We start from the raw sequence: 72,089 nt of genomic DNA on the forward strand, positions 1-72,089 counted from the left end.
GGAGAGTGATAAAAGAAGAGGAAAAACCAGAGTAAACCTCAGTCAGGTGTTTCACGAGATGGAGGGAGCTACGTGACCAAAGAGGCTTCTAAACAGATGCCCAGCTAGCTTTCTTTCTAATGGATCAGTAAGTAACACGGCTAAATGTTAGCTAGACGAGAGAGGACTGTACTGTACTGGCTGCTAGTTCATTCCTAGCTGGCCAGCATTGCAAATCGCAGCAACCAGGGACCAGGTAGCAAGTGCTGGTCAGCTGACATCCTTGTTGCCATTCTACGGCAGCCCTCGGACAGTGATACACCACACCCCCGCCGTCACCGCCCCCGCCCCCGCCATCACCGCCGCAGCTACTGGGCACCCAGCATCTCTGACCGGGAGAAGTGGAGTAAAATCCTCTCCTCTGCTCCCGTTTGTCTGGTGAACGCCTTTCCTCTGTCAATACACTCTGCCAGCAGTTTAATAATATTGATGCCAGTTGTAACATTTGAATCTTTTAGTAGTAAGCCATGTTCTAAGCGGGATAATGTATAGTGAGCCAGTGACTGTTGAAAAATAACTCCGCTGCGCATCGGGGTATCATTCCCCTGTGGGAAGTTATTTTTCAACAGTCACCGGCTCACTATAGGCCTACATTAGGGTTGGGTCGGTTCTCGGTAATACCAGTTCGGTCCGGTACGCCGTATTGGACCGGGTTTTATTTTTTGAGACCGACCGGACCGGAGCGGACGCCGCAGAGGTCCGCCCGGTAAAAGTGGACGTCCGCAAGCCCTGTGCGCGCAAAGCACGACCGCGCGGACTTCGCTCCGTGCACCAGTGTCACACAAAAGACTGTTAGGCATGTATTTTTCACATCGCAGGGATTTTTCACGGACATTTTTACACGTAGTCTGCTCCGCTTATAGTAAGCCCGAGTCTGTGAGCACCTGTGTCTGCCTCTTCACCAAGCGCACAGCAAGCAGGAGAGAGAGGGGGGTGGGGCGGGGACTGAGCTAGGAGGTGCGAGTGCGCATGCGCCTCTACTGTAGCCTGGAGTTTGTTTAATAGTGACGGAGAGTCGATAATGGCGGACAGTTTAGTCTCAACGAAATCAAGGAATGCGCCACTATGGCAACACTTTGGCTTTGAGCCAGACGAAGGAGGCAACCCTTGTTTGCACTGATTGAGTAAGCTGCAAAATTTATTTGTAAGGAATAAAAGAAACAACTTGTTACTGTCACTCTGTTGTCCTAAGGTTGTTTTTTATTTTAAATGAGTAAATTGCGCCCCCAAGTGGCAAAAATCCGGTATTACCGACTTGATGCGTTTTTTTTACAAAAAAATGGACCGTTTTTTTTTTTTTTTTCCATACCGACCCAACCCTAATTCTGGAGCTGGCAAAAACATCGTAAAATATTCTCCCTTGTCTGACATGATTTTCCCATTTATACGTGGTCCTTATCACTATTTAAATATTTAAATATTTTTCTACTTTTTTGTACACTTTAAATAAACCTCATGATCTTATATATTTATAGAAATTGTGTATTGACTCACTGAACTGGCATTAGATGCCCTTATTTAGAATATTTATACATCCTTCCCCTTGATCCCTTTAGATATATGTTTTACTCTTGATTGTTTTATCATTTGCAGAGTTAAAAGGGCCTTTATGGATGCTCAGATTTATCATGATGTATACTTTTTTCTATTTTTTTCTAATTTATTGTTATATCATTTCCTGACAGGTGAGGCTGATGCTCATCAGTCCAATTAATTCCTCCAGTGCTCTGATTGGTTGACATGAGACAGCCTATGTATATATATGCAAGTGGTGTGATGCTGCCTGTTTATTATACCTGATGAAGGTCGTCCAGACCGAAACATTGTGTGACACTCAATAAACCATTCAGCAGTGAGTGAGACAGTGTGAGGGAGCCTTCTTTCATTTATATATTTTGGGGTGGCGCCTTCCTCCTACACACCTGCCGTTGTTCGGGCATGCAGAGATTTTTCCACTTTTTTGTGCGTGTATTCCTGACAAGTAATATGGGACTGGTGTTGCTCTAACAATATTGTTAGAGCAACACCAGTCCCATATTATTTGCCATATGGGAATACTTATAAAACCATCCATAAATATATGCTGATTACTAGTGAATATTAATATGATTAAAATTGTCTTTAATCTGGTGCATTGTTTAACATACAATTTGAAAAATATGTGAAAAATATTAATGATACTGAGTTATGGCAGTGCAATACCTGTGACAGGTGGCATTGTTCCCGGACATTGATGGCAAATGCAGCTGCACATCTGAAAAGATCCTCAGTTAATGCACCAGCTCCTCCCTGTGGACACCATATGTTAAAATACAATTAGAGGCAATGCTTATTAACACAAATGTTACATTTATCTGTAGGATACATCTGTATTTCATTTTCATTTGAAACAAACAGGCAGTACTGGGTTGGTGTTAACACAACATGCTGTCATAAAAATTTACCAGGTCAAATGGGAGCAGATCAGAAAACAAGGTGACTTTGTGCTAACATATGATCAAATATGCTTAATAAGGTAGTTGTGCAATATTATCATGCAAGGTAGCCAACATTAGCATCAGCTTACCTGATGACCAGTAAACTGAATCTGAAAATCCTGAGGCTCTTGCTGTAGTATTTCATTTGGAGGGATAGTTGTGTTGACTCCACTGGTGGTCCTTTGCATCCCTCTTGTTTGAGTGGCACAGTCAGAAAAAAATGGTATATCAAAATGTCCTCCTTCAACCCGAGATGGCTCAGATGTGGCGGCTGTCTTTCAACCAGCAGGCGGGTGCCAACAGGGCAAGCAGATGGAAGCGGACGGTGTTAGCCTATTGGAAATTGCAACTAACGGCAAAATCAAGTTTTGTAAGCACGGCGAGACAAAAATTAAATATACTTGTGTAACCCAGGTTATTTTCTGTAGATGCTGTAATTTCCAGAGGTTCCCTAAACGCCTCTCATGTATAGCCTATTGGTAGATGCTGTAAATGTCCAGAGGTTCCCTGAACGCCTCACACAGACACTATGGAGGAGTCCCTCGTCTTGTCTCTGCACGGCAACACGCAGCTAAGACAGGTGGTTTGTAGTTGGAAACAGCAAAATGAGACTTTAAGGTCAGAGTTACACGAGCTAAAACTGTGTTAAACTGTTGAAGTTAGAGCTGGCGTGTCACCAGAGAGAGGAAAGGAGGAGCTGTGGAGAGAAATCTTCAGGAAGAACTCCGGCGGTATTTCCGCCATTGTTCGGATTATCCTGGTGAGTTAGCCACACGAAGCTAGCTATTAGCATCAAGGGTTGTCTGCAACAAATTAAACTGTGTGTTATTTCATCTTAAGAGTGATTGTGAAACTAAAAACCAGTCAGGATATAAGGTTGTGTGACACAATGTGAACATGGCCAATGGTAAAAAGCTATTTTAGCTGCTCATTGTTGTTTGTTTAACTGAGGCCTGGAAGAGCGCATTGGGCGATTGTGCATATTTAGTGTGCTTAAAAGCTGATGTGTGTGTATTTAAAAAAAATGTTAAAAGGGTCAGATATGTGTTTAAAAGCTGAAGTGTTATTTAAAAATGTTAAAAGCCAAATATGTGCAGATATTTCCATTCAATTTAGTTCATGATTACAGTTGTAGAGGTTTACCTGGTGAAGATGCAAACACAATTTTTATTTCAAGTGATGGACAGTTAAAAGAGACAATTTATAGCATGTGATAAGCTAACTGCTCTGCACACTTGTGTGCAGGCTGTTTTTTTTTTTTGGAGGAACGATCCTGTTGTGACATCCGAGGAGCTGCTCATCTGTGGTCAAGGTCATCACCGCTGCTCATGGATGTCTTCTTCGCGTCAGGACATTTGCTGTTCTAGGAGGGTGGTAGGAAATCCAGCTGAGGAGAACTTTATTTTTTTTTTGTGCTTTTTCTCCTGAGATCTCAGGTTTTTGTTCTTGGGCTCAAGATAAACTACAAACTGAGGAAATTGATGTCATAAGGAAACTCAGGGTGGACAGACAAGGTTAAAGGAACATTCAAAGGGAAAAAAGTGAAGTGGTACCACATTTATTATTATTTTTGGAGCACTGAGTGCCCATTTTCTTATTTCTGGTTTACTGATATTTTGGGCTACATTTATTTTGGGGATTTATATTATTTTATTTTCGTGGTATATTTGAGTTATTTGTACCAAACAAGGAAATTTCTGTTAAAGGAATGTGCTGAACGTAAAAAGGTACAAAGAGTTTAAACTGAACATAATACCTATATAAAGAGGATTTGCTGCTTTTCATAAGTTGGAGTCGTGTGTGGTTTGTGTGGGTTGGAGGTCTTTATTTGCTCTCTCTCTGCAGAGCCGCTACTGCCAATCTCCTTAAAAGAACCTAGTGAATATTTGATCTGGAAGTGAGCAAGCCTGTAATCATTCTGAACTGTAAGATCCCGGGTCTAAGATATTTGACAGGAATCTCAGACTTAGATACCGTAGATATTATACCCGGGGTCAGCAGCATAGATTTCTGTTACAAAGTGAAGGTTGCACTCACAGGTTACACTTGCAAACTAGATGTAGCGCAAACAGAGAATGTTAATTCCACACTACCACTACCTGGCGCCCACTGGTCTGCTGTGCTAATGGCCTGGCTCATTGGCGTGGTCAATACCAAATCAGGAATTGGGGGGGGGGGTTCATTCTGAAACTTAATGTAACTTACAAATATTAATGCCAATCCAGAATTTTAAATGGGTATTTAACAACTAACACGTATTTTGTGGTTATAATACCCAAAGATGATTTGTTTTATTATCATCATTTAAAGGGCCAGTGTGTAAAATGGGTTGAAAACAGTGACATCAGTGGTCAAATTCTAGATTGCAGGGCTCACTCGCTCACCCCTCCCGTCGGGTAAATGACGGTGGCCTCGTAGGGACAAAAAGCCTTGCGCACGAGTTTTTCAGGAGTAGGTCTATCTAACAACGAGGTGAATGTTTATTTAGAAATCTAAGCCATGTTACGATATTGTAATGAATCCCTCACGAGCAGGAGACCAGAGGAGTGTTCGGGAAAAAGGCCAGTTTATTTGAGCACTCCAGAAACTCCGGTAACACTCCAGGGGGTAAACGACTCCGTCCCAAACTCTGACTCTTCTAGCGTAACAGACACACTTCATAACTTTACACACATACTCGTTTACCATACCGAGTGGGGACCCCCTCCCCTCTCTGCTCAATCTCCAGCCCGCACACTGACTGACAGCGTAGCCGGTAAACAGAGCTCAGCTGTTTATTTAGCCTAGCGATATCTCCGGACTATAGTAGCTGCAATGGACGACTCTGAACGCGATTTTGAAGAGTTTCTTGTAGCGGACACAGACTCAGAGCCATACCTGTTTGAGCCGGAGCATACAGATGAGGAACTCCATGTGTTTGATGCTGAGCGGGCGAGGAGGAGGGTGTGTCTGCAGACCTGGAGACTGCAGATTGAGACCTGCAGATCTGGACCCGCAGTTCTGGACACCTTGTATTTCGCGACAGCGCCCTCTATTTCATTGGAAGCCAACATACTATTAAAACTATTGAATATGGCCGACGACGATCCGAATGTGAATCATATTATTTGTTTCAACTATTTTGTTGACTTGAATTAGAGAGCGAACTTCATGTTTTACAGTGATACGTTTAAAATGATATGACTGTCTTTACCACGATAGTCTGAAAGGCACGTCAAATATGGGTTAAAGTAGTAGGTAATAGTTTAGCTTGTTAGCAATGAACTGTTTGACCTGCACATTTTGTTTCATGAAACCGAAGCGCGATGACGAATAATTTTAGCATGTGCTTTAAATTAAACTTGAATAAATGATTAAAACAATGAAATGGATGATATGAGAAAAACGTGTATAGGCTTACGTTTTCATACAAGCATGAAACTGTTTACATATTGGCAATTAGTGTACTTTATGCTAAAAGTTAATTTTGTATTCATGTATATCATGTAATACACCTTTATTTTTTTTAATATATTTTTTCCTTTATTATTCATAATATTATATATCACCTGTGTTTATATCACTACATTGATATTACTCTATAGCATATATTTAGAGATTTTGTGGATAGAAATTAAGCTCATCCAGCGCAGATGATCAGAAATGTATTTTTGTCTATTATTAGGTTTTGGCCTTGTTTATGTGTGTAAAACGGTTGAAAAATCTTAACTTTGAATAATTAGGGACTCTCTTTTTAAGGTGCACATAACAATCCAGAAAGGGGAAACCACAGTGAAGTGGAGGAGTTTTGTGGAGGATCGAAAGGCAGATGAGGAAGGAAGGGGCACTATTGTTAATATGTCGATATAATAATGTATTTGCTATGCTCCAGAATCTTCAGTATTTCAGTGTAGACTGTGATAGGTATTTAATTTTTTTTTAAATGTTTCTGTTTTCAATTTTGTGATATGTTTGATTTCTTTTTTTTGTAGATCTCCCTGATGTGTGATGTAACCACTGCACACAATAAAACATTTCAAACCATTTCAGTATTTCACAGCCTTTGTTTCAAATTCCCACAACAAAAGTGAGCACTGGACACCCAAGACCAGACATTTCCTATTATATGTTGTAGCAGGTTTGATCAATGCAGTGCAAGTTTTTGGCGTGCCAGTCAGAGCAGTCTGATGAATATTAAGAAATAAAGAGCTAAAATAGTTGGATCAAACCATACAAAACAACCAGCAAACAATAATAATGCAGAACAGCACCCAGGCATAAATCAACAATTAAATCTTGGTATTTTTATTTGGGTGTAATAAAATTTTAAAATTGTAAATTGTAATAAAGCATTAAAAGTCCAACTTCTTTCAAACAGTGGTGTTTGGGTGAGACGCTGATTTAGTTGCAGTTATACAGCCGTCCAGTAGGGGACAAAAAACAAGGGGTCTAGAACTGCGGGTCCACAATTGCAGGTCTGAATCTGCAGTCTCCGGGTCTGCAGAGACATACTATTGGGCGAGAAGAGAGGCTGAATGCACATAATGGGATTCGGTGCTACTGCTACCATCGTTGGGGAGATATATCATCAGGAGCAAAAGCGCCGCAGAGAGTGCATCACAAGGAGTGAAGTTGCGTCTTCTTTTCCTCGCAGATGACAGTTCGGGTTCATTCTCTCCTGTTGCGTGGTAAGTGTGGTCCATTCGCAAACTTTATAACTAAAAAAACTTTTCACTACTCTCTATCGACGAACTACTAACACCCTCTGCTGTTTCCTCCTCCTTCCTTCCGCTGTCTTCGTTGGTTCATTTATACACGCGAAACGCGTTCTCTGGCTGGCTGGATTGTCCGCTCGGGCTGCCTTACATACATGGCGGCGCAAGATGGCGACCTCTCTAAAACAAGGCCCTTGCTATATATATATATATATATATATATATATATATATACAGTACAGGCCAAAAGTTTGGACACACCTTCTCATTCAATGCGTTTTCTTTATTTTCATGACTATTTACATTGTAGATTCTCACTGAAGGCATCAAAACTATGAATAAACACGTGGAGTTATGTACTTAACAAAAAAAGGTGAAATAACTGAAAACATGTTTTATATTCTATTTTCTTCAAAATAGCCACCCTTTGCTCTGATTACTGCTTTGCACACTCTTGGCATTCTCTCCATGAGCTTCAAGAAGTAGTCACCTGAAATGGTTTTCCAACAGTCTTGAAGGAGTTCCCAGAGGTGTTTAGCACTTGTTGGCCCCTTTGCCTTCACTCTGCGGTCCAGCTCACCCCAAACCATCTCGATTGGGTTCAGGTCCGGTGACTGTGGAGGCCAGGTCATCTGCTGCAGCACTCCATCACTCTCCTTCTTGGTCAAATAGCCCTTACACAGCCTGGAGGTGTGTTTGGGGTCATTGTCCTGTTGAAAAATAAATGATCGTCCAACTAAACGCAAACCGGATGGGATGGCATGTCGCTGCAGGATGCTGTGGTAGCCATGCTGGTTCAGTGTGCCTTCAATTTTGAATAAATCCCCAACAGTGTCACCAGCAAAACACCCCCACACCATCACACCTCCTCCTCCATGCTTCACAGTGGGAACCAGGCATGTGGAATCCATCCGTTCACCTTTTCTGCGTCTCACAAAGACACGGCGGTTGGAACCAAAGATCTCAAATTTGGACTCATCAGACCAAAGCACAGATTTCCACTGGTCTAATGTCCATTCCTTGTGTTTCTTGGCCCAAACAAATCTCTTCTGCTTGTTGCTTCTCCTTAGCAGTGGTTTCCTAGCAGTTATTTGACCATGAAGGCCTGATTGGCGCAGTCTCCTCTTAACAGTTGTTCTAGAGATGGGTCTGCTGCTAGAACTCTGTGTGGCATTCATCTGGTCTCTGATCTGAGCTGCTGTTAACTTGCGATTTCTGAGGCTGGTGACTCGGATGAACTTATCCTCAGAAGCAGAGGTGACTCTTGGGCTTCCTTTCCTGGGTCGGTCCTCATGTGTGCCAGTTTCGTTGTAGCGCTTGATGGTTTTTGAGACTCCACTTGGGGACACATTTAAAGTTTTTGCAATTTTCCGGACTGACTGACCTTCATTTCTTAAAGTAATGATGGCCACTCGTTTTTCTTTAGTTAGCTGATTGGTTCTTGCCATAATATGAATTTTAACAGTTGTCCAATAGGGCTGTCGGCTGTGTATTAACCTGACTTCTGCACAACACAACTGATGGTCCCAACCCCATTGATAAAGCAAGAAATTCCACTAATTAACCCTGATAAGGCACACCTGTGAAGTGGAAACCATTTCAGGTGACTACCTCTTGAAGCTCATGGAGAGAATGCCAAGAGTGTGCAAAGCAGTAATCAGAGCAAAGGGTGGCTATTTTGAAGAAACTAGAATATAAAACATGTTTTCAGTTATTTCACCTTTTTTTGTTAAGTACATAACTCCACATGTGTTCATTCATAGTTTTGATGCCTTCAGTGAGAATCTACAATGTAAATAGTCATGAAAATAAAGAAAACGCATTGAATGAGAAGGTGTGTCCAAACTTTTGGCCTGTACTGTATATATATAAAAGCATAATTATAAGGCTACGAAAACCAAACGAATTTTATTTTATAGCGATTATACACTTGTATAAACATATTAATGGGTAGAAGATTCAGATTCAGATTGACAATAAACCATGCCAAATATTACACACTGGCCCTTTAAACTTAGACTGATACGTTGTGCAAATACTTCCCCTGACTGTAACAGTTAGGCCCAATTCCAATCCGGCCCCTAAAGACTCAAGCCCTGAACCCTCACTGACTTATCTAATCTCTAGATATATATTCTTTGTGTGTGGAATATAACCACTGGTATTCCTCTGACTTCATGTGTGTTTATGTACCATCTTAAATCTTTGTTAATGTAATGTTTCATTGTTTATCTATCTGTTTTTTCGCTCTCCTTCCATAACGTTAACGTTTGCATATCTGCCGACCGTGTTACTTCCAGTGTTCCGAGGGCAACCCCTGTATTTGACGTCACAACGCTATGAACTGTGGGTAATTTCCTTACCGTAAGTCTGCATCGATGCTGACCTACGGTAAGGGGGCATAAAGGGCTCACTCACTGACTCACTGACTTGACGATTTGACAATGGGACAGCCCTCACACACTCACACACTTCACATGAACACACCTCTAAGTCAGTGAGTCTGTAAGGGATCGGATTGGAATTGGGCCCAACTCCTATGGTCGCGTCTGTCACGGTTGGACGAAGAAGCTTTTTGAAGTAGAACTTGAATGAACAGAAATGTATTAATGATCCAAACATCAAAATTAATGTATTCTGACTGGAAGAACTCAATAGTGTCAACTGAATTCCAATATGGCCACCACTTTTCAAGATGGCGGCTATAACGTGACTCAAAATTAGCATTTTCGGAAGCTGTCCGATCACAGATATTGCATTAAGTTGAAGGGAAATATCCATCATTCACTGAAATGCTGTGGTCAAGCTCTATTGGTTTGTAATTTTTTGTAAGAGTGATGTCAAAGCACAACCAGGGCACACTGGTGACATCACTGCTGTGAGACTCAGCATGGGGTTCAGTGTCGGCTTGTTGTGTACTAACTGTAGTTGTAGTTTACTAACTGTTGTAGTGTGTGTACTCACTGTAGTTTGTAGTATACTTTAGTGTCTCAAATGCTATCTAATAAGCCCCTCTATATATCTCAACTAGAAGTTTAGTTAGTTGTAGTATTGTAGTTAGATAGCTGCACCTGAACTGACAGGATGTGCCAGCGCGGGAGAGCCGAGCCAAGGGTAACGGGGCTTCAGTTCCCTGGATGGTGTACAGATCGCACGGGACTTAAATGGCACTGGATGAACGATTGGGCTAGGTGTAGGGCACCAGATGCTTGAACCTAGTTGCATCCCATATTTCAATGTGCTTTAATGTTTTGTACAGTTGGGTGGTAAAAGGATAAACCCTCGACCTATAACTGTATAACACAAGATGTCTGCCAATAATCCACTGAGTTGCGCTACTAAAACTGACTGGAGGAAGTGTTGCCTCTGTCAGACAGATACAAAAGAGGAGTTGATCTCTCCCCCTACCCATTATGAGTGAAGTTCTGATGGCTATTCGATGATAGCCAAAAACATACCACAATTTCAGGCAATCAACAAGTTGCCCATCAAGTTAAACCCATCCAGATTGGATGATGGAGGTGGTATTGAGGATACATTGAGGTTTGTTTGTTTGTTTGCTTGGAAGCAAAGGTCTTATGATGCCATATTCCACCGACAAGCGCATCCCTCGTTCAGCATGTGAAACGGTCTGCCTTTCAAGCTGCCTGCATATGGAGCCAGGCAACAGTGTGCGAAATGCAAACTGAAAGCCCTGCCAACTGGGGCTGGCAAAAAGATGGTGAGGTCTGGCAAGTTCTCTGGACAACCCTTCCACCCATTGCTCAAACTTGTGAGCAGGTGACAAAATGCGGCTGCAAGACTGAATGCCGAGGACGATGCAAATGCTATCACTTCATCCTGAAGTGTACACAGTTGTGTGCCTGCAAATGTGAGGACTAAAAGAAGAACCAATCAAAGCTGTACAGAGAGGGGGTGTGGTGGCGGGCCAAATAAAGTTGTCCTCCATAGAGGGGTGGTGGTGGCGGGTCAAATAAAGTTGTCCTCCGTGGAGGGGGTGTGGTGGAGGGTCAAATAAAGGTGTCCTCCGTGGAGGGGGTGTGGTGGCGGGTCAAATAAAGTTGTCCTCCGTGGAGGGTGGCGGGTCAATAAAGTTGTCCTCCATAGAGGGGGGAGTGGTGGCGGGCCAAAAGAGGAAAAGAAAAAAAAACCCACATAAGCCAATCAGTTTGTTCACATTGTTTGTAATTGAAGTAGGGTTGTGCCGATGAGCGATCCGATCACCCATCAGCGATAGAAGGGTTGTTTCAAGATGTCTCACGATGTTTCACGTACTATAAGCGGAGCGGACTCCGCGAGGAATGTCCACAGTCATTCGAGCTTTCATAGTCGAGCGCACTTCCGCGTTGTAGTTTCCTGTAAAAATGTCCGTGAAAAATCCCCGCGATGTGAAAAATACATGCCGAGCAGTCACTGATGCGCGGAGCGGAGTCCGCGCGGTCGTAAAATCTGAGCTTTGAGCACACAGGGCTTGCGGACGTCCGCTTTGAGTCCGCACGGACCTCCGCGGAATTCGTTCCGCGTATGTTCCGCCCGAGTATGTTCGGCCGCATGTCCCAGAGCGGTGAACAAACCAAACAACACAATGTCAGGAGAAATTGAAAAGATATGCCGTCTATGTAAAGTCAACTTGCTAATTAAGGAGTCATTACATGTTCAAGAGTTTTATAAAGCTGCTCAAACACCAAAGAGAGGCTATAAGTTTGTTTGGTTTGTTTGTTTGTTTGCTTGGAAGCAAAGGTCTTATGATGCCATATTCCACCGACAAGCGCATCCCTCGTTCAGCGGCGACGCATAATGACCCCCCCCCCCCCCCCCCCCCCCCGGGCGATGACATCGTTCATCTGCGATTTCACTAGATGGCGATAGGACGATAGGATATGGACAAGATTGCCCAACTCTGAAGTTAACATAACCCTATCAGAAAAGTGTCATCATATTTCTAATGCACTGGTCAACCCCAGATAAGCCATACTACATCTTCTAACATCAACATATATTTTGATGTATAGATCATCAAAATAGGATTATTCAATCAAAATATAGTTCAAACACCATTTAATACCACTTCGAATGGCAGCCATCTTGAAAAAAGGCGGCCATTTTGTTTTTTTAAGTGGACATCGCACTTTTCTGAGAGAGTAGGTTCTGAAGCACTTGTGTGCCAAATTTGGTGCTTGCATCACCAAGTGAAAGATTGTTTCAGCAATCTACTCCACTAAAACAACTATGTAGGCTAATTATACTCATCATACCACTAATTAGGAGAAGCTGATAAACAAGATTAATACAAGTTTTGCATTTAATAGTATTATCAATGATAATACAGATGATATTCAGTAAACATAAAGAGGAAAATTGCACTTGAGACAACATGGTATTCAACAGTATCTAGTTAAGTTATGTAGGTCGGAGGTCCAGCTGTTACAAAGACACCTTGTGGCAGGTTGTGGCATGATGTGGCAGGCTGTGGCAGGCTGTGGCATGATGTGGCAGGCTGTAGCATGATGTGGCAGGCTATGGCTGGCTGTGGCATGATGTGGCAGGCTGTGGCAGGTTGTGGCATGATGTGGCAGGCTGTGGCAAGTTGTGGCATGATGTGGCAGGCTGTGGCAGGCTGTGGCATGATGTGGCAGGCTGTGGCATGATGTGGCAGGCTGTGGCAGGCTGTGGCATGATGTGGCAGGCTGTGGCAGGCTGTGGCATGATGTGGCAGGTTGTGGCAGGCTGTGGAACTGCGTAGCAACTGTTATATTAAGATATTTTCATAATTGTATTTCATATTAGATATTGTAATATAGCTTGTGTTAATAGTACCCTTTATGCTATTGTTACATTCTGTCAGTCCAGCTGTTGCAAAGACACCCTGTCATGTTGTGGCAGGCTTTGGCACTGCGTAGCAACTGTTATGTTAAGATATTTTCATAATTGTATTTCATATTAGATATGTAAAACAAGTAATACAACCAAGGAAATATAGAAAATAAGAATAATATAAACACAGGGAAATATAAAATATTAAATATCAGAATAATAATAGTACAATATGTGCAGTATTTTACATTCACATTTACCCTATGGAACAGATATTAATATATATTTAGATAATATTAAGAAGTGCAAAACAAAGAGAAATTGTGCAAAACTTTGTACATTAAAATGTATAAACAAGTAGCTGATTTTTCCCTTAATTTTTATTTTGTATTCATCATGACTCCATGGCGGAAGTGGAAAGCAGAGTGACTGTCATAACAACAACACGGACCCGTGGGTTTTCCCAGGAAATGTGGCCCCGCCCTTACTGGCAGCGAGTCAAGTGAGGCGTTTCTGAACTGCCGAGCAGGTGCCAGGAGATGCCACAGGTTGCCACAGACTGCCACAGATTGCCACTGCGGTGCCACTACCTGCCAATGCCACTGGGAGGAGATCGTCTCCTCCAGTCTGACACTGACCTTGTGCCATGCAAAACCTCTGTCCAGACTGGAGTGCAAAAATATCACGGCTCTCGCTCCATTTCCCCTGTTAAATCAGCTGCAGTGCTCCCACCATACTCTATTCGCTAATAACGTTACATTCCTTCGGATGACAGATTGCATGTTTTTATTTCATCGCCATGTTAGAGCATTAACGTGAAGTTTTTGAAGGCAGCCTTACATGTGGCAGCCATCTTTCTTGCAGCCATAAACACTAGCAAATACTGTAAGTTACCTTAATCATCTGTTGTTTTTAGATTAGTTATGTCATTTATCCATTTTGCAGGCAGTATACTGATGTTTTAATTTTGCCCCGTTAGCTACATTATAAAGGATGGTGCTTTTATTTTGAAAGGGTAGATAAAGACCTGGTGTGACGTGCTAAACGAAGGAGGGTGTTGTACTTTTTGCTGTTATTTATTTATTTGTTTTACCCACCTTATTCCTAGCCCCCATGATATCTTGTTAAATTTAGCTTACTGTTAAATTTACAGAGCCCGAGCAAGGGTATGGTAAACATCTACTTCTTCTAAAAGAGGATCTTAAGACTCATGAACAGACACTAATACCTCTGGCGAACAATTGACCCTATACAGCATAGAATCAAATCATTATCAAGCATAAATTGAAGGCAGGACATCCTTCTCTGACACATGGTCACAGGAGCACATGGTGTGAGAAAAAGGGAAAAATATTTGTCCTAGTAATCATATTTAAAATGACATAAAATGTAAACAGAAATACATGTGTGTGCATGAAGTTGTAGAGAGCTTTTTTTCTTATTGTTGCCTCAGGGCAACGTTGTGCGATGAGGGGGACTTCTTGAGGGAGACTTTGCTAACAGTGTGTTTGAATATAATCATATATTACTTCATGTATTTGTGCACAAAACTAGCTGTAAATGCAGTAGTATTTTTATTCCAATTGAATTTTACTTCTTTGAACACATTTTGACAGAAAAATGGACGTAAGATCGTTCTGTGGGAGGACTGAGCAGGATCGGCATGTTAGGGAAATCCCATCTGACAGTGAGGACAGTGACATAGACAGAAATGACAGTGAGGAAGAGTGGAGTGGAGAGAAAGGTTTGAGCAGAACAGAAAAGTAGGTTTTTAATTTCATAAAGCAGACGGCATAGCTGTAGTTGTTCTGGTTGTATTTTCATTAGCATTTAGAGCTTACTTTTTACATATTATACATGAGAATCAATATGACATCACACTGGACAGTACAAAGCTAAGCCTGTATCAAGTCATATATGTAAATATGTTTCAAGTGTTTTTCAATTCTTTGTTTCATAATTGGTTGACATTGAGGCAAATCAGTAACACATACTCAGACTGATGACTAAACTCATATTTCAAAGGATGCAGCTGAGTTTTTTTTTTTTTTTTTTTTTGAATGGATAATTTTCTAATGTAGATGGAGAAAGCAGTCAGACAATAAAGCCAAGGATATCATACTAACACTGAGTGACAGACCTGTCATTCTGGTTGTTATTCTCTTCAGCAAATATAGATTTAATGCCAATCTGCTGTCAAACCTCTTTTGTTTTTATTATTTTTTAAGTCATTCCAAGCAAATAAAAACAGTGTTCACATTAGAGTGGGGTGTACATGAAAATACAGAACAAAGTACTTCCTATATTTATACATTAAGGGAGGGTGCATTTCCTTTTTCAATTTTTCAGATAATTTGGTATTAAAGTTAAACAGTAAGGGTGGCAGTCTATTCCTCTCTGTAGGTAAGTAATTAAAACTGTACTGCTGCTTACAGGAACAATCTTCTTTTGTTCTGGGTGAATGTTTAACACTGACATTGAAGCCTCAAATTCAGCTTATTGCAACATGTACCAGAGCTTTGCGATGACATTTTAGAAAATTGTAATTTAATGTGGCCAGTTTGTCTTTAATGTGACTGTGATGATTTTCCTCCTTACCAGATTAAGGAACACAAGAAAAGGGACCATCATGGATGATCTGGATGATGTTACTGTATCAATTTTAAATGGTAAGTCATGTTTAGGTGTGGAAAAAGCTACATATTAATTAGGGCTGACCTAAATGCTCTGAAGCTTCAGAGCTTCAATCGTTGCCTTGGCAATCCATGGCAAAATCAATATTCAATTGTGTGTGTTTTTTTTCCTCCTCAGTTAAAAGTCATGTGCAGTGACTAAGTTAGACCACAAGGTGGCAGTAAGGTATAGTCCAGAGATATAGTCAACAAAACACAAGTTGTAAATTGTAGAAGAATAAAGTTTCCAGCAAACGAGGAGAAATAAACATCATAATGCCATGCATTTGTTTGATTGTATGTGATACAGAGGTGCATAACCATAAACACAATTATATATAACATCACAGTTATATGATGTTTTTATTTAAATATTAGCCCTAATATTAATTTGAATCGCCAGTTAAGTAATTATATAATTGCACATGCTGACACTGATCTCAAAAACAAAATTAATTTAAACAAATTTACAGTATGAAGACACCTTGCTGAATTGTATTCCATTTACATTTAATCACGGACAAGATAAAATGATTAAAGACATAGAGCTTATACTTGGTCTGGCCTGTCATGTGAAATACTGGTCAATTGATAAGATGATGAAGGTATAAAAGTTTAATCGTAAAAGGTTACTTAAAGGTTAGATCAGGAGCCAGAGCCTTCAGCTATCAGGCTCCTCTCCTGTGGAATCATCTTCCTGTTACAGTCCAGGAGGCAGACACCGTCTCCACATTTAAGACTAGACTTAAGACTTTCCTCTTTGATAAAGCTTATAGTTAGGGCTGGCTCAGGCTTGCCCTGTACCAGCCCCTAGTTAGGCTGACTTAGGCCTAGTCTGCCGGAGGACCCCCCTATAATACACCGGGCACCTTCTCTCTCTCTCTCTCTCTCTCTCTCTCTCTCTCTCTCTCTCTCTCTCTCTCTCGCTCTCGTATTCTATTACTGCATCTTGTTAACTCAGCCATTCTGGATGTCACTAACTCGGCTTCTTCTCCAGAGCCTTTGTGCTCCACTGTCTCTCAGATTAACTCATATCGCAGCGGTGCCTGGACAGCGTGACGTGCGTGGTTGTGCTGCTGCCGTGGTCCTGCCAGATGCCTCCTGCTGCTACTGCCATCATTAGTCATACTTCTACTGTTATTATACACATGTGACTATTGTCACACATGTATACTGCCAGATATTAATACATACTTTCAACATATTGTACCACAGTAGCCAGAACTATAACTATAATATTATTACTTTCAATAATGTTGTTGTAAGCTACTGTCATTTCCTGCATCTCTCTCTCTCTCTGTCTCTCTTTCTGTCTCATTGTGTTTTGCGGATTACTGTTAATTTATTATGCTGATCTGTTCTGTACGACATCTATTGCACGTCTGTCCGTCCTGGAAGAGGGATCCCTCCTCAGTTGCTCTTCCTGAGGTTTCTACCGGTTTTTTTCCCTGTTAAAGGGTTTTTTTTGGGGAGTTTTTCCTTATCCGCTGCGAGGGTCATAAGGACAGAGGGATGTCGTATGCTGTAAAGCCCTGTGAGGCAAATTGTGATTTGTGATATTGGGCTTTATAAATAAAATTGAGTGATTGATTGATTGATTGATTAATGATTGGACTGTCTTTATAGCTGCCAATATTGATGAGCCCTTGCTCCACACCCTCAGTCATGATGATTTGAGAGAGCTTTTTCCTGGGCCGGAGCACTTTCTCAGGAGGAAGCGAGTTGGGGCTCTTATTAGACCGCAGGTAAGTTGTTACCTAATTTGTTCTGAAAACATGTAGCACAACACATATTGTTTCTAATTAGGGTCCGGGCAGCTAAGCTGCCAGACACTCAGGCCTTGACGCTAACTTTTTTCCCAAGGAGCACATGTGCTCCTAAGTTGAAAAAGAAAGGAGCGCACAAAGAACTTTAGGGTTGTGTTTTCTGTAATAAACGTGATGCAAATAGACATTACAAGCAAAATTATTTAATGAATTTGTATACAAAATGTACAGAAAGGTAAAATCATCAAGTTTTGAAAAAGTATTGCAATTTAATTTGGTCTTTAATGTTATTGTCTTATATATATTATCTTTGCAATATGATTATCTTATATAATGTTATTACTATCCTAAAACATTCTCCAGGTCCTCTGAATCTCTGCAGGACTTTTTTCCACCCTGCCCAGCAGCCAGAGTCCTGCACTGGGTCGAGTACCCGCAAAAACAGCTGATTTGCAGGTGGTTTTTAAAAAAACATTTTTTCCCGGGTTCGGATCTGGGTGGAAAAAATAACATGCGGGTCGGATCGCGGGTTTTAGATAAACACATCAGTCATTAGTTTGGTAAACTACAGATAACTATCTTGGTCATTATTTACTCTCTGAGGATCGCTGCCGCTATTTCGCAACGGTCATTGGTTCAGCTGTTTACACATCTAATAGCACAATTTGTGATTGGACGACAGAATCAACATGGCTGCCACCGTCTAACAAGCACCGCTTCCAAAACAGTAAATAATTATTTAGGTATTTGAGAAATAAGTGGATAAAACGTACAACTATCACTTTATAATGTTTCTGAAATGTTTCCCTGATGGATTACTTCTCTCCTCGATGGATTCTAAAAACATGTGACGGCTCGTAACTGCTGAACGTTGCTCTGGACAGAAAGTAAGTCTATTATTACACATGTAAAGTTCCTTTACATAGATTAAAAGTTTAAAAGTATTACACGTAACAAACGAGTGCTTTTACACTTGTATGGGAGAAGAACACAGAGGGTTGATCATGGAGCTGAAGTCAGGTTTTTATTGTGAGAGCTGCTTCATTCAGGTCGTTGTTTACTTACTGGCACCTTAACTGTGGCGATATGCTGTTCAATATTCAGCCAATATGACCCAAAATGATTACTTTAAATCCGGGTTACGGGTCGGGCTGCGGATCGTGTTTCAATGGGTCGGACCGGGTTGCGGTACTAATTGGCGTGATGCGCGGGTTTGCGGGTTGGGTGCGGGTTTGTACGTCGCCGGGTCGGGTCAGGGCGGATCTTGAAAACTGGACCCGTGCAGGACACTGCCAGCAACGGTACTGTGGCGAGCGGTCCCTAACTGCGGGGAGAACGGAGCAGGCTTCCCCGGAGGTCCGCTGCTTTTCCTGGTCCCTCTTCTCCGCCACACTTTGACTTATTCCCACCCAGCCGACAGCCTGGCCGTGGAGAACAGTCCCTAACTGCATCAATAAGGGATTAACATAGGGGGGATCAAAATAAAATAAATAAATAAAATAAAAATCAACCAGCCACCCTCCTCCCCTGACAGTCCCTTCATAAGTAAAGAACAGTCCCTAAAGTGCGGTGAGGTTTGTGGGCCGTTACCTGCCACAAAGAGAGAAGTGAACGGCTCGTTCCCCCTCTGACACGCCACATAGCCTATCTGTGTGCCGCCACGGCTTGGCTGTTCAGGTACTACTGGGCAGTCATGACACCAAGGAAAGAGGAAATTACTGGACCTGGAGTCGGACTTCTCTGTCGCCGGCAAGCCGTTATCTTGCGCACTATGATCCTCCGCTGTATTCCTGTCTGTGACCCCCGTTCAACCCACAACCGCCGTGATAATAGGGGCGCCCCAGCGCCCACTCCACTAACTTGACGTGGAAATGAGCGGTAGTCTAGAAAACTGGCGAGTTTTTTATTAATTTTTTTTTTTTTTGGAGAGCGCTCGTGCGCCCTCACATAGATTGCGCTCTGGGCGGTCGCCCACATTGCCCATAGCAAAAGCCGTCCCTGCCTCCGCCACACTTTCACTCATTTCCACCCTGCCGACAGTGGGACTTATATTCATTGTGCCGACAGTGGCTTGGAAAACCGCCCATAACCGTGTCACACGGGGAAGAGAGAAGGCGGCTGGAGTTCCTCCAATATTTGCGGTTAGATTATCATATTTTTTTATTGACAAAAATATAGGTTGCTTCCGCAGATTTTTTTATGCGCACATGTGCCCCTAAATATTTTTTACAGTTCGCACACACCTATTTTTAGTCGCAAATGCGAGTGAAACGATCTTACTGTCGAGCCCTGGCACTATTGTAATCCTAGGTATTCTTCTTCTTTCTTCTTCCTAGGAAATCATACTTCCCATGGGTGAAAACTCACCAAACTTTGCACAAAGGTCCAGTCTCATGCCAGATATCCTCAGCTGTAAACTCAAACCAGTAGTCCTGATGGTGGCACTACAGCAAGCGTCTAAAGTTCAAAACTTTGAAAATTCATAACAAATCAACCATACGTGCTACAACTTAACAACTTTCATCAAACTGTAGCCCCAGTACTGAAGAAACTTTTGTACATTTAAACCTATTAAAAATTATGAAGTTCATCACTCTGTTTTTTTTTTTTTTTTTCAAAAACTGTAAAACTTCTTAAACCTATCTCCTCCCACAATTTTTGCTCAATTGACACCAAACTTGGTACAGAGCATCTTCAGACTGTCCTACAAAAACTACATTTCTCAGATTTTTTGATTTATCAAAAATTGAGCCTACAGTGCATCAAAATGTTTGACTGTAAACAGTACTGTAAACATATACATGCAAATTCTTGCTAAATAAATCTTGTTCTTCTCAATCTTCTCAATGTTCATGACAAAAAATGACAAAATTCTAGAGTCATGGTAGATGATGTGTGGCAAATTTTAGAATTTTATCTCATAAACTGAATTTTTGACAGCATTTTGAACATTTTGAGCATTGGAAACAATGTAAAAATGGCAAATTTAAACATAATTTTTTCACTTATGGAGCAAATCAATCATTGTTACAAACAAATTATCAACATCTCCATGCTGTCTAGATGCAATATGTGTATTTTCAGATTTTTGTTTTGATAACTGAATTTTTTACAGTGGTTTGAAATCTGCTTTTCCATGCATGGACGGCTGCTTAACCTGCACTTCTGGCTTAGTCAATTTGTGAAGCTACACATGAATTGTTACTAATTAATTAGCTCAGTGAGATAGAAATTGATTCGTAGGGTCCATCCCAAGTCTCTTAAATTACTGCTAGTTATCTTACCTAGCCGACTTTGCTAGCTGTTTAGCCCCTCCCACCTAGGAAAAAATGTGAGGAGCAAGCGCTAGGAACGATGAGCGAGCATTGTCGGTTTAAGAGTAAAGCGACATCCATTCCTGATGACGGCGGCACCGCTGGATCTGCTCCGTAAAGCAGCCAGCATCTGGCGTTACTATGGGTACATGCCAAGTCTCATTATATTTGCTGATCAAAGCTGTAACTGAAATTGAAAACTCTTCCGGATAGGAAGCTCTCGACCATCCTAGCTCGTAGCTGCTTAAAGCTTGCTGCTAGCTCCTAGCGCTAGCCCCTCGCTGCACAAATAAGAGACTTGGGACGACCTAGAAGATGGCGGACCTCAAATGACTTCCAGTTCAAGCGAGGAGCTAGCAGTAGCACTATAAAAATAAGAGACTTGGGACGGCCCCTTAGTCTCAGAGGTTGTGAGTTCAAGCCTCAGCTGATGCAAAAGGCAGATTGTGTTGCTGAATTCCTAAATGTCTCCCAATTCTTCTGCTTGTTGCTCAGAATTGCCTAAAAATGCCCAGACCCGACCCATCGCTGCGCAGCAGCTATAATTGGGGTCTGTTGTTTATCTTTTTGGACATTATTTTTTTACCTGTTTTTTTTTTTTTTTCCTTTTAGGATGAGGCTGCCACCTTACCAAAAAAAGCGGTCTTGGTCAAGCAAGAACTGAGTCTACACTTAGGACACCTTCAGTCTGCTCCCCAACATGTAGTCCTTTGGTGAAGAAAAGCCCAAAAAAGACCCTATAGCTTCCCAGTCCTCCAGAATATGTGGACTATACTGACAGTTAGTTGGAGACTGGTGGAGTATTATTCCATGCTACAAGATAAAGACAATGAAACATGTAAGTGATTTAACATTTGTGGTGTATTATTTCTTGCACTTAGATCATTAAGAATTTATTTATTTTTTACTGACATTGTTTATCTGTGACATAAAAAAATTTTTTATTTGTATTTGTTGTCTTATTGAGTGAAATTTTATTTACCACAGATGAACATTTGCAAAAACTTTCACAAGAGGCTATAGAATGTGAAGTCCCCACAAAAGAGGCAGGGGCCCACACCAGAGAGGGGCCAGCCAAAGAAAAGATGTCGCATTGACCTCTCCTCAAGTGACAACGGAGAAAATTATGATACAGACTCAAGTGGTGGGTCAACGATTATTTTGCATCAGACATCTGGGAGCAGTTCTGAAAGTGGCCACAGTTCATTTAAGTGGAAATGTAATTTTGCCAACAACATTTGTCAGGAAAATTAGGCAAAGTTTTTGATATAATGACATATTACAGACATTTATATTTTTACATTTCAATTCTGACTGGGTCTGATTGGGCCATTTGGCTCACGGAAGTGCAGAAAGGGCATACCTTGCTTAAAGTAAAACATGCAAAACACTCCTTGTGGTGTGGGTTAAGGTGGTTTAGTTTATCAAGATATTTTTCTCTTTCAACCAATTGCAATTTTCCTGGCTGAAAACAAAATTCTGACCTGCTGATTCAGATTTTTTTATTTTTTATTTATTTTTTTTTTTTTTTTCAAAAACTGTAATTGACAGCATACACAAATATTTTTGGAACTTTTCTTTTATGGAAAATTTAATTGTTAGTTCATAGTATAACAGAGAGTATTAAATAACATTTTCATTTTCTTCAAAATTGCACCAGGTTACAAGACCCTCTCTTACACTCAAACTAATCTCAAAATTAAAAAAAAATGATCCAGGTCACTGGACAGAGCTTTGCAAATCAAACTGTACTTGAAGAAAAAGTCTTTATCTAGACTGTTTTAAGACTGTCAAATTTGGTTCAGTGTTACACTTGCTGTCTGAAACCCATAGTATTGTTCAGATTGACTTGTCTGATACCCAGTACTGATTTGTGCTCTCCATTTTAGCAGACCAGCACAGACGGCACAGGCCAGACATTACAAGACTGTGAGGGAAATGTACAGGAAATCAAAACCCAACCAAGATGCTGTTTCCCAAATCCTTGCCCTTGAGGTTCAAGCAAGAAGAGCCTTCATTGACAGTGATGCCCTGAAAGAAGAGGACAGGCCAACAAAGATCCTAGATACATATCTGTGTTTCAAGGACCTTCATCATGTAAGCAGTTAACTAACTGTTTGGGTTTATTACCAAAAAAAGCATTGTTGCCGGTTTTAACACTTGCATTATAGGTGATGGGTGAGCTGCGTCTGATCCTGGATAAGGGTAACAACAAATTCATAGAAGTAAAGAAGATGGGAAGACTTCTGCTCCAAGGTGCAATTTTACGGTGTTTGGAAGAAAGTAATGAAGCCACCCATGACCCTGGATGTAGGTTGATCATTTTGCTGTGTCTCTAATACACTGTGACCGTTACCTCAGACATGGGTGTGAATAGGACTGTGTATGTAATGCTGAATAAATAAACCCTGAATGGTGATACTCTTCATGGTGACAAAATTATTTGTGAATGACACAAACCTGATAATAGCCGAGAAGGGTAACTTTGAACTAAAAGTTCATCTGTTCTGTTCTGTTCTGTTCTGTTCTAGTGAAATATGCCATTGCCCTTTTCAGGGCACTCCCCACACTCTTTCCTTCACCAACTCCACCGCCTAGGAAGCTGGGACATGTCCGTGAGGCATTGCTGAATAACCTTCAGGTGACAGTTTGTTGCATATTTAGTTACATTAAACACTTATTTTTCGTCTGCTACTATGTCAGCAAGGACTTGCTTTATGGTTTGTCAGACCATTGTCTCTATCATGTACAACAATTCCTAAAAAATGTAGTGGCCCACTGTCATAAAACAGTTACTGAGGCAAGAGCCATTCTTTTAATGATTTCATAGATTTAAAACTAGTAGTCCCTAAAATAATTCTCTGTTTTCTCTTCTTTCTTTTTTTTTGTTTCTGTAGCCAACAGAGGATCCCACCATCTACCTCCAGAAGAGAGCTCTCTCCATTCCTGTTTTGCTCTTTGATGGATCCAGCTGTCTTGTCGCAATTGGAACTACTCCCTACCCAACACCACATATGCCAAGGAATACCTCAGTGAAGGTGTGCTTTATCTGATGGGTTACTACTACACTCGCACATGCATCTTACACATCCAAAGTGTGTAGCAAGTGTGCCCAGCGCCTGCGCTCGAATTGATTTTTTTTTTTTTTATTTGACCACAACGCACTGTGACGACACCCTGCCGCGTCCAATAGCAGAAAATGTGGTGGAGTGTGGAAAAAAAAATGGCGGAAAAAATCAGATCAACAGCAAGATGGAGGAGAAAATAATTATGGCTGTGTGCCTCTGTGACAAGCTCTGGGACACAAGATTGCAGGCGTATCGCAACCTTCACAAGAAGGCAAAAAGTGGAGAGAAATCTCCACCAATTTGGGCCTACCAGGTGTGTTTAAAAGTGGTAGAAATGTGATAATTTTTTGCACTTGTAACAATAAAATGTTAGCTTAAAATAAAATATAGCATTCCAATGCCTCATATCAGGATCACTTGAATCAATTATCAATATATGGTTATGAAAAGACCATGTGACAATACTTTTGTAAACTGAAGCTGATACTTTACTACACGTACACTCAGTATGTAAAAATCTAGATGACTGACATGAGCTACACACTATTCTTGCAAAGAAAATGCAGTACAGGCATACATTTAATAATTTTATATGTGACTATTCAATTCAGTTATGAAGTACATAACAGAAAGGGTGATGGATACATAATTCCAACTCAGATGGGTTATCAAATGAGGAAAAAAAATACATTAGCCTTTTTTCATGCAATTAATTTTTTTTAAAACAACATAGTTTATTACAGAAACGTTTTTAAATAAAAAATGTTTTTGACTATTTACAGTGGACGACTTGAAAAACAAATGGAAGAACTTGAGGGACAGGTTCATTAAGGAGAGGAAGGCAGCCAGGGAGAAAAAAAGTGGGTCGGCAGCAGACCACAAGCCCCTCTGGAAATTTTATTCAATCATGACTTTTTTGGAGCCGAGTGTGACACAGAGTCATCCTCTGGAGGCTTGGACCAACTCTCCCCAACAGGCTGTCAAACTGCTCCCTGCTCAGCCTGAAGTAGACCTGGAAGCAGTCATCATGGAGCTGTAGCTCCTGAACGAGACTGTACTCCCCCAAATCCTGTCTTGCCATGAGGATTTCATGGACCCATACCCTTCTTGCTGCTGCTGCTCGCCTCCTTCTCCTCCTCAGAAGAAGAACTAAAGCCAGGGCTTTTCGTTGAAGCAGGGACAGATACATGATGAAATCCGGGGCGTCAGACCGGAAAAGGGCGCCAGACCAGAACCAGAGTACTTTTCAGTCGCTTAGCAACTTGCGCAAAATATGTGCGCGCTTGCTCTGCGTCCTACCCCGTGGTGGGTGTGTGAAAGCCACTTAAGTTGGTTAATTGCGCGGTAAATTAAAAGGGATTAATTGCCATATTCATGCGTGTTTGTTTTCCTTGGCTCTCTCCACCACAGAGACTGGACGACGAGCGTTACTGCCGTGCATCGTCTGGCAGCCAGGGGAGTTCGTTCATTAGCGTAATGAACGGAGGGAAAGCTCTTATCGAGTGTCTTTGTCTCTGTGGGGGAGGTGGGGCTATGGGCTACACACACAGAGTGCGATCTTCGTGAGGGGGAGAAGAGGTGGAGAAAAAACAGCGTTGAGCGTAAGAGAAAGACAGGGAACTTGTTCCTAAACCAAATGCCACGGCCCCGTGTGGTATTTTGGATTTAAACCAAATGACAGAGGGGAGCCCAGTAATTTGGACGAGCTGGTATGCCGGGTTTGTTCTAAAACCATCTCAACAAAAAGAGCAAATACAACCAACTTTTGTAAAATCTTGATAAAATTTGCAGCCACTTCAGAAGTTAGGTAGCGTTTCCTCACCGTTCTCATCGGGGCCTGTTGATGGCTAAAACCGGTGATGTTGAAATACACACAATAGTGGTCAGACACAGCCGGGTAAACAACAGGGGACACACCAGTGGACAGGCCATAGGTTATGACCAGGTCCAGGGTAGGCCTGGGACGATCAGCGTTCAAATCGTATATTGGCGATTGGAGGGTTGCCAGGCGATTTGCTGGATATCAAGGCGATTTTGGGAAAAAAAAAAAACAAAAAAAAAACGGCACTCTACCATGCATTAAGAGATGTTTTTTGGGGAAATACATGACTGTCAGAGAAGCCCCGTTTACAAACAGACCTACAATCCATCTCCTCTCCTGTCCTTTCTGACAGGGCTGACAGGGCACCCCCCCCCACTGAGAAGAGAGAGAGCGAAGAGAGAGAGGCTCTCTTCTCAGCGGAGGGTGCCTTGTCAGCCCTGCGCTGACAGTGACAGGGCGCATCTCTTTGATCTCTTTCATCTAAGGGGCCGCTCGTCACCCGCAATTACATCTTCTTGCATGTAAATGGCCATTTCAGCATGTGCGCATTGCTCTGGCGTTGAGGTGACTGCAGGGCCGACTCTGCTAAGGAGAGAGCCCAGAGTTGGTTTCTTCTTAGCTGCTTGACTGGTTGTTCCCCTCTTCCTTCTCGTCTTCCACCCTGATAGTGACAGGTGGTTTGGTGACTTCTCTCCAGACGACCACCATCTCATCCTCAGTTTTGCTTCGGATGTTGTGGGCAGTGGCAGCATTCATGTGTGTAGCTTTGAACCGCGGGGTCTAGGAGGGTGGCTTTTTGCATTAGCTGTGCAGTGTTTTCATTGTCATATTTCTTGTCGATCTGCTCCAAGATTCCCCGTATAATGTCTGATGTCATCTTCACCTCCGTGTCTTTCTCTGCGAGCGTTTCTGACAGCAGCTTCAGCAGTGGAAACAGAGATGACAGGGTGACTTCACTCTCACTTGACATGATGTCTGTAAACGCTGATACCGATTTTAGCCCACCCCTCACAGCCTCCAGTATCGCAATGTCCTGCCAGATGATGTTAGGTAGGGCATAAGCGTTTCTAGCCCATTTTTGGGGGCACCCCTAAATTGAATCCCAGCACCCCTAAAATTTGAGAGATTTTTTTTTAAATTATTTTTTACTGCATGTCCTTTTTTAACAAGCTAGAAAAGTGTGAAAACCATACAGTACTTGGTTGAAACATAATATTTTAACAACAAAAATACAGCACAATCGAAACTCAGTTTGGCGGCCTCAGCAGGATGATGAAGACGAAGGTGCGCAAATAAATTTGTTGTCTGAACATTTTTCACGGACACACATTTGTTGCATATTTTGCAGATAGGCTTTGTTGTGTCCTTCGGCTCACCTCTGGCATCTGGGATAAACCCAAAAAACTCCTGAATCGGAGATGTGGCGTTTTTCTTTGCCACCAAAGCCACAGCGGTGTCAGTGTTGGCTGCCATGCTGACTGGTAGTGATCGACATAAGACACGTGCCAAGGACGTAACTGTGTAACTGAACTTCCAGAGTGGCAGAGTGCACTACGGGCACTCTGTGGAGACCGAGCAGTAGAGCAGAGTGAATATGTGATTAACTTACCATTCGTTCATTCATGTAGAAATATAACACTCCATTTATTCGATGAACAGGGCTCTAATTTTAGTGTAGAGTGTCAGACTGAATTTACGATCGCACCATGTCAGCTCACTCACTCTCCAAGATTGTGAGTGTTACTTGAATAAGTAAACACTGACCAGTGGAACCAGATTTGCCGACATGTGCTCTCACTCAGTGGATGGATGATTTGACAGGATTGTCGCAGTGGGATGGCCGGCTTTGTGGTTGATTACAGTGTCAGTCTTACAAAAGAGGATGACACCTGAACAGTTCCCTTCGGTTTGTTTTGCTATCGAAACTAACGTTAGCTAATGCGCAAAGAAAGAAATCCAATATTTCTCTTAATACCTCCCCAATTTCTGATGAGGTGGACGTGATAATCCTTAATACACGTAACATTAATCATCCCTACAACAGGAAATACTTTTTCCCTTACGTGATACGAAGTGTGCACTGCACATGTGAGCATTTTTGATGATTACCTCCATCCAGTCCTTTCGTCTTATTCCATTTAACCATAGTTGTCTTCGTTTCTGTTGACAGGCGGCTAGTATGCGATGAAATTAAAGTTTTGAGCCATGACTCCTTCTATTCTGGCTCCCAATAACACAATGGCATGTTAATACTCCTATGTAGCTTACAGCCCTGTGGTGGAGAGGCCTGTTTTGCCTCCATCTAATGAAATGACATCACTGTGACGTCGGCCCTAAAAGAGTCTATTCTGTGGAATATTTCAAAGTTTTTGAAAGGCTGATGCTACACTACAATGCTGGCTATAATGTGTGAGAATGAGGTAGTGCTGGCTTTACATGTTGAATAATACTGTGAATGTATGAATAATGTGGAATATTTCAAGGTCTTTGAAAGGCTGATGCTACACTGCAATGCTAGCTATAATGTGTGAGAATGAGGTAAAGTGATAGGAATAGATGAAAAAGTTTAAAGTGGTATAATTAGTATGAATGTCATTAAGAAGTTGAATTATACCAATACAGTGGAATACTTATAGGTTTTTGAAAAGCTGATGCTAAATTGAATTGGTGGCTGTTGGGATTCACTGGACCACAGATGATTTGTCATTTTTTAAAATCTAAACTGGACATGTGATGGCTTTTTTTCTCTGGGCCTTGCTTTTGTGATGAATAAATACATTTTGAATCATACCTTCTGACTGTTTATGTTTTCACTCATGTGCAATATTAGTCAACCTCTGCTACGTCAAGAACTCCGAAATCCTTCAGCCTTTATTATTACTATGGTAATTTTGGTGATGGTGATTAATTTAACTATTAATCAGAGTTCCAAATTGATAGTTTAGTGTATTTTATTATCATTAACTGGCTATCATTTTTCCCTTTTTGATAATTATTATTAATTATTTATGATTTCTGATAGCCATTTTGATACTTTAATTGGAGATCTATTATGAGGTCAGGCCAGTGTTAAGGCTGAGACCCCAACAGTGATGCCCCTGGGATGTCCCACAGGGTTCCCACGCAAGTATGGAAAGTATGGAAAAGTATGGAAATAAATTTGATCAATTTCCAGGTATTAAAAAGTATGGAAAATGAAAAATAAAGTATGGAAAAATATTTATATTTCCAGACTATTACCACTGTTCTAAAATACTGTTAACTAAATTAGAAAATTGGGTATTTCCAAAAATAATTGAATCAATCCGGATAGTGTTTTATGCTGGGCCAAGCACAGTTTGTGTGAAAGCAAACGTCTCAGAAAACATACCGCCCCTTTTACCTGATTGACAAGTGGTATGTCCAGTCTGCTGCCCCATGACCCTCCTCCAGCCCCCCAGGTATCAAGTTTCACTCCAACACTGCACCTTTGACAAGAAGACGAGTTTCACGTGGTTCACAATGGGTAGATGCAAGTTTTTGGATGGATGGCTTGACAATACTGTATATAAATACTGGTTGGCCAAGGATTCCCAATTCACACACAGAGCTAGATGCAAGCTTTGTGTGAAATCGTTTGACATCGCCAGCATGGGGGAGAAGGCGATTCTGAGCCACATGAAAGGAAAAAACACTGACGTCTCGTTACTGCATCGCTTGCACCCAGAGTCCTAACCTTTTTGCCTCAGCCCAGACATTGAGCTTACCTGAGTTTTTATTTGCATGCCATTATGGTACTTGGCTACAATCGCCTATTAAGAATAATTAAATATGATGTGAAGTCTGGAAATTAGGGTATGGAAAAGTATGGAATTTTGAAATTCCAAATGCGTAGGAACCCTGGTCCCAACATGGCTTTAAATGTGGAATAATACCATTAAGGATGTAAAATATTTTAATTTTTTTTTGAAAAGCCGACGCTACACTGCAATGCTGGCTATAATGTGTAAGAATGAGGTAAAGTGATAAGAATAGTTGAAAAACTTCAAAGGGGTCTAACTAGTATGAATGTCATTAAGAAGTTGAATGATGCTCTTAATGTTGAATATTTAAGATAAGATATACTTAATTGATCCCCAGAGGGGAAATTCAAGAATTTGAAGCTGAAAAGCTGACGCAACACTGAAATGTCAAAAGGTGAAGTACACTGAACAAAATATAAACGCAACACTTTTGTTTTTGCTCCCATTTTTCATGAGCTGAACTCAAAGATCTAAAATATTTTCTGTACACACAAAAGACCATTTCCCTCAAATATTGTTCACAAATCTGTCTAAATCCGTGTTAGTGAGCACTTCTCCTTTGCCGAGATAATCCGTCCCACCTCACAGGTGTGGCATATAAAGATGCTGATTAGACAGCATGATTATCAATCAATCAATCAATCAATCAATCAATCAATTTTATTTATAAAGCCCAATATCACAAATCACAATTTGCCTCACAGGGCTTTACAGCATACGACATCCTTCTGTCCTTATGACCCTCGCAGCGGATAAGGAAAAACTCCCCAAAAAAAACCCTTTAACGGGGAAAAAAAAACGGTAGAAACCTCAGGAAGAGCAACTGAGGAGGGATCCCTCTTCCAGGACGGACAGACGTGCCATAGATGTCGTACAGAACAGATCAGCATAATAAATTAACAGTAATCCGTATGACACAATGAGACAGAGAGAGAGAGAGAGAGAGAGAGAGATGCAGGTAATGACAGTAGCTTACAACAACATTATTGAAAGTAATAATATTATAGTTATAGTTCTGGCTACTGTGGTACAATATGTTGAAAGTATGTATTAATATCTGGCAGTATACATGTGTGACAATAGTCATATGTGTATAATAACAGTAGAAGTATGACTAATGACTAATGATGGCAGCAGCAGCAGCAGGAGGCATCTGGCAGGATCACAGCAGCAGCACAACCACGCACGTCACGCTGTCCAGGCACCGCTGCGATATGAGTTAATCTGAGAGACAGTGGAGCACAAAGGCTCCGGAGAAGAAGCTGAGTTAGTGACATCCAGAATGGCCGAGTTAGCAAGATGCAGTAATAGAATACGAGAGAGAGAGAGAGAGAGAAGGAGAGAAGGTGCCCGGTGTATTATAGGGGGGTCCTCCGGCAGACTAGGCCTAAGTCAGCCTAACTAGGGGCTGGTACAGGGCAAGCCTGAGCCAGCCCTAACTATAAGCTTTATCAAAGAGGAAAGTCTTAAGTCTAGTCTTAAATGTGGAGACGGTGTCTGCCTCCCGGACCGTAACAGGAAGATGATTCCACAGGAGAGGAGCCTGATAGCTGAAGGCTCTAGCTCCTGATCTACTTTTGGAGACTTTAGGGACCACAAGTAACCCTGCGTTCTCAGAGCGCAGTGTTCTGGTGGGATAATATGGCACTATGAGCTCTCTAATGCACAGGTGTGCCTTAGGCTGGCCATAATAAAAGGCCACTCTAAAATGTTCAGTTTTATCACACAGCACAATGCCACAGATGTTGCAAGTTTTGAGGGAGAGTGCAATTGGCATGATGACTGCAGGAATGTCCACCAGAGCTGTTGCCCGTGAATTGAATGTTCATTTCTCTACCATAAGTCGTCTCCAAAGGCGTTTCAGACATTTTGGCAGTACATCCAACCGGCCTCACAACCGCAGACCACGTGTAACTACACCAGCCCAGGACCTCCACATCCAGCATGTTCACCTCCAAGATCGTCTGAGACCAGCTACCCGAACAGCTGCTGCAACAATCGGTTTGCATAACCAAAGAATTTCTGCACAAACTGTCAGAAACCGTCTCAGGGAAGCTCATCTGCATGCTCGTTGTCCTCATCGGGGTCTCGGCCTGACTGCAGTTCGTCGTCGTAACCGACTTGAGTGGGCAAATGCTCACATTCAATGGCGTCTGGCACGTTGGAGAGGTGTTCTCTTCACGGATGAATCCCAGTTTTCACTGTTCAGGGCAGATGGCAGACAGCGTGTGTGGCGTCATGTGGGTGAGTGGTTTGCTGATGTCAACGTTGTGGATCGAGTGGCCCATGGTGGCGGTGGGGTTATAGTATGGGCAGGCGTATGTTATGGACAGTGAACACAGGTGCATTTTATAGATGGCATTTTGAATGCATAGAGATACCATGACGAGATCCTGAGGCCCATTGTTGTGCCATTCAACCACGACCATCACCTCATGTTGCAGCATGATAATGCACGGCCCCATGTTGCAAGGATCTGTACACAATTCCTGGAAGCTGAAAACATCCCAGTTCTTGCATGGCCAGCATACTCACCGGACATGTCACCCATTGAGCATGTTTGGGATGCTCTGGATCGGCGTATACGACAGCGTGTTCCAGTTCCTGCCAATATCCAGCAACTTCGCACAGCCATTGAAGAGGAGTGGACCAACATTCCACAGGCCACAATCAACAACCTGATCAACTCTATGTGAAGGAGATGTGTTGCACTGCGTGAGGCAAATGGTGGTCACACCAGATACTGACTGGTTTTCTGACCCCCCCCCCCAGACCCCCCCAATAAAGCAAAACTGCACATTTCAGAGTGGCCTTTTATTGTGGCCAGCCTAAGGCACACCTGTGTAATAATCATGCTGTCTAATCAGCATCTTGATATGCCACACCTGTGAGGTGGGATGGATTATCTCGGCAAAGGAGAAGTGCTCACTAACAGATTTAGACAGATTTGTGAACAATATTTGTGAGAAATGGTCTTTTGTGTATATAGAAAATGTTTTAGATCTTTGAGTTCAGCTCATGAAAAATGGGAGCAAAAACAAAAGTGTTGCATTTATATTTTTGTTCAGTGTGGTAGGAATTGTTGGAAAAGTGGTAAGGGGCTTAATTTGCATCCACCTTATTCCTAGCCCTCATGATCCCTTGTGTGAATTATGGGCATGACTTCCAGTGCTGAACCGGAATTTTCGTTTTCCAATGGTAATAATGCGCTAATGGTATGCTAATCCTCTTTCTTGGAGGGAGCGATTGGGAAATAAAACATGTGGAACACATCACCTGGTACATCTCTGATGAAAAAACATATTACCTCTGTCGTCTCTGACAGCCATCTCAAAGCACTGGGCGTCTTCCTTTTAACGATTAGCTTGCCATCCTGTGTTAACATGTTGTCAAATTTGAGTTTAAACTCTCACAGTAAACATCGACTGAGACTCAAACTGACAAACTGGTTCACTGAACATTTAACATGATACTGTATTAATTTTAGCTCCATGTAAAGTGAATACACAGGATTTTTCCCAGCTAATGCTCCACTCATCTGCCTTAACGACGCAGTTCAGACATTGAACAACATTGTTTTGTGTGCATGTCCAACACCCATGTTGCTGTTGAAGCCAAATATTTATCTTAATCTGGTTGGCAGTAATGTTAGAGAAGTGGACAGTGCAAAAGGTACCAGAGCTCCTTGGGGACATTTAAAAAAATGCTAATTTCATATTATTAAATATCTGTTAAAATAAAGCAGTGTTTGCTATATTAAAGGTGAATTACTCAAGAAAAGACCCGCAGCTGGTGGTTAGCCATCAAGAGTAGTCACTGGAACAAAAAAAAAACAGTCTATAGTTTGTTACCACTTCCTCTCTGTCCGGAAGTTGTACCCATAATCATTCCCATAGTCGCACCCTCAGGAATAAGGTGGATAAATTCATGCTGCATACTACATGTATGACAAGTACTGAGCACCATGTGTGTATGATATTACAATATGTTACATGCAGTCATCAATCAATCCCTAAAGTAGCAACAGTAGTAAAGGCTGAGGGTGTTGCAAAACATGAGCGTTTGACAGTTTGCGCTCCTCGGGTGATTTTTGCGTCATTATTACGAAAATATGACAACACATATACAACATCGACACGTATTGATCCGTGCTAAGATCATTACCAGTTGTTTTCTTCATGCTGAACACTTTCCCATATGGTCTAGCGGTCAGGATTCCTGGTTTTCACCCAGGCGGCCCGGGTTCGACTCCCGGTATGGGAAGTACTATTTTTTTTTTAAATGTCCGGTGATTCTTGAACATGACAATGAGTTCACTGTACTGCAGTGGCCCCCACAGTCACCAGATCACAATCCAATAGAGCACTCTTGGGATGTGGTGGAACGGGAGGTGCACACCATGGATGTGCAGCCGACAAATCTGCAGCAACCGTGTGATGCAGTCATGTCAATATGGACCAACATCTCTGAGGAATGTTTCCAGCACCGTTTTAAATCTGTGCCATGAAGAATTAAGGCAGCTCTCTGCTATTTCTCTCATAGAACACAACATGCTTATTATTGCCTATTTTCCTATTTTTAAAGTCTTGCATATCTGTCCACAATAAATGTGAATGATCACATTGAAAGAACAAATTAAATATTGCTTCTCTTTCTGAATTACTTTCGAGCACTTCTTTAGCTGGGCAAATTCGATGTAGCATAAATAAATAAAGATAAACGATAAAGGATACCTTTCACTTTATTATTGATATAATATTTGCTTAAAATAGAGCAGGCCTTTTTCAAACGTAAATCACCCCTGATGGAAGCCTAAAATTACTTTGCTGCAACAGGTGTAACACGGTATTTCTGATATGCCTGTTTCTGCATGGTTTATGTAGAATAGTTCCAATAAAAATATGCCCAAAATATGCAAATACTGTCCACTTCCGTAATATCACGATTCTTTAACAATAGTAAATAAATAAATAATAGCAAATTGTTTTGGAGTAACTAGTACCTTCAATTTCTGAAGAAATTCTGCATATTTTGGTTGCAATCACCCGACTAGTTGCGTCATCATTGGGCGCGGGGACCCACTGTACGTGACGTCAGAACTTCACGACTGACCCACCGCCCGTCGTTGGTTTAGCTTGAGCCGCTTTGCCGGTGCAGGTAATCGGTTTCCCCTCCAGTTCGGTGCCAAAGCTCCGGGGCTGCCCATGAACGGCACCATGGCCGCATCCTCACACCGGATAATGTTGGGGCCGCTGGTTGCTGCCATCGACCAGGGCACGAGCTCCACTCGGTTTTTGGTAAGACAAACCGGAGCAGCGGGAGCTAACGTTAGCTGTGTTATATTTAATGTTTGGCTCATAAACGTGTCAAAGCCGGCGGTGTCCTTGAGTTTATATTACAGCTATTCTGCTCATAAGTTAGCCTGCAGTCTTGGAACCACAGTGACTATTTGTTACTGGAGTTTGTTGTCGTTTAACGTCACCAAATTAGCTGTGTTTTGGTTAAAAATGCTGGTAATTAGCTAATAGGTCCAGTAATGCTACTACCATTCATTTAAGTGCTCCCTTTAAGCCCCTTAAAGCAGGGATATGTGTCAGACTCTCCCTCTGGTTGTAGCCTTAAGTGCTCTCCCCACTTAGACATTAAAGGTACTTGAGTATTTCTGTTTAATGCTGCTTTATACTTCTACTCCACTACCTTATGGAGGCAAATCACTGTTCACACCACATTTATTTGACAGCTTCACATGGGCTACTTTTCAGATATAGATGATTTATACAAGATCTAAATCAAGAAATACATTTTGATGCATTATTATGATTTAAGCTACCCAACAGTATATAAAGTAGTTAAAAATAGCTTCACCTGTATGAGCAGCAACACTTAAGTGATGTACACATTAATGCATCACATTATAATTAAGTGATTTAGATATAAATAAACGTTTATACTTGCCATAAAACTTCAATTAATAGCCCAGGCATCTATATGCTTAAATCAATCAACAGGCCGATATTTGGGACAGGTGTCCATATGAGATAAGGCTTTAATTACTTTCACACAAAACTGTTGCTCAGTAAACATGTAACAGATATACAATCAATTTGTTTATCTAAACCAGTATGAATGTTACTTGTATAAAAACAAAGCTTTGGATAACCTATCAATAATGAATCATGCATTTGATCTAGTTCTGACAGGCAGTGCATCAGAGAGAGAGGGCGTTATGCTACTTGCTACTTTAAAGGTGCAGTGTGTGGGATTTAGTGGCATCTATTGGCAGAAATTGTAAATACTAGCCTGTTCATGGCTGTATTTTCATTAGTGTATAATCACCTGAAAATAAGAAGTGTTGTGTTTTTTCATTACGTAAGAATGAGCTGTTTATATCTATGTAAGAGCTGTGTTCAGAATCACATACTTTTAGTAGGTGCTGTTGCATGCAGTGTGCACACAATCACGACATACCACTTCATCATAACATTGTACCCCGAACTTTGACCCTCTTGCTTATATATAAGCAGAAGCCCACGGCTCACCACCAGCCTGTTCACGTTTCCAACCGCTTTTCCCCACTCAGCGACACACCCGCTGAGGATAAAACTCTGGTTATTGGCAGCTCTATTCTGAGGAACGTGAAGTTAGCAACACCAGCGGCCATAGTCAAATGTATCCCTGGGGCCAGAGCGGGCGACATTGAATCAAATTTAAAACTGCTGGCTAAAGCTAAACGTAGATTCAGTAAGATTGTTATTCACGTCGGCGGCAATGACACCCGGTTACGCCAATCGGAGGTCACTAAAATTAATATTGCCTCAGTGTGTGAATATGCAAAAACGATGTCGGACTCCGTAGTTTTCTCTGGACCCCTCCCAAATCTGACCAGTGATGACATGTTTAGCCGCATGTCATCATTTAATCGCTGGCTGTCCAGGTGGTGTCCAGCAAACGATGTGGGTTTTGTTAATAATTGGCAAACTTTCTGGGGAAAACCTGGTCTTATTAGGAGAGACGGCATTCACCCCACTTTGGATGGAGCTGCTCTCATTTCTAGGAACCTGGCAAATTTTATTAGTAATTTAAATCCCTGACAACCCAGAGTTGAGACCAGGACAGAGAGTTGCAGTCCTAAACGCCTCTCTGAGCTTCTAGTTCAGTTACCTAGCCATAGTTTTCATAGTTTTATACAAATGGTGTCTGTCCCCCGACCACCTAAATTATTTAAATCTAAAATTAAACAAAGAGGAGTTGTGCATAACAACCTCATAAAAATTAAAACCTCTTCTGTGACAGAAAGACAAAACAGGAGAATTAAATGCGGACTGTTAAATATCAGGTCTCTATCGTCTAAAGCAGTGTTAGTAAACGAATTAATATCAGATAATCATATTGATTTACTCAGTCTCACTGAAACCTGGCTGTGTCAAGATGAATATGTTAGTCTAAATGAGTCCACTTCTCCCAGTCATAATAATACCCACATTCCTCGAGGCAGCGGCCGAGGAGGGGGAGTTGCAGCCATTTTTAACTCTAGTCTGTTAATCAGCCCTAAACCTAAACTAGATTATAATTCATTTGAAAGCCTCGTTCTTAGTGTTTTACATCCGACCTGGAAAACCTCGCAGCCACTTTTATTTGTTATAGTGTACCGTGCTCCTGGCCCGTATTCTGAATTTGTATCTGAATTCTCAGAGTTTTTATCCAGTTTAGTTCTTAAATCAGATAAAGTTATTATTGTAGGCGATTTTAACATTTATGTCGACGTTGATAATGACTCCCTGGCTACCGCGTTTATCTCATTAATAGACTCCATTGGCTTCAGTCAGGGTGTACATGAACCCACTCACTGTTTTAACCATACCCTCGATCTAGTTCTGACGTATGGAATTGAAATTGATAACCTAAAAGTCTTTCCACAGAATCCCTTGCTATCAGATCATTATCTGATTACTTTTGATTTCTTTTTACTCGATTACACGCCACTCAGCAACAGTTACTATACTAGATGTTTATCAGATAGTGCTGTCACAAAATTTAAGGAAAAGATTACTTCGTCGTTAAATTCAATACCAATACCTTCAGTAACAGAGGTTTCCCGTGCCGACTTTAACCTCTCCCAAATTGATCATTTTGTTGATAGCGCCGTAGGCTCGCTGCGAACAACGCTCGACTCTGTAGCTCCTCTTAAAAAGAAGTTAACAAAGCAAAGAAAGTTTGCTCCTTGGTATAACTCTCAAACCCGTAGGTTAAAACAAATATCGCGAAAATTTGAAAGGAATTGGCGATTAACCAAACTGGAAGAATCTCGTTTAATCTGGACAGACAGTCTCAAAACTTATAAGAGGGGCCTCCGCAATGCCAGAGCAAACTATTACTCAGCATTAATAGAAGAAAACAAGAACAACCCCAGGTTTCTTTTCAGCACTGTAGCCAGGCTGACTGAGAGTCAAAGCTCTATTGAGCCTTGTATTCCTTTAGCCCTTAGCAGTAATGATTTTATGAGCTTTTTTAATGACAAAATTCTAACTATTAGAGGCAAAATTCATGACCTCCTGCCCTCAGATGGTAGGCCTACCTATCTAACCTCAAACACAGCTGTAGAATCTAATATATATTTAGATTGCTTCTCCCCAATTTCTCTTCAAGAATTGACCGCAGTGATTTCTTCATCTAAATCATCAACGTGTCTCTTAGACCCCATCCCAACTAGGCTACTTAAGGAGGTCTTTCCTTTAGTTAACACTCATATATTAGATATGATCAATATATCCCTATTAACAGGCTATGTACCACAGTCTTTTAAGGTAGCTGTAATTAAACCTCTCCTAAAAAAGCCCACCCTGGATCCAGAGGTGTTAGCCAACTATAGACCAATATCTAATCTTCCCTTTATGTCAAAGATCCTTGAGAAAGTAGTCGCAGACCAGCTGTGTGATTTTCTCCAGGATAATAATTTATTTGAGGAATTTCAGTCAGGATTTAGAGTGCATCATAGCACTGAGACAGCTCTAGTTAAAATTACAAATGACCTTCTGATTGCTTCAGACAAAGGACTCGTCTCTGTTCTTGTTTTATTAGATCTTAGTGCGGCGTTTGACACAATTGACCATCAAATTCTACTGCAGAGACTGGATCACTTAATTGGCCTAAAAGGTTCAGCACTAAGCTGGTTTAAATCTTATTTATCTGATCGTTTTCAATTTGTTGATGTTCGTAATGAATCATCCTTACGTACCAAAGTTTGTTTTGGAGTTCCGCAAGGTTCTGTGCTCGGACCAATCCTATTTACTCTATATATGCTTCCTTTAGGTAACATCATTAGAAATCACTCTATAAATTTCCATTGTTATGCGGATGATACACAGTTGTATTTATCGATGAAGCCAGAAGAAAGTAATCAATTAACTAAACTCCATAACTGCCTTAAAGACATAAAAAATTGGATGAGCACCAATTTCCTGATGTTAAATTCAGACAAAACTGAAGTTATTGTTCTTGGCCCCAAACAACTCAGAGACTCTTTATCTGATGACACAGTTTCTCCAGATGGCATTGCTCTGGCCTCTAGCACTACCGTAAGAAACCTCGGAGTAATATTTGATCAAGATTTGTCTTTTAATTCTCATTTAAAGCAAACCTCACGGACTGCATTTTTTCATCTGCGTAATATTGCGAAAATTAGGCCTATCCTGACCCGAAAAGATGCAGAAAAATTGGTCCACGCTTTTGTTACCTCAAGGCTGGATTACTGTAACTCTCTATTATCAGGTAGCTCTAGTAAGTCCTTAAAAACTCTCCAGCTAATTCAGAATGCAGCAGCTCGTGTACTAACAGGAACTAAGAAACGAGATCATATTTCTCCTGTTTTAGCTTCTCTGCACTGGCTCCCTGTAAAATCCAGAATTGAATTTAAAATCCTACTGTTAACTTATAAAGCTCTAAATGGTCAAGCTCCGTCATATCTTAGAGAGCTCATAGTGCCATATTATCCCACCAGAACACTGCGCTCTGAGAACGCAGGGTTACTCGTGGTCCCTAAAGTCTCCAAAAGCAGATCAGGAGCCAGAGCCTTCAGCTATCAGGCTCCTCTCCTGTGGAATCATCTTCCTGTTACGGTCCGGGAGGCAGACACCGTCTCCACATTTAAGACTAGACTTAAGACTTTTCTCTTTGATAAAGCTTATAGTTAGGGCTGGCTCAGGCTTGCCCTGTACCAGCCCCTAGTTAGGCTGACTTAGGCCTAGTCTGCCAGAGGACCCCCTATAATACACCGGGCTCCCTCTCTCTCTCTCTCTCTCTCTCTCTCTCTCTCTCTCTCTCTCTCTCACTCTCATCCTATTACTGCATCTTGCTAACTCGGCCATTCTGGATGTCACTAACTCGGCTTCTTCTCCGGAGCCTTTGTGCTCCACTGTCTCTCAGAATAACTCATACCGCAGCGGTGCCTGGACAGTGTGACGTGTGTGGTTGTGCTGCTGCCGTGGTCCTGCCAGATGCCTCCTGCTGCTGCTGCCATCATTAGTCATTAGTCATACTTCTACTGTTATTATACACATATGACTATTGTCACACAAGTATACTGTCAGATATTAATACATACTTTCAACATATTGTACCACAGTAGCCAGAACTATAACTATAATATTATTACTTTCATTAATGTTGTTGTAAGCTACTGTCATTACCTGCATCTCTCTCTCTCTCTCTCTCTCTCTCTCTCTCTCTCTCTCTGTCTCATTGTGTCATATGGATTACTGTTAATTTATTATGCTGATCTGTTCTGTACGACATCTATTGCACGTCTGTCCGTCCTGGAAGAGGGATCCCTCCTCAGTTGCTCTTCCTGAGGTTTCTACCGGTTTTTTTTCCCTGTTAAAGGGGTTTTTTTTGGGGAGTTTTTCCTTATCCGCTGTGAGGGTCTTAAGGACAGAGGGATGTCGTATGCTGTAAAGCCCTGTGAGGCAAATTGTGATTTGTGATATTGGGCTTTATAAATAAAATTGAAAATTGAATTGATATCCATGATCTGGAGATAAAACAAAGCACCAAGCTCACCAGAGATAGCTCTGCTGTTGTTACAGTCCAATGTATGTCGTTTTAACTTTAAAGTTATAACTGCATACATTTTAAATTCTAGCATATTATGTTCATGACAGTAAAATTAACCTACATATGCATGTCATCTTTATGATTATTTTGTTCACTTAAAAACTTCCTACTCCCATTTTTTATTTATTTCTGACTCTGCGGTGGTTCCAAAAAAAGGAGCAGCTTCAGTAGTGTGAAATAAACTGTGGCGTCCTGAATGTTTCATGAACTCAGACTCAGAGGGAACTCATTCAGCGGCTCCTCTGGCAGCAGCACAGCGTCTCTTCCTCTCCTCTCTCCCCATGCGCACACAGGACTCTGTGTCGTCATGTGATTTTGTCATAAAGCTTTGGTAATATAAACCTACATGATGCTCGCAGCTCGACAAAAAACTACATATATGTGAATGTGAGATAGTTTTGGTAGCATAGCAGCCTGTCACTGGTTACAGCGTGATGATTAGAGGAGGAATGGCAAAGCATAAAGGTCCCTGTTGACGTACAGTACAGGCCAAAAGTTTGGACACAACTTCTCATTCAATGCGTTTTCTTTATTTTCATGACTATTTACATTGTAGATTCTCACTGAAGGCATCAAAACTATGAATGAACACATGTGGAGTTATGTACTTAACAAAAAAAGGTGAAATAACTGAAAACATGTTTTATATTCTAGTTTCTTCAAAATAGCCACCCTTTGCTCTGATTACTGCTTTGCACTCTCTTGGCATTCTCTCCATGAGCTTCAAGAGGTAGTCACCTGAAATGGTTTCCACTTCACAGGTGTGCCTTATCAGGGTTAATTAGTGGAATTTCTTGCTTTATCAATGGGGTTGGGACCATCAGTTGTGTTGTGCAGAAGTCAGGTTAATACACAGCCGACAGCCCTATTGGACAACTGTTAAAATTCATATTATGGCAAGAACCAATCAGCTAACTAAAGAAAAACGAGTGGCCATCATTACTTTAAGAAATGAAGGTCAGTCAGTCCGGAAAATTGCAAAAACTTTAAATGTGTCCCCAAGTGGAGTCGCAAAAACCATCAAGCGCTACAACGAAACTGGCACACATGAGGACCGACCCAGGAAAGGAAGACCAAGAGTCACCTCTGCTTCTGAGGATAAGTTCATCCGAGTCACCAGCCTCAGAAATCGCAAGTTAACAGCAGTTCAGATCAGAGACCAGATGAATGCCACACAGAGTTCTAGCAGCAGACCCATCTCTAGAACAACTGTTAAGAGGAGACTGCGCCAATCAGGCCTTCATGGTCAAATAGCTGCTAGGAAACCACTGCTAAGGAGAGGCAACAAGCAGAAGAGATTTGTTTGGGCCAAGAAACTCAAGGAATGGACATTAGACCAGTGGAAATCTGTGCTTTGGTCTGATGAGTCCAAATTTGAGATCTTTGGTTCCAACCGCCGTGTCTTTGTGAGACGCAGAAAAGGTGAACGGATGGATTCCACATGCCTGGTTCCCACTGTGAAGCATGGAGGAGGAGGTGTGATGGTGTGGGGGTGTTTTGCTGGTGACACTGTTGGGGATTTATTCAAAATTAAAGGCACACTGAACCAGCATGGCTACCACAGCATCCTGCAGCGACATGCCATCCCATCCAGTTTGCGTTTAGTTGGACGATCATTTATTTTTCAACAGGACAATGACCCCAAACACACCTCCAGGCTGTGTAAGGGCTATTTGACCAAGAAGGAGAGTGATGGAGTGCTGTGGCAGATGACCTGGCCTCCACAGTCACCGGACATGAACCCAATCGAGATGGTTTGGGGTGAGCTGGACCGCAGAGTGAAGGCAAAGGGGCCAACAAGTGCTAAACACCTCTGGGAACTCCTTCAAGACTGTTGGAAAACCATTTCAGGTGACTACCTCTTGAAGCTCATGGAGAGAATGCCAAGAGTGTGCAAAGCAGTAATCAGAGCAAAGGGTGGCTATTTTGAAGAAACTAGAATATAAAACATGTTTTCAGCTATTTCACCTTTTTTTGTTAAGTACATAACTCCACATGTGTTCATTCATAGTTTTGATGCCTTCAGTGAGAATCTACAATGTAAATAGTCATGAAAATAAAGAAAACGCATTGAATGAGAAGGTGTGTCCAAACTTTTGGCCTGTACTGTGTATACATATATATATATATATATATATATATATATATATATATATATATATATATATATATATGTGTGTGTGTGTGTGTGTGTGTGTGTGTGTATATATAGAGAGAGAGCAAGAGCGAGAGAGAGAGATATCACAGGGTACATTTTTTTTTTAATCTGAATTGCTGAATCTCACTCCAAGTTACTGTTGTTGTTTACAAGCTAAAGAAATGAGAGATCATTTTTGTTTAGCTTTTACTGAATATTTGAGGGCAAACTGTATGGGTATTGGATAAGTGGATAAAGTGATAATAATGGAATGGCCACAGATCTCTAGACTTCACCTTAAAATATGGGGTGAACTTTGTAGATGGAAAGGTTCCAATTTGAGTTTTTAAATCACAGTTTATTAGATGTTATTATCCTAATGTTTAAAACAGAAACTCTGACTTCCAGGCCTTGACGCTAACTTTTTTCCCAAGGAGCACATGTGCTCCTAAGTTGAAAAAGAAAGGAGCGCACAAAGAACTTTAGGGGCACAATGTAAATTGATCAAATAATGTGTTTTCCGTAATAAACATGATGCAAATAGACATTTACAAGCAAAATTATTTAATGAATTTGTATACAAAATGTACAGAAAGGTAAAATCATCAAGTTTTGAAAAAGTATTGCAATTTAATTTGGTCTTTAATGTTATTGTCTTATATATATTATCTTTGCAATATGATTATCTTATATAATGTTATTACTATCCTAAAACATTCTCCAGGTCCTCTGAATCTCTGCAGGACTTTTTTCCACCCTGCCCAGCAGCCAGAGTCCTGCACTGGGTCGGGTACCTGCAAAAACAGTTATCTTGCACATTATGATCCTCCGCCGTATTCCTGTCTGTGACCCCCGTTCAACCCACAACCGCCGTGATAATAGGGGCGCCCCAGCGCCCACTCCACTAACTTGACGTGGAAATGAGCGGTAGTCTAGAAAACTGGCGAGTTTTTTTTTTTTTTTTTGGAGAGCGCTCATGCGCCCTCACATAGATTGCGCCCTGGGCGGTCGCCCACATTGCCCATAGCAAAAGCCGTCCCTGCCTCCGCCACACTTTGACTTATTTCCACCCTGCCGACAGTGGGACTTATATTCATTGTGCCGACAGTGGCTTGGAAAACCACCCATAACCGTGTCACACGGGGAAGAGGGAAGGCGCCTGGAGTTCCTCCAATATTTGCGGTTAGATTATCATATTTCGACAAAAATATAGGCTGCTTCCGCAGATTTTTTATGCGCACATGTGCCCCTAAATATTTTTTACAGTTCGCACACACCTATTTTTAGTCGCAAATGCAAGTGAAACGATCGTACTGTTGAGCCCTGACTTCTCATTTGAGTTTAATAAATGCCAGTTGACATGTGCAGAGGTATTTTTGGCTGTGATAATTGTGCTGTGAGGAGGTGATACTAGACTGGTTATGCAGAGTTACACTAACAGTGTGTGTAAAAAGTTGCCACAAAACTGCAGAGTGAAAACACTGCAGTAGAAAATGAAGTATCCCATTACTTTGTTTAAATAACTGTACAGTTTGTATGCACAATTATTGAAGGTGTGTCTTAAAATACACCACATGAGGCATGTTCTTCCTGGTGCCAGAGGTCGTGAATCAACTAACCACTGTTCAATTTATACTTGAAAGGCCTGCAGTAAAGAAAACAGGTTTAGGATTCAAAGGTTGGATTCATTACCTACTGAGGAAATTAAGCAATCCAGGATACATCACCAAAAAGGAGGCTTTTAGCAGAGTTAGACTGTCTGCATGCTCTGTCATCTTCTTCTGGATGAATAAAGAATAAAGTGATGTGTTGTTGACTTTATTTTCTCTCTTTGAAGGTGTTTAATTCAAAAACTGCAGAGCTCCTCAGCCATCATCAGGTGGAAATCAAACAGAGCTTCCCCAAAGAAGGGTAAGACACATCCAATACAGCCCCTGAAAGATGCACACACAGTGGGTCTCATTCATGAAATGTTAGTCAGTCTGTGAGTGATCTGCACATAAAAAAACTTGGTGCATATTCTGTTACGAAAACTAACTACGAAACCACGAAAAGATTGGAGCTAACATATTCATGAATGCTGAAATACAAATTCGTTCTGCTCATGTTTCATGAATGAGACAAAATGTGTAGATCTTAATTGTTGTGGTTCTTCGTCCTAATTTTCAGATGGGTGGAGGAAGACCCCAAAGAAATCCTGCAGTCGGTGTATGAGTGCATGGAGCGGACGTGTGAAAAACTCACCCAGCTCAACATAGACATCTCGAACATTAAAGGTATTCACACATGGGGCTTTAGGCTGCCATCTGCTCTCCTGAAACAGGTTTTATTTATGTTGAAGAGGTGTTAACATGTTGGTTGAATCCGTCTAGCTATTGGAGTGACCAACCAAAGAGAGACCACACTTGTTTGGGACAAAGAGACGGGGGAGCCCCTCTACAATGCAGTCGGTAAAGTTGTTGTGTTTCCTTCATTATTTATACTTCATTTTCATTTATCCTTGTACAGATTTGACATGGTTTACACGTGTATGTAGACACAATGGAACAGCAGATAGAGTTGTTGTAATTGACTGATCTTTGGTCCCTGTTTGTACAGTTTGGCTGGACCTGCGGACTCAGTCAACAGTTGAACGTCTAATTAACAAGACCCCAGGAAGGAATAAGAACCACTTAAAGGTGAGCTCCTTCTGTTCTCTGTTGCATCATGACCTGCACACCTAGAAGGTTTTTATTGCTCGTCACATTGCATGTTTTTTATTTAAGCAATATTGCACCAGAGGGAAATGCGTACGTACCTCAACGTTAAAGCACACCCTCGATTGTAATATTCTGATTATACAGCTATTACCAAGAAACTAAAATTCTTAATCAAAATGTATTCATGTTTAGGGACAGTTAGGTCTCAAAATAAAAAACTTTCAGAAAAAACATCCCGGGGGCTCACTACATCGGAAACCTATCAACATGCTTGCATTAATGGAGCTGATTATGTCATTGTCATCCTACAGCATAAAACGGGGCTCCCAATCAGCACTTACTTTAGCGCAGTGAAACTACACTGGCTGATGGACAACGTGGACGAGGTCCATGAAGCCGTTGTGTCTCACCGCGCCATGTTCGGCACTGTGGACTCCTGGCTCATTTGGGTGAGTAACAGTTTGTATGCAGAAGTAGTGACAATCTGGAGCAGACGGAGTTGGTGAAAAACTGACTTTTTGTGTGCGTTTTTGATTGCTGTCTGACAGTGTTTGACAGGAGGCAAGACAGGCGGAGTCCACTGCACAGATGTGACCAACGCCAGCAGAACCATGCTGTTTAACATTCACACTATGGACTGGGACCCAGAGCTTTGCAAGTATGACAGCTGTCTTTTGTTGGCCTTTAATTCCACTGTGCTGCCTGCCCTGCTTAAAGCCCAGTTCAGACCAAAGATTCATAACGATGCAGCTACTTGGAATGAGCTGTTCTGCAACATTCTGAAAACCTGCCGGTTCTCACCAATGCAGCTAAATGTGAGGGTGTATCATCTCTATGCAACAACTCTCTCTCTGATTTCCAGCTTTTCAGTCTTATCTTGTGGCTCAATATAATTTTTTGCTTCTAAAATATTAATGAGGATAGTGATAGTGAGATACTGGCTACAGTTGCATTTGTAGTAGTGATGAAACAGTGAAAACAGAAACAAAACGAAACAAAACGAGCATTAGATTGACTGTATTCATAATAAATATATGTATTTGAAGCATTTTAAAGTAAAAATAGACAAGTTTTTGCTTAAACTTATTATGAAGTAAATGCTGATTGCTCTTTGTAGGGGCTATAGAATAATAACACCATCTGCGTTTAGACAGGTTCCCTATAAAGTGCTGCAAGTTTGACGTTTTTTTTTTTTTTTTGTTTTTTTTTTGTAAGTCAACCCAGAAGTTAGCATCCCCCTGGTTCCTTTGACAAAACTCCAACAGGATTGTTCCATAGGATTTTGAATTATTACAGAAATTAGGCTCTGTTGCAAACAAAAGTTTATTGTACTTCAGGGTGTCCGCGGGGTCTTTAAAAGTATTAAAAGTTAATAAATCAAATGTCGGAAAATTAAGACCCTTAAAAAGTATTAAAAAGTCTTAATCGCGATTTTATGAAGTATTAAATTTTCTTGGCATTCAAGCTTTGACAAAAAGTATCCATGAATGTATAATTTATTTTCCTCCTCGGGACTATTACAAACAACGATGTGTAGGTAGGCACACTCAGACTGCCACTTGGGGCCATGCACGTACCTGTGCGACATCAATCAATCAATCAATCAATCAATCAATCAATCAATCAGTTTTATTTATAAAGCCCAATATCAGAAATCACAATTTGCCTCACAGGGCTTTACAGCATACAACATCCCTCTGTCCTTTGGACCCTCACAGCGGATAAGGAAAAACTCCCCAAAAAACCCCTTTAACGGGAAAAAAACGGTAGAAACCTCAGGAAGAGCAACTGAGGAGGGATCCCTCTTCCAGGACCACAGACGTGCAATAGATGTCACACAGAACAGATCAGCGTAATAAATTAACAGTAATCCGTATGACACAATGAGACAGAGAGAGAGAGAGAGAGAGAGAGAGAGAGAGAGAGATGCAGGACAGACGGTAATGACAGTAGCTTACAACAACATTAATGAAAGTAATAATATTATAGTTATAGTTCTGGCTACTGTGGTACAATATGTTGAAAGTATATATTAATATCTGGCAGTATACATGTGTGACAATAGTCATATGTGTATAATAACAGTAGAAGTATGACTAATGACTAATGATGGCAGCATCTGGCAGGACCACGGCAGCAGCACAACCACACACGTCACACTGTCCAGGCACCGCTACAATACGAGTTAACCTGAGAGACAGTGGAGCACAAAGGCTCTGGAGAAGAAGCCGAGTTAGTGACATCCAGAATGGCCGAGTTAGCAAGATGCAGTAATAGAATACGAGAGAGAGAGAGAGAAGGAGAGAAGGTGCCCGGTGCATCACGCAACAGCGCATGTCCAGACGCCAAACAGAGGAGCAAAAGGCAATAAAAAATCCATCTCATCTTATTTGAGTTCTGTTGTATGTTTGTGCTCCATAGATTTAATTTCAAACTACAACTTTTTAGTAAGTTAAAGATGCGTTGCTGCTAACGACAGCTTGAAGTGGCGATGAGGTCTTAAGGTTTTTTTGGAAGGTCTTAAAAAAGTCTTAAAAAGGTATTGAAATTAACCTCAGGATTTCTGCATATACCCTGTACTGACACATCTTGTTCTCCAACTTCACTTTTATGATTTTTTTTAAGCATACTGCAATCAGCAGAAGTAAAAAGCCAATGTAAGGCTATGAAAGAACTATATCAAAGTCCAACAATACCACTTGGAAATGTGGTGATGCTTGGAAATACCACTTTAAACTGAATAATTTCAGAATATCTTTTTATCGCATCATATGATGTTTAGTTTACAGATAAATCATCCAAATAAATAAAATGCATGGAAAGCAGAATTGGCTTAATTATTCATTTCCTCTTATTCCTGTCAGGTATTTTGGTATTCCCATGGAGATTTTGCCCCGAGTGAGGAGTTCCTCAGAAATCTACGGTCTCATGGTAAGCATGCATAAATATAACATTTAGTCTGTTTACAATTTCACTACAATGACTGTATATATTAACTGCGTATCCTAATGATTTCATTGTGTCTGGTGTTGTGTTGAAAGAGTGGAATGTCTCCTGCAACAGGCCACTAATAAGATAATAGTTTGTTGTTTGTTCTAAGTGCATGACGGTTGAGAAATCCTTTTAGGCATTTTTGTTTTTTGTGTGTGTGCCATTGTCTCTCTTCTCTCACTGGTAGAAAATATGTTCTAGCCGGGTAAGTAATACTCGCCATCACTTTTTCCTCATCATGCAAAGTAACCTGTCCTGCTTCTCAGTGGCCAAAGTGAATACGCCATCACACAGTGCATTTCCAAGATTTACATAGGGGCTAACCAGCTGTGTGTCACATCACATTACATTTAACACATTTTTACAGGCATTTAGGAGCAAATAGTCAAACTGAAGCTCATCACTCACTGCTGCTTGGTTGTAACTAACTCATAACTAACATGGTACATTTGCTGTTGTATATATTTGCCACTGACCTCCCTTTATCCCACAACGTGCCCAAAATGTATTTGTATTAGAATAATTATTACCTTTGGCAAAATAAATTCAAAATGTTACCTCGTCTGTTAAATGTGCTGTTTTTAGTGCAGACTAATCTGTGTAAAACATTTGATATAAATCAGAGTCAAGCAGATTTGTAGTTCTAGCTTTGATGTGATATTTGTCTTTTTGTCTTTCTCGTCTGGACTACTATTTAAATTAATGTTAGGAATATGTTCTTATTAACATTAAATCACATCTGAATCAGAAATACTTTGTTGGTCCTTGAAGTCGTGTTGTCACAATACTGGAATTTATAACTCTGATACAATACCTTGAAAAAAAAGTTATTCAATACTTTTTTTTTCTGCCACAGGAAAAAAAATGTTACTGAGGTTATACATTTTAAATGTTTTATTAAAAGATAATTATAACAACTTAACTCAAATTTACTAATAAAGCATATTAAAAAAACAACTCACGTCAACCAAAGGGCTGTACAAAAGAAATAAATCCCTAAAAACCCAACACGAGAGGCGACATAACTGTCAGGTACACAGCTCATATATTCAGAGACACACGCAGGTACTGGCAGGTACACACAGAAACTTAATTCCAGATGAATGCTTACGTTGCTCTGTGTCTTTTGGATGTTTCAGTGGCTAATAATGATTGTTGTCAATCACAGACATTAGTGTGTCAAAGACTACATTTACCAGCCTTTGTTCAGTGTTTTTGGACACCGCCAACCCGCACACAAACATGAGGGCATACATGTACGCTCTATTGGAAATGTACTGGATGCTCCCCGTCTCCCATTGCTTGTGTTGTGGCATGCCACTCAGCTGGTTGTTAAGGACGCCCACTGCACCGTTATTCTCCGCAACGTTTCCAAATCTCTTCACTCTTAGGCACAGTTTTATTTAACTTACTCTGTCTACAGACAGCTAACGGACACATAGACGGCCTCACGTGTAGGAGTGAAGACATTTCAATATAAACAGGTTCATACTTGCCCTTAATTTCCCCTCACTGTTACAGTTTGCTTCATGTAATAAACTGTGGTAGAATTAAAATCCGTATATATGTGTGTTATTTGGCTTCATGTAGTCAAATAACAAGTGATTCCCTTCTGTTTTCAGTGTCCGTTGTCAGGTCAAGTAGCTCATAGTGATTAATAATCAAGATGTTTTTACATTGATGACTGATTAAATTGGCAATTTCTGTTGAATAATTGCTATTGATTTGATATTTTAGCTACAAATATGTGTATATAAGTTAAAGGTTATCAGTCTTTATATATTTAATTTAATTCTAAAAAAAAAAAACAGATTATTAATTCATGGTATTTAATGCTTTTGATATCCTACAGGCCAAAATACTATTACAACCAAAAAATACAACAAATTGCAAAAGAAACAAAACACTTTGAAGGTTTTTTTTATGTGACTTAAATATTAAAACACCAATTTACTTATTAAACAAGATTATCTTTTCTCTCAACAGAAATCTGGAGCTCTCTCAGGTATCCCCATTTCAGGGGTATGTTTCTCTATATTTTTGCTCTCCAACATTGTCTCCACGTCCTTTATAATATTGCTGTATAGTATTTCATGAATTTGCAATAGCACCACCTTATTGATTTATGTGTTATTTAAAATCAGTGTCTTGGAGATCAGTCGGCAGCGCTGGTTGGACAGATGTGTTTTCAGGACGGGCAGGCGAAAAATACGTAAGTAACTTTGGTTTTTTAGATTTGTAGTTTTTTTATGTACTTCTCTTCAAACGTATGGCTTCGTCTTTGGTAGAAATGAAACTACAAGTTTGATTTTATTATGCGTTTCAGGTATGGAACTGGCTGCTTTCTCCTGCGAAACACAGGACCTAAGGTACAATACTCAAGATGTGTACTTAAATAGTGAGATCCCTGCTCTCTGTGGAGGATGGAAAATGACTTATATCTATAGATAAATGCATACATAAATGTATAAATAAATACAAAAATAAATAAGAAAATAAGTAAATAAATACAGAAGAAAAAAATAAATACAAAAATGAACAAAAGAATTAAAAAAATACAGAAATAAATACATAGATAAATAAATGCTTAAAAAATAAATAAATACAGCAATAATAAAATAAATACAGAAATAAAATAAAAATACAGAAAACAATAAAAAATGCATAAATATATACAGAAATAAATAAATGCATAAATTAATATTTAAGTAAATACAGGGGCATGTAAATAATACAGAAATATAAAATAAAAGAATAAAAAATCACTGAAATACATAAATACATAAGTAAATAAATACAGAAGCAACATTTTTTTACACAAAAAGAAACAATACAATAATTTATAAAATAAATACAGGAATAATGAAATAAATAAGTACAGAAATAAAAATAAATACAGAAAAAATAAAAACATAAAAATGAAATGAAATATAAAATGAATACAGACATAAATAAATGCATATATAAATGCTGACATAAATAAAATAATAAATAAATAAATAAATGTATGGAAAAAAGTATGGAAATAAATAAATTGAGCAACGTTTATATATTATGCATGTATCTGTTTATGTATTTATTTATTCATTCTGTTATGTTTATTTATGCATTTCTTTATTCCTGTTTTTGTTTATACATTTATTTATTTATGTTTTAAAGTATACATTTATTTATTTTCCTATTTATATATACATTTGTTTATTTATTGATTGATACATAAGCAAAGCGCAAATAGCACTTGTTGCATTTTTCATGTTTCTGTTTTGCAGCCTGTCATGTCCGACCACGGTCTTCTGACCACTGTGGCATACAAACTTGGTCGGGACAAACCTGCCTGCTATGCACTAGAGGTATAGTATCTTAAACACCTGTCATTTCTTTCATGATACACTGTATTATAATCACTTTGTGCTTTAATCTCAAAGCTGATTTTTTTTCTGGTACTTGTTGCCAGGGCTCTGTGGCCATTGCAGGAGCTGTGGTTCGTTGGCTGCAGGACAATCTCGGGATCATCGGGTCGTCTGAGGAGCTCGGTATGTGCTTCTGCAGACAAATCAGATGTGACAAGCAACATACTCATGACTGTGATGTCATTTAATGTAAATCTAATTATCTATAAAGGGACAGTAAATGCAAGCAATAAAAGATGCTGAAACTCTTATACAGACAGTTATATCCCCAAAACTGGTCTGATGTTTCCTTCCATATTACTTGGATGTTTATATTAAGAGAAATACAGGTAGTGATGTAATGTGATTTACTTTATGGTGTACCCTTTTTTACTCCTTTCCCTTCATGTTTCTGTCTCATTGTAGAGAAGTTGGCTGCATCAGTCGGTACATCCTACGGTTGTTATTTTGTTCCTGCATTTTCCGGTCTTTATGCACCTTACTGGGAGCCCAGTGCAAGAGGGTAAGACCAAGAACTAACAACAACAAAGTCAAAAACAAGTCTTACTCTGATTAATTTAAGCTTTCTCTGTGTCACAGGATCATTTGTGGGTTAACGCAGTTTACTAATAAGAGTCATGTGGCGTTTGCTGCATTGGAAGCTGTGTGTTTCCAGACACGGGAGGTGAGTGCTCTCGTCTTCTAAGTGGCAATTTATTAAAAAACTGTCCCTACCAACAGACATAATACTAAGTTTGGGCTGAAAAACATTTCTAATGTCATAAAAAAGTTATTTGTTTGGATATTTATTCAATAAGATGCGTAATAATTCAGATATTTTTTAATGCAGATACTTGATGCCATGAATCAGGACAGCGGCATTCCACTAACTCAGCTCCAGGTGGACGGAGGAATGACGTCAAACAGGCTGCTGATGCAGCTGCAGGCAGACATTCTTTGTATTCCTGTTGGTAAGATATCACAGAGTCACAAGGGATGAGTATGATGCCAAATGGAAACTGGTGATGATTTTTTTTCCATGCTCATGACGGAAAGTCCTTATCTAGCCAACACTCTGTTGTATCAAACTATTAGGGTGCTTCACTGTTCTCTGCTGGCATCACGTGGAATAAATGACAACAAGTTGAATAACATGGAGACCCAGAACATGCTGAAGGGATTACATATCTCGTATTGCCTGGGAACACCTTGGGGTCTCTCAGAAGGAGCTGGAAAGCGTTGCTGGCAGGAGGGACGTCTGGGGTACTTTGCTTGGCCTGCTGCCCCCGTGACCTAGGCCCAAATAAGCGGATGAAAATGGATGGATGGACATGAAATTTTTTTTTAAAGATATTAGCGATGAGAACACGGTTTCCTCCATAATTTGCGTAAGAGGGCATTTTTTTAGACAAAAATGGGAGAACTGCTGCGCCCAAGTCATAGGTTTAGAAAAAAACATCATGGTTTGGCTTGACAATCATACGGGAAGCGAACACTGACCTCCCTGGTGAAAGTCCAAGGTTTGTTGGACCCATCCACCTCCCCTCCCGACTATCAGAACTTTCAGTTGCTTATATTACATTAGCATTAACATTAGCGGCAGTGTATCATACTGTTGTGACAGGTGTCATCCGACTACGTTATGAACTGACGCCATCTGTCCGCTTATCATATGTACAGCTGACCTGGACATATTGTAACAAAGGTTCTGTCCAACTGTTACACACTGACACCGCCCAGCAGTGTAGCACAGCGGCGCAAAAGGTGGCTTTTGGTCATTGAACATATGTAAACACAACAGTCAATACTGAGGTCAGGAAAATGATGTCATGCCTGTGTATCGCACCACAAGTCGATAATATAATTATCATAACGGGCCTACTCATTGGGTTGTTGATTTCCCTAAAGGAATTAACAAGTATTGCTACATGATTGTTATTCATATTGTTGTTGTTACCTGTAATGATTGTACTGATTGTTATTCCAGTGAAGCCGTCCATGCCTGAGACCACAGCTCTCGGTGCTGCGATGGCAGCAGGAGCAGCCGAGGGTGTGAGTGTGTGGAGTCTGAGCCCAGAGGACCTGAGTGAAGTCACCTCTGAGAAGTTCGAGCCTCAGATCAACCCTGAAGGTACAGACAGGAAGCTGCTGCGGCCGTCTTTACCCACCTAGAAAAGTAAGTGTCTTCAGTAGCTGCTGTTTCAAAAGTAAAGGTGTTTCTGTGTGTTTGCAGAGAGCGAGTTTCGGTACGCTCGGTGGAAGAAGGCGGTTCAGAAATCCATGAACTGGGAGATGACAGAGCCTGCTGGTAATGGAAACGGTAGGCACATTCAGAATTGTTACTCCTACGATCTTCTGTAGTCGCACACTGACATTTTTACGTGTAGCCAGCCTTGTTGTAGACCACAGTATTTTACAGCTGTACTGAAAAGTTTAAAGCTTTGTCCATAATGTTGACACTCCAATTCTAAATGAAAATTTGAATGCTTTGCAGCTTTTTTTTGTTGTATTATACTTGTGACATGTTTGAGGCTTAAAGGATAAGTTTGGTATCCTTTAACCTGGACCCTATTTTCCCATGTCTTCTGTTTTGGTGACTAATGGGAGCAACAATTTTTGAAACTAGTCCAGTGTTGAGACTGCTGCAGCTGGCAGTGGTGAAACAGGTGATATTTAACCACTCACCGTCAATTATCATCCACTAAAATTGCTTGTTTTGTCACTGACAGGCTCAGATTGTTATTTAAGTGTCTCACAACATTATGGAACGGATCCCTACAGAGATAAACCTTTTTGTTAAAGAGTAAGATCCTTTTTGTTTAACCAGAAACAGCCCCGAAATCACCATCGCCAAACCCACCAGACTCTGTTTAAATAAACAGTAATTTTATCATCGTAAAACACACTGCATTCAGAGTCGATGCTAGTAAAATAAAGCTCACAAAACTCATCTTGGTTTGTCTCTCCACTGTTCCAACAATCACCAGCTCTGGTTTGGTTAGATGTGAAAACATGCTGGATTTATACACGCTAAAATTACTGTTCATTTAAATGGAGTCTGGTTGGTTTGGGTATGGGGATTTCAGGGCTGTTTCTGGTTAAACAAAAAGGGTCTTACTCTTTTAACAAAAGGTCTGTCTCTGTGGAGACACTTAAGCGCCTTTTACACTGCCTGTTTAAGACGGGAATATCGTCCTATTATGCCACCTTGTCCTTCTGTATAAAAGGCACAATCGCGTAACGGGGACAGAGTTGTTTCACTTTTAAGCTGGCAGTAGAGGTACCAACAGTGCTGTAACAATGTCTGTAAAAGGGACAGTCAGCAAGACAGGATCATGGACAGGACAGGTGTGACGTTTTGAAGACCTGTCAGTGTGTCACCACTGGAGATTTAAAAAGTAGCTGATAGCAGCTAGCAGCAACTGAAAGAGAAATAGCGACTGAAAATGTCTGCAAATTGGGAAAACAGTGAGGTATGGGAGCTCCTTACTCTCCAAGCAGAGGACGAGATCAGGACAGAGACGGTTACTGTTAAGAAAGTGCTGCTGAAGTGTATATGTCACACTAGAGGCCTACACTGTTGTGTTACCCGTCACGCTAGTCACGCCTCTTATGCCTCTGGGATGCCGACATGCTGTCTAAAATCTAATAGTCGATCAAACATTAGTCGACTAGAAAAACAAAACAAAACAAAAAAATAAATAAGTGAATGTTAAACTCTATTAGGAGCTGCAACGTCAAAATAAACCAAAACCCATATGACTGGACCATGTGGGAATTTAATTTGAAAGGACAGACACAGGAAGTGGCCACGCTCAGCGGTCAGACAGGAGTCAGGTTAATTTACAGTCCTGGTACCGGTTATTCCACAGGCTAATTAATAACATGTCGGGCAGGAAATCCAAAGTGTGAGATCATTTTGAGAAGGTGAAGGACAAACCCAAGGTGATATGTTAACTCATCTTCATTGGTCGACTACAAACATGACGTATCATCTGAAACATGTTAGTAGCTACATGCCCATTAGCCACTTAGCACAATCATTACTGCTTTGCTGACAGCGTCATTAACAGGCGGCTCGCTCAGTGTGTGACGTGCACTTGTAGATAAAATATAGGCCTATATTAATGAAGGTTTTGTATTTCTCTGTAATTTAGCACAGTATTAACAATGTTACTGATACCATAAGGACAGAGGGATGTCGTATGCTGTAAAGCCCTGTGAGGCAAATTGTGATTTGTGATATTGGGCTTTATAAATAAAATTGATTGATTGATTGATTGACTATTCTTTCTCACACCTTAAACTCAAACCATTGTGTTGCCCCGCACAAAATACATAATTTAATAATTAAATTAATATCGTAAACATGCGGGCGACTAGTCGACTAATGGCCCTAAATGACGACTATTGGTCGACTAGGAAAATTCTTAGTCAGGGACAGTCCTACTGTTTTGCAGCTGCCGGCTACAGCCTTGTCACTCAACACTGGACCACTTCCAAAACTTGTTTTTGCTACAAGTCATTTAGACAGAAAAACATGGAAGTCCAGGTTGAGAAATACCAAACTCACCCTTTAACCTGTAAGTAATGGACATTTTTAATCCTTGTGCTGTTTTATTAATTATCTTTTTTTTGTGACAAAATCTGTCCTGCACTCAGAGAAAAGTCAAATTCAAGCTAACCATATAGCATTGATAGTTACAGTCACATTGAGGTTGCTTTCTTTGAATTCTGACTTTTTCATAGTCTGTTGTTTTGTTGCATAATTGTTCCTCTGTCTGTCCCCTTTGTTATTTTATGATGACCAAAAGGTGAAACTAGTATCTTCAGCAGCGTCCCTCTGGGCTTCTACATCATGGGCAGCATGTTGATGTTAGTTGGTGCCAGATACCTCGCAGGTCAGTGTTGACTTCCTTAGCGTTCTACATGTGCTTATTGCAGTTTCAGTCTGAAAAAACTAAGCAAATACATTTAAATAAATTTGAATAAATGTCTTCATAATGTGTGGTTTATGTTTTTGTTCCATTCACAGAATGTATTGGTTTATGGGTTGTTGTTTTTCTGTTGACATCAGGTCGTGACTAGGCTCGGACTCGTGTAGGCTTTGAGAGCAAAGTGGGACAAACACTCTTCTTGCTGGACCACCACTGGTACTCTGGGTTGCACCCTTTTTCCAAAAAGGCATTCCAGGAGAGAGCCGCTCCTGCTGAATCTTACCGGAAAACCAGGACAAGTTTAAACTGGGAGGTTTTTCTTTAATATTGTTTTTATTTATTAAAGTTAATGCATTTTTCTCTGCAGCAGACATCGGTACGTTAAACATTAATTTTAGCAGGGGTGTGCATGCAGTATTTCTTTTTCTACGATGTTGATATGAGGAACATCTGAGCTTATTTATGTAGTCGACATTGTTGTCCCCACCGCTGTGTGAAGTTCGCCATTTAATTTATCGCCACCTGTTGTTTATGTGATGTTGTTCTATCCCTCCACTATGTGCAACAGAGGAAGTTTAAGAGCACTTTATATTTTTGTTTTGTCTCGTGGGAGTTGTGTACTAATACAGTCTAATGTATGTTTTTTCTAACACTTGGGATTAAGGCACAGAAGGTTTAAGAACGTAAAATGAAAACAAGGGAGGTCTGATAATCTGATGTTCTTGTTTTTTTTTTTGGAGGAAGTGGTGAGCTTGTTCACACTGTTTAATGTTTTTAAACAGTAAAAATATGTATTGTGTAAAGGAGAAAAGTGATGAAGGGCAATCATGACTTGGCAGACAATTTTTGGTTCACACAGGAAATGTGAAGACTTAAGAATATACATGTATAGCCCTGTTTCCACCAAACACTTTAGGTATGGTACCTTTGGAACCAAAAGTAACCCTTCAGACATGGCACCTAGACCCTAGCTCCGTTTAGTGTTTCCAACTCATGCACTGAGTAACATTACAAGTTAACGTTCCACCTTAAAAGTCGCCGGCAGTCTGCCCAGTGAATTGAGTTGTTTTTTTCTCATTTTACTAATAAAACTCTCCACAATATGAACAGTGGTTACATGAGCCTCAAAACCAGCCACAACTCAGCCTTGAGCAGAGTGACTGTCTGCTATTGACCAATCAACAGAATGCAGTGTCCACAGCTCCACCTTTTAGTATCAGATCTGTATGCTAGGTACCCCAACAGAGGGGGGACCAAAAATGGGGATGGTACGGAATGGTCCCATTGGTACCATCCACAACTTGTCACAGTGGAAACAGAAATTCTCCCAAAGCTTAAAACCAACTACGAAGATCATTAAGGGACAAAAACTGACGCAGCTGTTAATAGGTGATTTATTTTGTAGACCAAAATGTTAGTGTAGCTTTTATTTAAGTACATGGATCTACACCCTGTATGATTTTTTTGTTGGGTTTTTTTTTGTTTGTGAGAACTGTTATGAAACTGACCAAAAATAAAATCACTACTTTCCACATAACTTATATTTTCTGGCTACAAAAAGATTTATTTATCCAAGGAAATTCACAATCGTGTCACTGCAGTGAAGTTCGGCTTTTTTGTATGATAAAATTAATATGGGAATTAATTTAAATTAATTAATTTAATTGTAAAAATTTATTTTAAATTAATTTAAAAGGAGAAAAATAAAAGCATAGAACCAAATATTGCTAAAATAGTTCCCTTTTTGGTATAGTCCTGGTTTGAGGAGTTAAGCTTGATGTCTTTTTGTTCTGTTGCCGAACATTTGTCATATTTGTCTTGGATGGTGGATATGACTTGATCCTTGATGAAAGGTGGCGGCAGAACAGTTATTTTGCCCAAGTGTGTTGGTTAGTGTGTAGGATTCAGGGGCATCTCTGGAATATAATGTGAATGACTTTGTTTTCATTAGTTTATAATCACCTGAAAATAACATTTGTTGTGTTTTCGTTACCTTAGAATGAGCCGTTTATATCTACATACTTCCACAAAGTCCGCCATGTTTCTACAGAAGCCCAGAATGGACAAACCAAACACTGGCTCTAGATAGGCCCTTATGTGATTTTGTGTTGGCAGATGGGAGAAGTCTCAGTTCTGCAACACCATTAGATGCCATTAAAGCCTTCACACTGGACCTTAAAGAAATGGTTTTGTATTAGCTCTGTATAGTTTTGTGCAAGTGAAGGCATGAAATCACTGCGTTAAAAGTGCTCTCAGTTTACTAACGGATGTTCATGATTGAATTGAATAAAAGGGAAATGTCATCTTGAGAAGAGAAGCTTTAACTCAAGTGTTTTACCCTGAATTCAGAGACTTAAAATGACGGCAAGCATGAAAGCAAAGTGTGCTACCTACTCTCATACATGACCTTTAACTGTGAAATTGTTGGTTTTCGTGACGAGTCGTTTCATATCAAACAATGAAAACATGTCTCCACCCTTTTGCTGCTCACTCTGCATGTCATTTCCTCCAACTCCTTCACAGTGGCATCGGCATTAAAAGGAAATAACGCAAAGCAGTACCGCTCTGATTGAAATGTATAAAATGAGGAAACATTTTGTGCTAATGTCATCACCTCTTATGTACAGAAACGTTTATGGAAGAACAAATGTCATGAAAAAATAAACTTTAGTTCTGAAATTTACCGTTGAACTTTGTTTTTTTTAATGTGCAAACTTATACCCAGTTGTGGAGGAAGTATTCTGATCTTTTACTTAATTATAAGTACTGATACCAAACTGTGAAAATACTTAATACAAGTAAAAGCCCTGCTTTTAAACTTCAGCAGGTGCTTAAGTATGAAAAGTAAAAGTACTCATTGTGCTTTAAAATGTTTTCTGTCCATGTTTAAATATTACGTATGATGTTTTGGGGTTAATATTACTGCCGCATTAATGTGTATCTTACATTTTACTGCTGTAGCTGCTTCAGATTGTGCACATTTGAGCTCCAATATACTGTTAGGTAGTTTAATCTTCAGCGAATCAAATGTAATCATATGTATGAGAGAACAAACAGACATGATGTATCACATGACAAATGTAAGCTTTGCAACGGCCTCTCTTGTTCATGTTGTATTTACAGAGGCAACACAGACACAGGCACCCACCCATATACTCCCAGTGGCCTCTTAATTATGTACACCTGTTCAGCTGCTCGTTAACACAAATAGCTAATCAGCCAATCACATGGCAGCAACTCAATGCATTTAGGCATGTAGACATGGTCAAGACGACCTGCTGCAGTTCAAACCGAGCATCAGAATGGGGAAGAAAGGTGATTTAAGTGACTTTGAATGTGGCATGGTTGTTGGGGGGCACACTTTGGGCCCCTTAGTACCACTGAGCATGGTTTAAAACAGGAGATTCACATCATGGATGTGCAGCCGACAAATCTGCAGCAACTGTGTGATGCTATCATGTCAATATGGACCAAAATCTCTGAGGAATGTTTCCAGCACCTTGTTGAATCTGTGACACCAAGAATTAAGGCAGTTCTGAAGGCAAAAGGGGTCAGACCTGGTACTAGCAAGGTGTACCTTATAAAATGGCTGGTGAGTGTATTTAATAAGACAGTTTTATGGGAAACTCTGGAGGGTAAAGACAGGGACATATTAAAATGATTTAATCTGTAATTCTAATATTAATTTCTAGTTCCCATTTCTGTTTCGTTTCCATAGTGTTATACTCTATATATGTGGAAGGAAACTCACAGTGTTGTCCTGGCATAGTGCGTTTATTTTTAGAGAGAGAATATGCTAACTGTAAATTTCTTATGAAAAGGAAGTATATTTTGAAAACAGTCAATGCATGTAGGACTTGACACGGTGTCCCACAGTGTCTACAACCAACGCAACCAGGGTATCTTGCATGTTGCATCTCGACATCGAAAGTCCATGACCAAACGTTGATATGTGACAAGGTTGGAGTGAGATGGAGTGGATGTGTTGGTCAATCAGAGGCAGAGAAAGGCAGAGAAGGGCGGGTCATACCTTTGCCATCCTAGGAAACTCAAATTTGTACCAAGCATGTAGGAGAACTATGATGGCTGACGAAAATGCAAACGGCCCTATCTCACCAGTGTTTGATTTGTCCGTTATAGGCTACTGTTGAACAACATGGCGGACTCTGTGGGGGAGGACCTGCTCTGTATGTAGATATAAACAGATTTTTTTTTAAGGTAACAGAAACAGTTCATATTTTCAGGTGATTATACACTAAAGAAAACATACTTTTGAATATTCTATTCAATTTTTGCCAATATATCCCCCTACACCCTACACACTGGAAGAGAAGTACTTAGTTACATCCAACCACTGTTCATCTGTTCAGTTGCTTTTTTAAATTAGTAACCTACACCACACACTCAAACAAGCACTCAGTGTATCTGGACCAAAGCCAAGCACAGCCTGCCTGCCTTTACTTAGGGAAATCCCAACAAATAATAGCTGTTAAAAAGGGGAGTGGTTTGTGCAACAAATGCAACTTTAATACCTACAATACCATTTAGTGAGCGTTAGGTACATTCAGTTCTGAGACAGCAACGCTTCCTCCTGCAGATGTTCCAGGGGTGACATACAGCTTGACCTTTAACAGGTGTGTAAAACTGTAAATGATGATGTTTTTGTGCATTTATAAAGAAAATATCACATATAAATGTTACAAAACAAAGACAGTAGCCTACAACTGCTTCCTTTATGGAAAACAGACAGAAAAATATTTGCTTAGTGATATAAAACCTTTTTTTCTTTGCTATGTTAGGCTGACCAAACGTCCTCTTTTGCCCGGACGTGTCCACTTTTCACGTCCCGTCCGGGGCGTCCGGGGGGGGTTTATAAACTGATGATAATGTCCGGTTTTCCGTGTGTTTGTGTGTGTGTGTGTGTGTGTGTGTGTGTGTGTGTGTGTGTTAGAGTGCGGCACGGGCAGCATATTTCTGTCCGAACCCGAACCGAGCCCGACATTATTTAATGACCAAAGCACTGAGTTTGTGTCACACAGTGGTTACAGGCTATTTAACAGGCTGGGCGTGCGCCGTGGGTGCTCAGCTGCGGAGAGGGAGACCTCCGTGTTTGAGACGGGAGCGGGAGGCGGGAGGTCCGACGCTTCTAGCGAGAGGAGAGGGAGAAATAAAACAAAATAAGATGAAATAGGAAAAACCTGTCTCCCTCTTTTATTTTATTTTCAGCGTTTAATCAAGGCGGAGGCGGGCGGCTGGAGGTCCGAGACTTCCAGAGTGGAGAGAAATAGAAACAAACAGCCAATGTGTGTCTGTGTGTGTTATGTTCAGGTGTTGTCACGTAAATAACAGTGCCCAAGCAATTAACAGGACAGACAATAGGATTTTATTTATTTTTACACTACATTTTCACTGAAAGCTGACCGAATCCGACCCGAGCCCGAATACAATTTATAGCTACATTTTTGACCAAACCCGGACCGACCCGTCGGGTACCGTCGGGCTCGGATCGGGTAGCCACATTCTAGTGTGTGTATGTGTCCCCTATTGGGGCCTATCTGAATTTCTGTCTTTGAGAGATATTATTTTGTAATATAACTGAATTTTGTATCCATACATATAAATTTTATATATATAAAAATTATAAGGCATCTTTGAGTAAACTGCAAGTATCATTTAAGTAGGCTATGTCGTGGCCGGCCGAGTGTCCTCTTTTTTGGAAATCAAAATATGGTCACCCTATGCTATGTGAGTATTAATATTTAAAGTTTGCTCAGCAGTTCAGTTACTGATTGACTTATAAAGGCTGTGGCTTCGCTTATGTGTGCAGTGAACTCAGTTTATTTGCATACTAACTGACCTTTAGTACCTCGTTTACTGTTTTAGGAGTGGACTATAAACTTGATAATGGCATATTGTTTTTAATATGTGCAACTCTTTGCAGATCATCATTTACTTTATACTTGCTTTTCTTTAAAATATTATATCCTAATATAAGTTATAGACCATTTACTGTGTAAATCAGCTTGAAATGTAATGCATAACAATAGTGATCAAACTAAATTTACCTTTTAGCATTCATTCCAGGATCAACTTTAATTCAGTAGCACAAAATGTTTAAGACCTTTATTGTGAAACTGACAGGCCTCGCCCTCTTCACCTGTCAACCAGGAAGTTGAGCCAGGTGTGGGTCATTTTGTGTGGCAGTTGTTCGTCATTTCTGCATTTCTGGTCTTGCGGCGACGTGAAGGCGGCAGGAAGGTGAGTCAGCTATTTTCATATCCCACCTTGTTTCTGACACTTGACTGGGCCGTGTTGACAGCCACTTTACATTCCAGGTGTGTGACACGGTGTTAATAAATGAATACTTAAACATGTTGGATCAAAGAGGGAACGAGACCAGAAGGAGCCAGATTCTGCCCATGGAGACCAGCTTCAACCACAACGATAAAGGTTAGTTCTTATCACTGTGGTCATCGGATACACACGTTCACCACTTTCAATGTGTGAAATTGAAACCACACTCTCTAATCTTGTTGTTCCTGAACATTTGATTCCACTTGTATTGTTTTCAAGACTCAGGATAACCAGGAAGTGCTGTGTGTTTAATCTGCGCCACTGCTGGCATTCGAGGGCACGTCACAACATGACTTTGACCCTGTGCTTGTTTTAAACACCAGCTTTAAAGTTTTTTATATTAAGCTGTTTTAGCAAAGTGTGTGGGAATACTACGACAGTAGAATCTTCAACGAGGATAAACTCCTTATCTGCTTGTTTTTTTGAGCAGTGTTACCTGACATGTTAATAATCACACTGAACTTTGAATTTATGCCCTTTAATCCCAACTTTTAGGATGGTGTGACCACCAAACAGCAGTCTGACAACTCATTTACTATCAGTGGTGGAAAGTAACTAAGTACATTCACTGTACTAAGTGAATACTTAGTAGTTTACTTTATACTTCCACTCCACCACATCTCAGAGGAAAATATTTTACTTTTTACTCCATTTCAGTTATTTGATAATTTAACAAATTCAGATTAATAATACAAAATTAAATTAAATTTAAAATTAAAATTTAATATTTAAAATAGATGATATTTAAAAGAAAAAATAAATACAAAAAAGAGTAGAAAATGCCAAAGACAAGATTTTAAAAGCAGAGGCAATAAATTACGAGGCACCATTACATAAAAGTGGTGATGGTGTTGATGAAATGAGATAAGATGAGATGAGATGAGATGAAGAGGGAGCTGAGAATCTGGATGTGAAGAGGAGCGGGCTTTTGACGAGCTCATCCTGGGCTCTGGATAAGGTGACTGGAGGTGAATGGGGTGGAGGAGGGTATAATGATTCTGTCTAAAATGCCAGCTGACAGGAGCAGAGAGGAGAACAGATGTAAAGTTTGGCAGCAGCAACATGAATGGCTGAAGGAGATCGTGGCAACATTTCATTGGAGGAAGTGGTGTGAGTGGGATAGAGAGGGGAATTGAGAATGGATGTAGCCTGAAGAAAGTCTTCCTGATTAAAATTTTGCTGAGCTTAACACATATTCTGAAGTGGGTCATTCTGCATCATGGCTACTTTGCCTTTGTTACTTTGAAGCTGATACTTTTGGACTTTTACTCAAGTAAATTGTGAATGCAGGACTTTTACCTGTACTTTTAGTACAGGTAAGTATTAGATCTGAGTACTTCTTCCACCACTGTCTAATTCACTGGAACTTGATGCAAAGTTCAACAATTAAAAGTACAGTTTTTAAGGTATTTTTCTTGCTGCCAGAGATGCACCAAGTCATTGTTTTGCATGTCACAAGTAAGTCTCGAATCCCAAGTCAAGTTCCAAATCCTAAACTTTGAGTTTGGAGCCCTTAACAAATCATAATGTGCTCTTTACCACACGTCATGCAGCTTTAACAACAGTGTTATAATATATTAAATTTACAAAATCATGAATGCTTTTAAACACTTGTATTTATTTGTTAAAACAGGTTTGTTGGAGGTTGTTGTATCTTTATTTGTACAACAATGGGAAATCAGATAAGAAAGACATCATGTAACATGTGACATTAATGTAACATGTGTAACGTATTGGATCCTATAGATCCATTGTGTACTAGCTTTTTAAACCGGAGGCTACTGTTTTAAAAGTGCACAGACAGTGTCCCAGTGGTCTTCCAGCCCCTTATCAAAGTCTTTAACAGACATGCAGCCTGTACGACATTAAGCAAGTCCAGGTATTTCTTGAATTAGTCTCTTAGTAGATAAGCAACCCAACGTCCACAGGCGCTCAGCAGTGACTCCACCATTACTGTCAAGGTATGTCAAAGTCTTGAGTCATTGGTGTTAAAGTTTTTTGATTTAGTCAAGCTACAGTTAGCTTCCCATTGCAGGCTTTAATGGACAAGGGGACAAAAGAGTTTTTAAGGTGGTAAAGCCTGCACTGGGGGACTCTAAAGTGTCTGCCTGAGGGGAGAAGTTGGTACTTGTGATGAGGACGTGGGCAGGGTCTGATAGAATCTTCTGGGCCTGTCTGATAATGGTTTGCTCAAAGATAGACTGAACTGTGGCATGCTGCCTGACTCCCATGTGAGTTGGGCCTTCAGTTGGACACTGAGGTCGCCAAACCAGGCTGAGATGCTGTACTGCAGGATGCTCTATATGGCATGGTAGGAGAGGAGCAACACTTTCTGGTTGACTCCAAAGACCCTCAGCCTGCAAAGGCAGTGTAAGCGCTGTCTGACCCCGAGTGCAGACCTTATCTATCTGAGCACTCCACGTTAGTTCATGGTCGATGTGTATGCCAGGTATTTTTATGATTCAATCTGGGCCATGTTTTGGCCATGGATAACCACTGGTGAATGGTTTCTACTGCATGTGAGTAATGTGACTGATTTCAACACTCAGCCACTCCTACTCAAGACGGTTTCTCTTTGTTACAAACCTGTTTGGTCTACTTACCAAAACGTTGCAGCATTAAAATCTTTGTTTTGGCAAGTTAGGCAGCGGGCGGGAGTTTTTCTACAAGTCAAGCCGAGTCTAAAATCCTTAAATTTGTTACTCAAGCTCACACCTTTGCTTGCCACCACTTTTTTACATCAGCTCTACTACATTTCAGAGGGAAATACTGTTTCTTTTGCAGATAAATTATTTAAGACTTGACATTTCATTTACACACCAGTTTATTTTGGAAGTATTAACAAGCTGATAATATTATAACACTCACTTGTCCATTTTTCTAGGGTATGAGAACTTTATTTTACTTAAGAGCAATTTTGAATGCAGGACTTTTACTTTTGTTTTTACAGTGTATGTGTATGTACTTGGTGTCACTTAAGTAAAGGATGTCAGCTCCCATGCATGTGTTTGCCAACTACTTCTGATGTATGATGTAAATTTACGATTGTTTAACCGTCACTTTCCCCCCTCAGGCCTTTTTATCACTGATCTCAGACCGCCTGAGTACGTCCACGCTGTGCACAAGAAGACAGTGAAAGAGCTGCTGCTGATGAGACACGAGGTGAGTCACAGGTCAAACCGGTATTTGTACAAGAACATGACAAGACAAGTGTAGTTCACGTTTTATACTAAGGTTTGGATTTCACAGAATATATTGCAATCGACTTATTACTCATGTTTTATCTGTTAATTTCTTCTTGAGTGTGTTGCCTGTCTTGCTTAGTTTACAAGGAGAGACAAAGTTTGTTCAGTATGAGGAAGCAGTGGAGCATTCCTTCACTCCACTGATAGGCAGCAAAGTCCAGGTTCTTAGTATGCAAATCATTTACAGCACACGTGGGTGGGTAAAAAAAAAAAAAAGAAAAAAAAAGACTATGCCACATTACAGTCAAGCTTTAGTAAAATAAAAGTATTTCTATTATATATTAATGACGTCAAGTTTTTAAAAATGATCCCACTATTTAATGCTCCGGAGAGGATTCACAGCTGCTTTTGACGGAGATCACAACAGAAATTAATAAACTGAGAAGATGGTTTGACAAAAAACAAATGATGTTATTTGGAAATTGAAAAATTGATACATATACGTGCAAATGAAGATAGATAATGTTGATATAGAAGAAGTGTGAACATCCTTAGATCCACAGACCCTGGGATGATGTGTTCGCTCAGTGACCGCCTCACTGATGTTAAAAGCTGGATGTCAAAACAGTTTCTTCAGCTGACTCAGACAAAACAGAGATTGTTGTCATCGGTCCCCTGTTGGATAATATCAAACCTGTTGCGGGAAATCTTGGAGTCTGGTTTGACAAAGCTTGTGCAATCATGTCTTTATCATCTTTGAAATATTTAAAAATTACGATCCATTTTAACTTTTAAAGACACAGAGACAGTTTTACACACCTTCATCTCTGCACGCCTGGGTCACTACAACAGCCTCTTTTCCTGCCTGAATCAAAAATCTATTAATCAACCTCAGACTGAGTTCAGCTGCCAAGAGACGTGATCACATCACTCCAGTTTAAGTCCCTTTACACTGGCTCCCAGTGTGTTTCAGATTTTAAGATTGTACTGATTACTTTTAAGGCTCGTCATTGTCTCTCTCTCTCAGCTATATCCCCATATGCACCAGGAAATACTGTGTGGTCCTGCAGGCAGAGGTCTTTTGTCTGTCCCAGAGGCCCGTCTGCCCGAGGGAATCAGGTCGGCCGAATCGGTGGTCTCTTTAATGTCCATTCTTAAAACATACTTTTATTTGAGAGCCTTTCCTGATACTGAAAATAAACACTGTAAATGATAATAAAGTCCCAATGTCCTTCAGTGAGCTGATGATTAATTCCCAATGTCTTCAACTGAGTTCTTTCTAAGGAGTTTGTTATTGTTGCTAAAATTGGTCAAATTTGTATGGCATATCAAACTACTGATATTATTCATGATAAATAAACAAGTTTCAACCATAAAATGTGATCAGGTTTTGGACCTTGTTCACTTTTGTGTCGGGATCAGCTGCAGACTGACTTGGCAGAGATGGCTACCTTCTTGTTTTTACATGGATGAGTGTATTGTGGTCTTACTACCACTAGATGGCACAAAAGTGTCTAAGCAGAATGAAGTATAAGGTCCAGTAAAACCAAAAATGTAATTTCCTCTAATGAGGACACAGGGTCTCGGGAGGATACACATTACACATATAACCAAAAAGTAGTTTGGGAAAGTTGTTGACAATTTCCTTTTTAAATGAGGCAAGAACACTGAGAAGTAGGAAGGATTATGTAAGTGCACACTTTTCCTTGCTCCTTGTTGAGCATGTCTGTTGATGTTTTGTTTTGTTTTGCTCAAAATATGCTTGGAAATATTTTTCTTTCAGAAATGGAACCACTCACAGGACGACATCTACCCGGTCCATAAATTCAAATCTCCAAAATCTGAAGCTCCTGTCAGTGACCTGAGTCCTCACCAGTGGGACCCTCCAGGACCAGGAAATATATTTGATATTAAAAATCATGTCCCTGCTGCTTCTCCTGAAAATGGACACATTCCTCCACAACAAACGCAACATCAAGCTCTGCAGGGACCAGCGGCTATGACTGCTGAAGTGAAGACTTTATTTGACTGGCAGATACAGAGAGAGGGACAGAGGGTTGGAGAAGTGTCTCCTGAGACGCTGAGCATGCAAGATGCAGATGGTGACACGTATGTATTATAAAGTTTAGAGCTAAAAGTAACAGATAAATGGTTAAAACAAATGCAAACCGAAACACTGATACATAAACATCATTTGTATGTGGATATAGTGTAACTGTGTTTTCTTCTCCATCCGTCAGAGCTCTCCACATTGCAGTGGCACAAGGTAAACGGGCTCTAGCTTATGTGCTCGCTACAAAAATGGCTCAATGTGGCTCTGTGGATGTGAAAGAACACAATGGCCAGGTACAAATTCTTAACAAGGTTCTTCATCTCAATTATTAGCGCAAATGTAACAAGACTAACATGTTGTAAACCCCTTCTCTTTGAACACAGACAGCTCTTCAGATAGCAGCCGCCACCAATCACCACTTAATAGTCAAGGACCTATTGGAACATGGAGCACAAGTCGACACTCGAGACCTGTGGGGTCGTTCTCCTTTACACTTGTGTGCTGAGAAGGGACATTTTCTCAGTCTTCAGGTAAGATTTAACTGTGAGTGCATCAACACAAGTCACGTTCAAATGTCACTGATTTGACATCAGTTTAGCACCGACCAAAATGTTGATGCTTGATTTCAACCTAAAACATTAATTTTGACTCCCTTTTTGAAGGCCTCCATCAGTCAATCAATTTTTACTTTATACTTTTTACTTTGTAATGATATACGGTACATGTGTACCATTACAGGCTTCATTGGTATGACATTTAACATGTGCTGCCAAAGCACAATTACAATTAAGAGACAGTGAATGAAACGAATGAAAAAATCTTTAAAAGAAAGTTTAATAGAATCACAATAATAATAAATTCATGTGTATGACTGTATCCATTTCAGGGTTTATTATGTTTTTTGTTTCATGTAATTTGTAATACTTTTTACTCTTCTAAACTGCTTGTTAAGTAAAAAATACCTCAAAGTTAAGTTGAATTTTAGGGATCGTTATTTTAATTGAATTTTTACTGACATAAAATGAAGATGCCATTGATTACAGCTGAGCAGAATAAGTGAATATTGTGTGGGCTTCATTACTCGAAGTTCAGTTTTTGAGCAGTCTGCAATGCTCAGCAATCACCACTGGGTGTCATCATATCCCTCATTCCTTTCTTCCATCCCCATACTCCCAAGAAAACAACAAAAAACAAAACAAAATGAAGAAATAAAATAAAATCTAAAAAATAAAACAAAGTAAAATAAATAACATTAAAAAAAAGTATACTTAACAGTGGCATAAATATAGACAGTGCAGTCAGTACAGCTGCACTGGAGCCCGTGAGGTGGGGGCCCACAGAGAGAGTAGGCCCTCCAACAATGTGTTGGGTGGAGAACGGGCCCTTGTGAGTGATTGTCACCTTGAAAATATGCCTGTGTTCAATGAAGAACTTTTTTATTTTTGTAAAACAAAATGACATAGTTATTCTACAACTATGACGCATGATAGCGTGCACTAGGGCCCACCGTAACTCCTTTACGCCATTGATACTCTCAGCCTTCCATCAGCAGAGTGATCACACTAACAATGACAACACTTTCACAATCAGCAGTTCATTTCATTTCCACTGGGTGTCCACACCTTGCTGGCTCACAAAAGGGTCTGTGACAACCAATCTGTTTAAAAAAAAAAAAAAAAGCATTATACCTAGCAACAAGGCAACCACACCTCCTCACTAAGGTAAACGTTTCTGCCTCTTCTTTGCTCTGAAAACTTTTCTAAATCACTCCAACAACAATGTATTCCAGATTGTTCCTTGTGTTGTAATATATTTTTCTTTCTACACTGTCTTGATTTCTGTTTAAACTTCTTCCCACAGAGCATCTGGAGGACCCTGATGGGCAGCGGGCAGCTAATCGATATTGAAATGTTCAACTATGATGGTGCGTGTGTTTTATTTATGTTAAAACCTGGTATTTATGATGCTTCTGTAAAGTGTCTTTGTGATTAAATGCTGCTGTTCTCTGTCTGGAGGTTTAACCCCGCTGCATGCAGCAGTCCTGTCTCACAACGCTGTTGTTAAAGAGCAGAGGAGTCTGGAGAATCTTTGCTCATACATGGCAAAGGAGCTGGTGCAGAAGACACAGATGTATGTGGAGTGTATAAGAACTCTGCTGCTCATGGGCGCCTCCTGTGGGACAAAGGTAACTATTAAAACTAATGGGGAGAATTTGACTTTGGTCCATATGAGTTTACAGGGTTTTTTAAACTTCTGAGTTATTATAAACTGTTCTGAGCAAAACATGATGCTGAATTTAGCAGCAGACTTCAGTAATATAAAAGAAATAACTTTTGGCATTCATTGTTTTATGTGATATAAAGGAAGTACGGTAAATAAGTAACACATTCTCAGCGCTAAATTACATATCATTTCTGCAGGATCTAAAAAGCGGACGGACGTGTCTTCACATAGCTTCCGAGGAGGCAAATGTGGAGCTGCTTAACATTTTCCTGGACCTGCCATCTTCACTGTCAGTCGTAAATGTTAAGGTAAGTTGTTTTGTCGTAACAGAATCAAAGTGAAATGAGTGTAACACACACACACACACACACACTGCTGTGTAACATAAAGTGTAACTGTATGTTGCAGACATTCAGTGGGAACACGGCCCTGCACATTGTCAGCTCTCTGCAAAATCACAAAAGTCAAGTGGAAGCAGTGAAGCTGCTGATGAGAAAAGGAGCGGACCCCGGGACCAGGAACTTTGAAAATGAAATGCCGTCTCAGCTGGTGCCTGAAGGACCCACCGGTGACAAGGTACGCTGTGTGAATTCATGACTACAACAAAGGTAATGCTGGAATGTGAGGCATTTGAAAACATACTGTAACCTGAGTATACAAGAATATTGAGACAATTAACCAACAAAATAAGTCACATTATCAACAAACATTAATGATTATAAATTATAGTGTGTGTTGTCTGAGAATCTACCCGTTCAGTTTGATAGACTGAGTGATGATTTGAGTTCTGTCTTGTTTTCCAGGTGCGGCAGATCCTGAAAGGAAAATATTTTCATGTTTAAATGAAGCTCAAAAACGCTGTCAGTCAGACAGTCCAGTCTATCTTATTATTATTTGCCAAAACCAGGCAGATGTTGGTTGTTTCTGTGAAACATGCCAAATTGTTCATTACCATGTAATGCTTAAGGAGAAAGTGAGGATATGATTTGTGTTTTTGTTGTTGTTTATCAGCCTTTTTCATTTAAGAGGTAACTTTGGCATTTTTTAACCTTGACTGATGGAACAACAATTTTTGAAACTGGTCCAATGTAACCAGTCGGCCATAGCACCTTAATTTTCGAAAGCCAAAAAAAAGGGTCCAGGTTGAAAAATACCAAACTTGCTCTTTAAGCTGATACATCCAGATTGCTATACAATGAGCTAACATGCTCCGTAAATCTGTATTTGTTGTGTTTTGGATGATGATTTATGATTATTGCTGAAGCAGTCAATCCTGTTTGAAGAAATTTCACTGCTAAATTTTATATTTTTGGTTTATTTAGTTCAGTCGAAAGTAGAAATGTTATGCTGGATATCATTTACATTAGCGGTTAGCATGCTGTAGTTTATTTTAAAATCATTCTATTATGGTGTCATTAAAGTCGTGTGTGTATAATAATGTACATTTTCCTCAAAGGTTTAATATTTTAGTTCAGGTAGAAAACATAGATGTTCAATCACTGGACTGACATATTCTGACACTACTGTACTGCATTGTTTTGTCAAAACATTGTGTGATGTTATG

At 40.4% G+C, this 72,089-nt stretch overlaps 2 protein-coding genes, 2 long non-coding RNA genes and 1 other non-coding gene across 6 annotated transcripts in view; all 5 read left to right on the forward strand.

The window, feature by feature from the left end:
• The first annotated feature begins 3,039 nt into the window (after positions 1–3,039).
• On the forward strand, positions 3,040–6,540 carry LOC144461938 (uncharacterized). The gene is made up of 2 exons (XR_013490518.1): positions 3,040–3,276; positions 3,762–6,540. It is a non-coding gene; the product is annotated as an uncharacterized LOC144461938 (long non-coding RNA).
• Positions 6,541–18,168: 11,628 nt separating this feature from the next.
• On the forward strand, positions 18,169–24,171 carry LOC144461939 (uncharacterized). Its single transcript, XR_013490521.1, has 6 exons — positions 18,169–18,349; positions 21,389–21,614; positions 21,764–21,920; positions 22,666–22,873; positions 23,308–23,417; positions 23,674–24,171. It is a non-coding gene; the product is annotated as an uncharacterized LOC144461939 (long non-coding RNA).
• Positions 24,172–33,639: 9,468 nt separating this feature from the next.
• Positions 33,640–33,711, forward strand: trnae-uuc (transfer RNA glutamic acid (anticodon UUC)). Its single transcript has one exon. It is a non-coding gene; the product is annotated as a tRNA-Glu (tRNA).
• An 819-nt stretch (positions 33,712–34,530) lies between these two features.
• Positions 34,531–59,390, forward strand: LOC117250165 (glycerol kinase). 2 transcript variants are annotated; one of them, XM_033616200.2, is made up of 21 exons: positions 34,531–34,745; positions 44,532–44,605; positions 44,864–44,970; positions 45,067–45,144; positions 45,293–45,372; positions 45,705–45,842; positions 45,942–46,051; positions 48,258–48,324; positions 48,572–48,589; positions 50,371–50,406; positions 50,529–50,596; positions 50,711–50,753; positions 51,654–51,734; positions 51,839–51,917; positions 52,200–52,296; positions 52,374–52,458; positions 52,624–52,744; positions 53,761–53,904; positions 54,007–54,093; positions 56,588–56,674; positions 56,851–59,390. In XM_033616200.2, exons 1-21 carry the CDS (start codon positions 34,653–34,655, stop codon positions 56,859–56,861), a joined length of 1,704 nt encoding a protein of 567 aa, XP_033472091.1. In that variant the 5' UTR covers positions 34,531–34,652; the 3' UTR covers positions 56,862–59,390. The 2 variants fall into 2 exon arrangements, with proteins under 2 accessions (XP_033472091.1, XP_033472092.1); XM_033616201.2 differs by lacking the exon at positions 48,572–48,589.
• A 3,474-nt stretch (positions 59,391–62,864) lies between these two features.
• Positions 62,865–72,089, forward strand: part of nfkbiz (nuclear factor of kappa light polypeptide gene enhancer in B-cells inhibitor, zeta) — a 9,602-nt gene continuing 377 nt past the window's right edge. Inside the window, exons 1-11 of the mRNA XM_033615461.2 lie at positions 62,865–62,968; positions 63,046–63,160; positions 66,138–66,226; positions 68,033–68,358; positions 68,490–68,595; positions 68,686–68,832; positions 70,163–70,226; positions 70,318–70,487; positions 70,723–70,833; positions 70,934–71,101; positions 71,329–72,089. The exon at positions 71,329–72,089 is cut by the window's right edge and continues 377 nt beyond it. Coding sequence (XP_033471352.1) covers positions 63,082–63,160; positions 66,138–66,226; positions 68,033–68,358; positions 68,490–68,595; positions 68,686–68,832; positions 70,163–70,226; positions 70,318–70,487; positions 70,723–70,833; positions 70,934–71,101; positions 71,329–71,367 — 1,299 coding nt within the window. The 5' untranslated portion in view covers positions 62,865–62,968; positions 63,046–63,081 and the 3' untranslated portion in view covers positions 71,368–72,089. The remainder of the gene's footprint in view (positions 62,969–63,045; positions 63,161–66,137; positions 66,227–68,032; positions 68,359–68,489; positions 68,596–68,685; positions 68,833–70,162; positions 70,227–70,317; positions 70,488–70,722; positions 70,834–70,933; positions 71,102–71,328) is intronic.

The sequence above is a fragment of the Epinephelus lanceolatus genome, chromosome 24, assembly GCF_041903045.1.
Source record: "Epinephelus lanceolatus isolate andai-2023 chromosome 24, ASM4190304v1, whole genome shotgun sequence".
Lineage (NCBI taxonomy): Eukaryota > Metazoa > Chordata > Actinopteri > Perciformes > Serranidae > Epinephelus > Epinephelus lanceolatus.

Coding starts and splice junctions, on each gene's coding strand:
- LOC117250165 (XM_033616200.2), top strand. CDS start 34,653: ATGAACGGCACCATGGCCGCATCCTCACACCGGATAATGTTGGGGCCG. Junction 34,746..44,531: donor CGAGCTCCACTCGGTTTTTG/GTAAGACAAACC, acceptor CTCTCTTTGAAG/GTGTTTAATTCAAAAACTGC. Junction 52,459..52,623: donor TGTGTTTCCAGACACGGGAG/GTGAGTGCTCTC, acceptor TTTTTAATGCAG/ATACTTGATGCCATGAATCA.